The sequence below is a fragment of the Canis aureus genome, chromosome 14, assembly GCF_053574225.1.
Source record: "Canis aureus isolate CA01 chromosome 14, VMU_Caureus_v.1.0, whole genome shotgun sequence".
NCBI lineage: Eukaryota > Metazoa > Chordata > Mammalia > Carnivora > Canidae > Canis > Canis aureus.
In genome coordinates this window covers 57,278,173-57,350,261 of record NC_135624.1, presented here as the reverse complement: position 1 = coordinate 57,350,261, position 72,089 = coordinate 57,278,173, and the positions used below count along the sequence as shown (strand labels likewise).

General features: G+C 34.7%; 2 long non-coding RNA genes across 2 annotated transcripts; one reads left to right on the top strand and one right to left on the bottom strand.

The window, feature by feature from the left end:
- Positions 1-16,871: 16,871 nt before the first annotated feature.
- LOC144283707 (uncharacterized) lies at positions 16,872-66,880 on the bottom strand. The gene is made up of 4 exons (XR_013352269.1): positions 66,827-66,880; positions 42,670-42,713; positions 23,081-23,135; positions 16,872-16,978 (listed from the first exon to the last, which is right to left on the bottom strand). It is a non-coding gene; the product is annotated as an uncharacterized LOC144283707 (long non-coding RNA).
- Positions 65,361-71,045, top strand: LOC144282966 (uncharacterized). The gene is made up of 3 exons (XR_013351373.1): positions 65,361-65,486; positions 67,267-67,498; positions 70,924-71,045. It is a non-coding gene; the product is annotated as an uncharacterized LOC144282966 (long non-coding RNA).
- Positions 71,046-72,089: the final 1,044 nt, after the last annotated feature.

The following is a 72,089-nucleotide window of genomic DNA, read 5'->3' as shown; positions in this document are numbered from 1 at the left end:
TTGAATATGGCACAGATTGAAATGCATGAAGTGGCTTGTAGTTGAGTCATTTCCATCCTTGAATTGTTGTGCAATGATTTTTTTCCTATATTTGTCTTTCTTCTTTTTTCTATATTTACATTTACCTTTTATCTTTTCAAATTCATCTTTTTTTTCTCTTTTCCTTTGTGTAAACTACATAATACTCATGCAAATAAAAGAAATCCCTCTTGAATGCTATAATTTATTTTCCTTGGGGAATAGGAACTATTATGAAATCATTGAGGTATATAGCAAAGGATGGAATGAAAAATAAAGTGTTTTCCATATAAGCAACATGAGAAAGAAATTCTTTTTGAGATTTTACCACAAATTCTTATATACAATTCCAGTCTGGTAATGTTTCATCTTCATTAATATTAATTTAGTTTTGTGAGTTATATAGGAGAAATACTGATAAAATAAATATGCTCAGCTAATCCTGTACATGTTTACCTCAACTGTAAACCAACAAAACAAAAGCAAAATATGAATATCTGTGGATTGATGTACAAATATAGGCTGAATATATGGCAATATGGCATATGTGGCATATAGGACAACTGGAAGATGTAGTATATATTAACAGAACTTTCCCAATTAAAAAAATATTTATTTTGTTTTATGTTTAAAAGTCAGTTTTGAAGATGTCTATCTAGGGCTGTCAGAAAAATCTTTGCTACAAAAGCAATGCAACTTCACATAAACTCTCAGTGGTGCTGACAGAACCCGATAACTGTCAGACCAGTTTAATAGAAAAAAAAATCACAAAATGAGCAGAACAGTGAGCTCTCTTTTGCTGAAAAGGAAAGGAAAGGAAGGTAAGGGACAAAGAGGGAAGGGATGACATGGTAGTTTTTAATACAATGAATTGGTTATAGAAAGATATTTATAAGATGATAAATTGGTTTGTCTGAACTGTGGTCAATATTTTGATGCTGTGAAAGTTAATAACAATTTGATTCTCTTGTCAGACACTCCTGATATTATTGCTAATTGGAATTATACTAAAGTTTTATGGTATTTTGTACATAAGTACATACATTATACGTGGTAAAATATGTATCATAGGTAAGAACAAACATTTGTTTTCTTTTAATTTTTTAGAGTTTATTTGCATTTTTATAAAATATTTCTGACAACAAAATTAATATTTGCATTTTTAAGGATGTTATAATAGGTGTTGGCTAGTACTTCAAAAAAATCAATACAACTGATTTATGACTTTGGTGTTTTTCTCGGTCCCATTTAAAAAGTATCCATGCCTTTACAAAATCGCAGTGACCAACTCAACATGATTTGTATCACATCTTAAGAATTCTGAAAATATATTATATGATGCCTCTCATTTGCCTTTCCACTTAAAAATTATTCAACAATTAGCTCTTCCGTCACTCTTCCCCCTGCAAACTCTACAAAAACAATGTTCTATTATGCTAACAAGATCTTTTCATATTTTTCAGTACTTTTCAGCTTGGATAAAGTTCACTGAAAACAAACTATAAAATTTACTTCATGGTTCTCTTGTCATTTGGAACAAAGAATGGCTGAAGAACAACTGAGTTTCTGGCTTTTGACAAAATTTTCTGCATCCCCTGAAATGATAGCATTTAAAAATATATTTCCCAAATGAGCACCATATTCTTTACAGGTTTAAGAGATCTATATCCATTCAGAAAACACAAATGTAAAAATGTGGAGTGAGAAAAGTAATGGATTTGAATCCAAAGACTACATGTGTTCAAGTTCACCAAAGTGATTTAATTTTAAAACACAGGGATAAAATTACTTGTCATGGGGAAATTTGTATTTGCTTTGGCACTGCTCCATTCTTTGGGATGTAATTGATACCTCTGGGTCCTTTACTATTTATACTTTCAAATGCATACTCTGAATATAATTTATTGACATAAAACAAATTTTGTAGCTTAATCACTTAATATTGTCATATACATTCAAATACTACATGATGAGTATAAAATGTTACACAAATCTGAGTGCTTTCTTGAAACAATACCATATATTTCCACTATTAATAAATGCATTACGCTTGATAGCAGAGAAATGCATTACATAAATTCACATTACATATTCACATCATGAAATATGTATGCCACAAATACATCACCTGTGTCTTGCATCATAAAATACAGACTTTTGAAAACTCAAAAGAGATATATCAGAACAGAAAATTCCTGTACATTCCACTTCTTTTCTGACATGATACCTGTAACACCCAGACTCATCCATGACTTCACAAGTCTTTGAAGCTGTACATGCAGTATAAGAATGCATCATTTCCTTCCAAGGAATTATTCCCTGGGATGTCAGCCTCTGACATAGCAGTTTATTAATTTTTCAAAGTTACAGCCTGTAGTTTACTCAAAAGATTTATCCATTTATGAAGCCAGTGATTATGTATTGTGTTACTTAAGAAATTAGGGACCTTCTTATACATCAAAACATTTTTTTTCCTGATATTCAGTAGAGCATATACTCCTCAGTTAGAATTAATCCTATGCTAAAAGATATGGGATCCCCATAAAGCCACTCAATTGATGGTAGACTCAATTTATTTACTGATTAACATCATCTACTTTCTAGAGAATAAGGATATAATATAATTGGCTACAGGTTAGTAAGGCTTTATTTGAATTCAGGAAAGGGAGCTATCCAAAAAGTTCAGGGTACAGAGTCTAAGACAGAAGAATGAAAATATTGAGAAAAGCAGGCAAAGAATAGATGGAAAAATTACTTATTGAAGAGACTGAAAGGGAGAATGGCATTACATTTAGGGAACAAATGAAAAGTGAGTTAATGTAAATCTAGAAAGAAATATTTGTACCAATGTGAACGATTGTGTAGAGATACAATATAGAAAAGAAACGAATAGTAAACTGTTTTTACAGTTTTTTGAATACATAAGTGAGGGAAATGGTGGGTCCCAGCTTGTCCTCGGTCCCCTCCTGCTCTGCATTCAACCAATATTCCCAGATGCTTACTTAACCAACCAAAATCAGCCTCAAATGCGCCAACATATATTTGGTATATGGAAATAAATAATAGATACAGAAAAAGAAATAATATTAAGTGGAACAGAACTTTATGGGCATCTGGAAATGAATATCCTTAGAATCATGGGTACTGGCAAATGCCTTGGCTTGTTGATTGCGATCTTAGGGAAGGAAAAGATCAGAGATTTAAAAAGAAAAAGTCAGTAAAGGCATACAAAGAGGCTTATGTGCATAAGCATAAAGCATGATTATGGATATAAGAATAAGGTACAATCTTTGTATGGCATGTTGATACTCATGACACCATCCAACATATAAGAAGCCTAAGCAAAGGGCAGCCTGGATGGCTCAGTGGTCTAGTGCTGCCTTCAGCCCAGGGTGTGACCCTGGAGACCCGGGATCGAATCCCACATCGGGCTCCCTGCATGGAGCCTGCTTCTCCCTCTGCCTGTGTCTCTGCGCCTCTCCCTCTGTATCTCTCATGAATAAATAAATAAAATCTTAAAAAAAAAAAAAAAAAAGAAGCCTAAGCAAACAAGTAGACTAGTGATTTAGCCTGTTGACTTTAGGCAGTTTCTGACATCAGCTATTCCAACACTGACATACTAGGCTTTGAATAAACAAGCCATTATGGCAAAAATAGAACTTGGGCATAGGTCCAACAACATGAGCTCCTAATTACCAAAGCTGATTTAGCTACCGCTGCTGACCAATGTCCAAATGACCATTGACAGAGACAGAAACAGAGCCCCTGATAAAGTACCATGTAGGGTGACCAACAACTTCAAATTGCCCAAGAATGAGGGGTGATCCAGGACACAGGACATTCAGTGATTAACCTGGGGCAATTCCAGACAAACCATCCATCCAGGAGACCAAATAGCTAATCAGTGGCAAGTTTACTACATTGTACCCCTTTGATGCTGGAAAGAGTAGTGATTTATTTTGGCTAGAATTACCACGAATTTTAGGTACAGATTTGCCTTTCCTACTCACAAAGCCTCAACAAATTGCAAAATGTTTAATCCAATTGGACGTCACAAGCATAATATCACCTCAAACCAAGAGCCACACTGTAGCAAAGGTGTAACATGTAACACATGTTACAATGGGCACATGAACACAGGATCTAGGTCCAATAGTATATGCACCTCCCTGTGGTTACCAGTCTAATGGAGCATTGGGACAGCATTTTGACGATGCAGTTGAAGTTCTAGCTTGGAGATATTATCTGGCAAGGATTGGACACCAAACTTCAGGATGTGGTTTCCATCATGAATCAAAAACCATTAAATGATGCAATCACCATAATAAATAGAAAACATAGGTCTGGAAGCAAAAAGTGAAGTTAGGAGTGACCTTGCTTATCATCTATCCCAGTGACTCACTTGAAGGACTCATGCTTATTATTCTACAACCTTAGGTCCTAGAGTTCTTAGTTCCTACAGCAGCAATACTTCCAAGAGGTAATCAATCTATCCATAGTCTCAATAAAATTTAAGATGCTACCTAATGCCTCTGGGAACCTAAAGGCAAAGAAAAGAGGCACCAATCTGGCAGGATTTATTGAACTGGATCATCAAGAGAAAGTAAGAAAGCTCTTCATAATGAAGCCAAAAAAAAAATCCATGCTGAGCACCAAGTGATCTAGTAGATGTGTATTAATACTTCTCTTTCCAGTTTTGATAACAAAACTGGAAAGAGAAGTTTTCTCACTTCTCACACCATGTATAAGTGGCATGTCTAGTTCCAGGCCACTGACCTAACTACTGGCAAGTTTCCTAGTCAATTTCTAATAAAAGGCCAGAGGTGAAAAGCCCTCATTGGCACCGAGGTCAGGATGCCTCTCACTCCTGAGAGCTTTTTCGGTATCCTTGCTTAATAAAACTCTATCACTTTGCTCACTCTTCTTTGTCTATGAGATTCATTCTTCAACTTTGTGAGAAAAGAGGCTTGCTCTCCTGCTTTAACCTGATGAACTAATATTCATTTTATATCTCAGTTTTCCTTGGCACTCTAAGCAGAGTAAATGACCCTTTCTTTGCAACCCCTTGGCAACTTTAGCATTGCCATTATTTATAGGTACATTGGTCTCCTACTTTAAAGTATAAAAATTTAAGCTCCCAAACTATGCATTATTCATCTTTAAATCTCCAGCATTTAGAATAGTTCCTGATAAATAGTCAGTGTTTAGCAAACACTTGTTTAAGGAGAGAAAATAAGAAGGAAGGATTGTCACCTTCCCTCTGAAATCCTCCCTACACCATCCCCATTCTTCATCAGGACTGCAGAGCTCTATTGTGTGTTTTTTTTTTTTTTTTTTTTTTTTGTGTGTGGATGTATCTTCTGCAGGAATGCAATCAACTGGCACGTGAGGGATTTTTCACCCTTTATCTGATATGTTTAGGAGACTGCCTCACTGAGAATAGATGCCCAATACATACTGAATGAAGCAACAAAAATTTCAAATTCCACTGTTACTGCCTTAATGCAAAACAAAACAAATAAATGGTAATATCAAAAAATAAGTACTTCTAAGAGGATTCATTCCCAACTTGACATTTTCACAGCATTTGTTGAAATGGTTATTCAAAAAGGACCTGAAAAATCTTATAACTGCTAAGGAAAGGTTGTATGTTTGAAGCCATTGAGAGTTGGCTCAATGGGTTTGAATGGATTTCAGTTTTACCAGTAGTTATGTGAATTTTGAAAGTCAGTACATTCTAAGCTTCAGGTTCCCCATCTTTGAAACAAAGGTAAGTTCTACCTCATAGGACTTTTGTGAGACTCAAATGAGAAGATGAATTTAAAAACAGATGTTGAGGAGGAAGAGCTTCTTCTGCCCTTTTATCCTTCTAGCTGGATTTGGAATCAAATTGACATGAGACAGATTAACAGAAGAATATCCAATTTAATAGGCATATGTATAGAGAATTCACAGACATAAAATTTAAAAGACAATGGGGCAACATGAAGCTTCTATGAACTAAGGAAGGGGCAGGGTCTGAGGATATACAGGGAAGAAAGCTCATTAGCAAGAAGGTGAAAGAAGATTTTTGGGAAAAGAAGTTGCCCTATTATGCAGATATCTTCCTTAGGTAAGGGGGAGTCTCTGTTTAATAGCTCTCTTTCTGGTACAGGCTCTCCTTTCCAATGTAAATGTAGGAAGTGGTGGGGGAAGCAGAGAGCTTTTCCTGTATCTACTGGGTTTTAATTACTTTTAACTCAAAATAATCTTTGTGCCAAAATGGCACATTTTGGAACATCTCATCCTGTACCCCCTCCCAGACTAATTAATACATAGTAGGCACTCAGTAGATAATACAGATATTATTTTAATTGTTTTTAATATTATCATCATTATTTTCTTAAGATTTTATCTATTTTATTTTAGAGAGAGAGAAAAACAATGTGTGAGTAGGGGAGGCACAGAAGGAGAAGTAGAGAATCTTAAGCAGACTCCCCACTGAGCATGGAGCTAACACAGAGCTTGATCTCACAACTCTGAGATTAAGAGTCAGATGCTTAACTGACTGAGCCACCCAGGCACTCCTATCATCAGTATTATTATAAAAATAAGTCTTTCTGGAGTTCACACTCTATCAGAGTTAATATTGTATCTGCAGGTAAATTTCTCCTTAAACTCCAGCAATGGAAGGTCAAATGTGCTGTAGTCATATGTGAATTTTTAATAAACAACTGTGCATCATCTTTTCATGTAAAATAATAATTTCTTCCTATTCTTCTGGTATTGCCAATGCAAATTCTTTTCCTCCCTGTAATCGAAGCCCTTCACTAGGCCTTAAAATTTCTATTAAGCTATATAGTCAAAGGATTTACCTATCTAGAGAGTATTCCTTCCTACTGGTCTAGGAAAAGATAGAAGTTCTTCTTTTAGCATCTGAAAGAGCTGAAGAAATAATATACCATCATTTATAAAATATCATCATATTTAGCAATGCCTGGGTGATGCAGTCAGTTGAGCATCCAACTCTAGATTTCAGCTATAGTCAAGATCTTAAGATCATGAGATTAAGCCCCACACCGGGCTCTGCACCAGTTTGGAGTCTGTTCAATTCCCTCTGCCACTTCCTCCATGCAGGCTCTAAATCTTTTTTTAAAAAAAATTGAAAACAAAATCATCATATCTTATAGTTCTTCTGTCAGTATTTGTTGCCATATGCTTATTTGTTTTCATTTGAAACAAACAAGAAACCAAAATTCATAAAACTCCTGTGGAAATAAAGGCCACCCAAATGAAAGAAAGGGTATTTATTCAGAGTTTACTATAAAGTAAGGAAGTCCATCACCATCATTTTCATTGGGCAAAGACTCAAAAGCAGACAGGGAGTGAGGTACTTTACAGTGAGGAAAAAAGGAAGGCTCTGATTGGAGGTAGTTGGCATGAAGAGGCTGGAGGTAGGCTAATGAGAAGTGAAGTATCCTGTGTGAATCCCTAGGAAAGCATAGCTGGCTTTCTCTGGTTGGTCTAAGTTGGAAGTTGGAGCAAAATCAGCAAAATTGTCACTTATTAACCAATCATGATCATTTGGGGCTGATTGGTATAGAGGTTGTGGATTGGCTCGTTGCTACAAAGGTTGTGGATTAGAATGTTATATTGTATATAATCTGGTCATTTTCTATTTGCACTTTCAGTCTCTCCCTTTCTGACATAAATACAGGACTCCTCAAAATAAGATTTTATTTTCATGCTAAGTTACACTTACGGAAATGAGTTTCATAATATATGTATATACTCAGTGTTTCTACATTGGAAATACATTATACTTTTGAAAACATTTATATATAGATTTCTATGAAAAATAGACAAATATATTTGTGTTGACTTAAGTTTTTTTGTTAGTTGTTTTGGGGAGGAATCTCAATTCTCTCATTTCAACTGGAGACATTTTAAGACACTTTTGAAAACCAAGATGGAAATGCTTTATAGACTTTATATATGGGTAACATATATATGGGTATTTATGGGTAACAGAAACAGAAGTATGATAGCCTACTATCATACTTATATATGATTATAGCCCTGAGAGAAGAGCAATCTTACTGTGAAATTGGTTTTTTTTTTACTGGAAATAATTAAATCTGATATATAAAATAATTTATTTAATCTATAAGGTCTTCAAAAACAATTTTGTTAGATGAATAAATTATTGCAATCTTTGGGAAGAGGTCACAACCAATCATAAACCATGTATGAAAATAATTTCACAATAAAAAATGATTTCACAATCTCATACAGGATTTACTCGGGGTAAACAGATCTTAGAATGTGGCAGCATATTACCCTTAAGAACTTGGGGAAAAGAAGGCAACTTCTGAATAAGGAAATTATAAAATAAAAGTTTGCAATATTAAATTGCTTTATTTGAGAAGACTTTCCTTTAAAAATAACCAAATATTTCACATAAAGAAAAATATCTTCTTCATTCATTCTCTCTTTTTTTAAACATATACTGCTAAATACATGGAAGTGTAGACTGAGGATATGAGTTCAAATATGGGCAAGTGGCATCAGCCTGCACTATCTTTTAAAAAGTTGAACCAACATTTAAAAATTAGGGCATTTTATATACAGATCTAGATTTCTGTCTTCTTGCCTTGAGAAGCTAGGACTAGCATTTATGCGGGCTAGATAATCAGCTGGGAGAGAAAGTGCTGTCTCCTTTAGGCAGGGTATGTAAACTTCACTACCATTCTGACCATTCCCCAATGAAACCCTACCTCTCACTTCTCTTTTATCAGAGCCCTGCCACTATTGTTATTCATAGAGATATATATTTTTGTATCAGTCCCTCTATAAAGACTTGAAAAGCAAAAGCTAGACCAATCATATCACATTTTAAGAAAAAGGAGAAATATATTTACAGTTAGAAATAAGGCTATTTTCACAATTAAATATGCAAACAATCTCTGTAACAAAAAAGGCAAAACCTAGTTCACTTCAATTGTTGATATTCTCATCCTGGCCCCTGCAAACTTTGGCACTGGAAGCTCCAGGTATACACAGCCAGATAGTATGCTAGTTCCTGGGAATATAATTGTTAGCAATATCGATGGGTCTTTGACTTCATAGAGTTTATGTGAATCACTGGAAAAGCACAAAGGCCTAGAAAAAGATGTTTGGCTTACCCTCATTATGCCAGTAATCACCAGTTCCCATACTACTTATACCTTATACCTACCCAATTGTCTGCTACTTTCCTTCATGCATTTCAACCTTCTAGTATGTGATCACCAAACTCCCCTATAGCTGCCATCTTTTCTCTGAATGTTTTCATGACTGGCTGACCATCACTAAAACTTGGCTCTTCCTTGTAGAAGTCCTTTCTCTGGATTGTTCTTAAGTCTTTTCTTTTTTTCTTTTTCTGTCCTCAAATCTCATGACCAAGAAGTAAGATAAATGTCCTTCCTACTTAATGCCCTCACCTTCTTTTGAAGGAATTAATGCTATCTAAAGCATGTATTATCTTTCTTTGCCACCCTCTTGTATCTTGAAACCATCTACAGAGCTGTTCCTTATTATTTGTTGAAGAACATCTCTCAGCTACTTCAGCAATGACATAGATGAGCTGGCCACACCCCGACCTTTTTGATCCTTGAAGTCTCATCTCTATACTACCATAGACATCCATTCCCACATTCAGCTTTCATTTCAATAGAAATCAACCAGATGTGATATATGGGTTTCAGACATTAAAATTCCTAATCCCTCTCCGGCCCTTTTGCTATAACTGTCTTTTTATTAGCCCTCTCCCAGTTGTTTTTGTTTTTGTTTTGTTTTGTTTTATCTTGGTTACGCAGCATGCCACTACAATCACTCATTGGCAAACACTCTCAACTCATTTTGCCCCTTTCCCCTCCATTTTCACTCTAGGAAACCTCTTATTGAACTTCAAGCTACATCATTTTGCTGCCTGTAATTAAGCACCTGGATATTTCTAGGGAAAGAAAAACATAAAACTGGACATATTTCACATTCAAATTATAATCAAATTTCTCAAACAAGCACATAATAAGTAAATCCTATAACTACTATATTCCCTTAGTACCTTTGTTATCCAACATTCTAAGATAATTTACCATGTCTTCACACTACATTCTCAACTCCACTAAGCTAAATACTAAGAGATTTAATTAATATTTTATTGTGACCATTGAAAACATGGAACATAACCTCTTTGACAAAATGGCTAGGAATTTCAAAATATTCATTCAATCTTTTTTTAAGAACTCCATTTTTTTAGAACTCCATTTTTTTAATAAGCATATTTCCACCCAGCTAAAAGGTTTTATTTCCTAGCCTTCCTTTAAGTTCAGTAGGACTTAGTCCTAGCCAAGGGGATATAAATAAAAATGTGTGGTATCTTCATAAAGTTCATTAGAAGTTATGGATGTAGCCTTCTTCTTTCTGCTTTCTTCAAATTAATGCCTGGAAATGTAAAAAAAAAAAAGTGGTGTCTTTTATGCAAATACTTTTTTTAAGAAAAAGAGGAAAAGGTCAAATAAAAAGGAATGGAAATTACTCACTGCATGTCATAAGAGATAATCTGTGATCCTTGCAAAGGACTGTTTCAATGGCGTGGGAGAATTAGAAGACATTGCAGAAGATAGAGTGAGTGAAAACATCAGAGTAGCAGACAACCAGTTCATAAAAATCTTTTAAGAAGTTTGCTTATGAAAAAGATGAGAGAGATGAAGAAGTAATTTGAGGAAGAATTAGAAATTAAGAAGTTTTCTAATGGGGGCACTTGGTCATTTTCATGTTTTATTTACTGAAGGAATTTGTGTTGATTTTAACAAGTTCATCAGTCTAAAGCAGACTAGAATTCTTGAAGAATATTAATTCTCTCCAGACTTCTCTTGTCCCTAAACAACCCATTCTTCATTGCTTTAACATGACATTATTTTGTCGTTCCTATAAAATGGGGATAATATTATTTGCTGACATCAAAGATTGATTAAGTTGACATGTGCTCTTATTTCTTGGCAGTTGGAACTGTGATCGGTTTATTTACTTTCAGATCGATTCCCTTGTGTGGTCTTGTACTGCTTTACACCACAGATGTCTGCCTCCTTTTTTTTCCTGGGCTTTTCCTTTATCTATTGCCTTCCAATTAGTTTCAAGATTCTAGATGCCCTAGCAGAAGACTGCAGGAGAGAAAAGAAGTCAAGATAGTTATAATTATTTTTCTCTCTCTCGGCTCCATGTCAGATCTCAGCAAACCCTGTCTGCACTCTGGTAGCACCACTTTGCCCCACTGTAATTCCAACTATCGGGGTGATAGTAGAATTCAGCTTTTGTCAACTTCTGGATGCTTTACTATCACCCATTTGATTTGTTATGTCTTTCATCATTTTTGTCATGTTCTCTTTATTAAACTACCTGTCATGAGCTCTCTCTCTTCCTGACTTTGCCCTGATACATGATATCATCATCATTGCCATCAGAATGAGTCAGTAAACAGGAATCGGATCCATGTGGAAACAAGTGCCTCAGAAAGTAAAAGATGGAGTTCAAAGCCCAGGAAAAAGGAGAATCCTGCAACTGGAAGAAGGAAAAACATCTCCCTATTAAAAGAGGAAAAGGAAGAATGAATATAGATCCAGGTAAATAGTCAGTCTAGTTTATTTTGTATTAAATTTTGTTATTTTTACATAATCCATTCATTCTGTACATGTTTGAGGCAACTGAGACCAGAGTATAATTGTATCTTATCTCCCACTAACACCTTAGCAAGGTAGTGAGTCTTCAGGGAAAGATGACAGAACCATGTGTTTATGCAGCTAGAGCCTTAGAAAGTGTAACAGATCTCTTCAGCTCCCAGGGTGCACAGCAACAGTAGAATAATATGCATGCAACACAAAATGAGGCCAAAAATAAAAACCGTTTCATGGAATTTCCAGAGAGATTGAGGCTTAATTAGGCTCAAAAAGTTCCCCAAGTACAACGTTGTGGGAGCAACAACAAAATTATTTCTCTTGGCCTGAGTATACACTACAGAAGAAAAGAGGTTTGCTCAACTTAATGGACCAGATGAGAACCAGGATCAATGTAGTAGGAATCTGTATAGAATGACCACTGAGAAATAAGCAAGACAATGAGCGACTTAATAGAAGTCGGTGTGAACAGAACACAGTTAGAACTAGATGTCCATCATACCCTCAGTGTTTTGGGACTACATAAGACGCACAGAACCTTGGCACAGTACCTAGAAAAGGAAAGGGAAGACCACGAAAACAATTTGTATTACAAATTTTGAGACTCTGATGAAATAAGGCTAAAAATAGAAATTATAGTTTAGGAAAAGTAAGTTTCTATTTATCCTACATCTGACTTAGTAACACGAAGTTCCTATCCTACCTGTGACAAGCAAAAAAAAAAAAAAAAAAAAAAAAATAGTTGAAGGCTCTTACAAGATGAGTTTTAAACTCATATTAGATGAATAAGCTTGTGTAATAGGAAGTTGTATGAAGTACTGCAATGAAGATCTAAACCAATCTATTTTTAGTCAAAACAGAAGTCAAGATAGAAAAAACATATCCTTATTTTAATTCTTGAAGAATATTTTGAATAATTGGTTGAAAGGCTGAAATCAACCAAAATATTACCTTGGACTTGTTTGAATGAGCACATAGCATTTTGGTCATTTGATTGTTTTGTTTCACTCACACACACACACACACACACCTATAAAGATAGATTTAATTGTAAAATTATTTATTAAGAACTTTTCAGATATTTATATGTACTTTCAACTTGGAAAAAATAGAGATATAGATTTATATGGGATCAAAACCATAACAGGTAAACTACAAGAATGGGAGTTCACAGGGTGCCCATTCTGCATCCTGCACTCAGCAAGAAGACACCTTTAACTGAGAGAGAGAGTCCTCAATTTAAAATTATTTCATCCTTGTTTTCTCAATATCTTTTAGTTGGGTGGCAAAGTGGTAAATTAAGATAATAACTTAAACACTTTTTGGCCATATTTATAATGGAATTTGAAGTGACTTATAAGCTTTCTTTACATACAGAAATAAATCCTTACTTGGCATGTAGAATGCATTAACCAAAATTTATTTGCTGCTTTCCTTCGAAGAGAAAAATAATGATGTCCTCGCAAAGGGTAAACATGAGGATAAGGTGAAAGGATTCATTGTTTACTTAACAAGTTGCTCACAAATTTGGATCACTTAGGAGATATTTTTCAGGCTGAGCATTTACATTCAATGACGATGAGCTAATTGTGAATTGTTATGATGTACTTGACAATAGCCATATAATAGAAATTAAGTTTGAGTTTGAAAAAGAAACATGATCTTTGGTAATATAAAGTCGTTTTTACCTTTCACTGCATGTAACAAAAATTGTAGTATTAGTGGTTAAAAAAAATGTATGACTTCTCTTTCTCCACTGAGCATGTCTAGTCTAGTAAAAAAGATTGAGGAGTGAGTCAGTGAAAGTTTCACTGACATAAAACACAATTAATTAAATTTCCCAATAATAAGATTCATTTCTTGAAATTTTTAACATTGGATGGCGCCATCTCTTTGAAAACATCATCCCAGAGCTTCTCTACAGGAATTCCCTACTGAGCAGGGAGTCCGACCTAGTGCTCAATCCCAGGAACCTGGGATCACGACTTGAGTTGAAGGTAGATGCTTAACCAACTGAGCCACCCAGGTGCCCCGAGAGTAACTTTCCGTAATAATTATGCCATAGCTCATTGAACTGAAAAACTTGAGTTCATATTTATATTTTATATCTACATATTTATATATGTCTAAATATTTTTTTCACAAATGAAATTGCCCAGACAAGGAGTGTTTCTTCATCTAACTCAGATTTTTAATAAACATTTATTTTTGCCATTTAGGAAAAGAGAAATAAAAGAATCTCACATGATAAGTAATATAAAGTACTATTTTTTAATGATAAAATAGTGATGTTTATAGAGTTGAATGTGAAGTTTTCATGAAATTTTAGGAAAGGGGCCATGGGGCACCAAACAGTCCACTAGATGTCTCTGGTTTATTATCCTATGTCATTAGAAATGCTTCTGCAAAAACTTTGAGAAATGCAGCAATGACTATAATTCTTTGGTCACTGATTTCACATCCCTTCAATAATTCAATAACTTTGCCCAACTTAGTCCATTAGCAAAGGGTCTCTTCTTGAGCCTTGACTTTCATCAATATCCTCTCACTCTAAAATTAGGGACCTATGTCCTGTCCCACATCCAAATAAAAAGTGCCAGATGCTGGGAGCTGGATCACCTGCTAATTCTAAAGTCCTTTCTGGGGCCTTTTCAAAAACCAGCAGAGAATATCCATGTCTCTTTTCCCTTTGCTTTCAGGAACCTGGCTCTTGAGGGAAACAGAAAAGAACCTTCACAAACGTCTAATGGCAGTGTAACAATAATAGTGAGGGGTCAGTAATAATATAAAAGCACTGGTGAGTGGTGAAAATATAAACATGACAATAATTATAAAGGACATAGAGAAATAAAAAGATGGGACTCTGCTTGAGGATGGCTTTTAACTCTCCAGTAAAGGAAGAAGGGTATTATTTCTTCTGCAAGAAGTTTGGAAATAATAGAAATAATTTGGAATGTGCCTTTATCTTGCTTCTCAGACCTGTGCTTCCATAAAAGGATAATATTTGGATTATTAAGCTAGCTTTTGTAAAATCCAAAGATTTTACTAAGAATTTCCACAGACTTAACCATTCCCTGGGCATGGAAAAACAGCAAGGCCCATCAAGTAGAGCAGAGGCCATCTCCTCCTGTTACTGCAGCAGCGCTTGCTAAGTCAGGCCTGCTTCACATTCATCCCCATAGCATTTTGCAAAGCCTGTTTATGAATAAAGACAGCACCACGGGGTTTCCTGCAGATTTCAGCCTCATTGATTTATTAACTGATCTCTATACAATGGTTAATAGATTCACCACTAGTGAGGATACAGTGAATGATTACCATCCTATAAATTATCAGAAAAGTCATTTTCAGTATGAAAGTAATAATTTTTTATTAAAGTCTACACAGACCTGTTCTCTCTTAGTAGTAGAGAGTACACTCACAGATGTTGTAAAGCAGTGTCTGGAATACTCTCTTAGGGTGGTGAATATTATTAAAATCAGGGAAAGGATCACAGCAAGCTCAATTTTATAGGGTTATTTTTTTCTTAAGTTTCATTGACACACAGCTGAAAGAACATCATCAGATCTTGCAACAAAATGATCAAAATACTCATTCTAACTTGATTCTAATAAATGGTACATTTTTAGTATATGTGCTGCTGAAGCGAGCACAAATGGTACATTTTTAAGAAAAATGCATTAGACCTAAAGAGGGAACATATCAAACTGTGATTTTAACTTAACTGTCTCAGTTGATACTGTAAACATAATAATATATTACTGAAGGAAAATGTTACCTAAAATTAACTTAAATCACTTTATTGATATTGTATACTTCACTCTTAACCAAAAGAAAAGTAATGTTGCTAGAAAATATTCATATAGGGATGTCTGGGTGGCTCAGCAGTTACGCATCTGCCTTTGGCTCAGGGCGTGATCCTGGGGTTCTAGGATCCAGTCCCACATCAAGCTCCCTGCATGGAGTCTGCTTCTCCCTCTGACTGTGTCTCTGCCTCTCTCTGTGTGTCTCTCATGAATAAAATCTTTTTTTTTTTTTTAAGAAAAATGTTCATATAATAACATTGCTCTAGTTAGCTTTCTGCCACATAAGCAAATAACTTCATTTTTTACACTTTGAAAATTATATTTTTATGGGAAAGTAGTTATAATCTTTAAAAATATTTGCATAATATAGAAATTTCCAACAGTTCAATGCCTAAATTTAAAACCTCTATGCTGAAAAATTTTTCCCTAGATTAATATGTCTGGTAATTAGATATTCACAATAGAGAGTTTTATCTTTCTGTCTCTTGATTTATCTTTAACATCTTATTAATGCTACATTATTTTTCCTTCTATTACAAGAAATGAGATATGTAAAATATATTTGCATTTACCAGCTCAGCATTCTAAAAGTTTACCTGCCAAATTATAAAGAGTTAAGAATGTTTTCTATTCCTAAATCACCATGAATATTACAATCTACAACTCTCTGTCCATTTGTTTGAATGTGGCCACTGTGACAACATGAATCTTTTAATGGCAAAATTGTGGTTCACATCATCATGGTACACCTTAAACCATACAGAAAAGTTCTTTTCTTGCCAAAGTGACATTTTAACAGTTTTCATTTTTGTGATTAATTTTATCATGAGTTCTTTGGAATTTTTAAGCATTTGGACAATTGAAAAAACAATTTCCTTAGGTAAAAACATAAGAACTATATTTTTTCCAAATGAAATTAGTTTATGAGTATCTATTTGCTATTTCCTTCTTTTACAATAAGCCTTTCCTTTCCTTCCTTCCTTCCTTCCTTCCTTCCTTCCTTCCTTCCTTCCTTCCTTCCTTCCTTCCTTCCTTCCTTCTTTCCTTCCTTCCTTCCTTCGTTCCTTTCAGACAAAATCCTCAGAGAAGCCACAAATAATTGCATCACATTGTTCACTAAATCAATGACTTTGTGTGAAAATACTTTCTCCTATTTATATATCTTCCTATATATTTCTTTGGGTAAATGGCTGTTTATGTGAGAGTATAATATGTATGAGTGGTAATAGTTATAGTTTAATTTTACCCATTCTATTAGTTAGGGATTGATTCACCAGAGAAATAGAACCGATAACATATATACCTTTATATCTCTTATCCATTCATCTATCTAAAGAGATTTATTACAACAAATGGGTCCACACAATTATGGAAGATAAATCCTACAATCTGCTTACTGCAAGCTGGAGACTCAGGAAAGTTGGTGGTGTAGTTCCAATCCAAGTCAGAAGGCCTGAGAATCTGGCAGGAAAGCCAATAGTAAAAATTTCAGTTCATATTTGGAGAACTGAGATGCAAGGGACCTGATGATAAAGTCACAGTCCAAGGGCAGGAAAAGACTGATGTCCCATCCCAACAGTCAAGGAGCAAATTCTCATTTCCTCTGCTTTGTTGTTATTGTACTCATGCCTTCAGTGGACTGAATGATGCCCATTCACATTGGGGAGGGCAGTCTATTTTATTCAGGCTACTGATTCAAATGCTAATCTCATCCAGAAATACCCTTACAAACACATCCAGAAATAATATATAATTAAATATCTGCATGTCCTGTGTTCTAGTCACGTTGACACAGAAAATTAACTATTGCATCCACATATTTTCATACTATTTGACTCTTTCTTTTCTCCCTTTTATTGGTAAAAATATACTTACCTTATAAAACTTTGTCAATAAGTAAATAAATAAATAAATAGTCAAAATATACTCTTCATAATTATTTTCATTCCAAACATGTGTCTCCACTGCTTCCATTACACTTTTTATGTTTTTGTATTGGAATTCAATTATCAGGTATACTACAGCAGTTAAAAAATAATGCAAAGTATATTAGTGAAATTATGTTATATAATCAGTATATCAAGTAAGTTTATTTCATATCATAAAACTTAAATATAATTTTCTTAAATAAATGGATTATATTCATTTATTATTTTAGTTACATATGTTTCTAAGTGTTCTAAATCCCACACGATGACACCTGTAATGTCTATATTGAACATGTATTTCCTAATAAAATTAGGGTTACAAGGAAGTAAACATCAAAAAACAATTACCTCTTCCCATACCAGATAATATTGAAACTCTACTTCCTTCTAAGATAATTTCCTTTTTCAAAAGTAGGATATGTAAAATATCAATTATTCATTGAATTTTCATCAAAATTAATATACTCTTTGATTCACTAAGGAAAAAATATAATTACATAAAAGTGAACTTTGGTCTATTTCTTCATTTTAAGATTTTTTGCTCTTTGAGGATAAACCACCACACTGTCTTTTGTTTGTTTGTTTGTTTTTTGTTTGTTTGTTTTGTTTTGATTTGGTTTTGGTTTTGGTGAGGTTTTTTGGCATAGGGCACAAAAAAAGTTATTCTGGTAAGACAGTGGTTATGTATTAGATTTAACTTCTAAATAATCAGTATTTCCTTAGAAATATTTAATTTAAATGATATTTCAACCACTGTGACTTTATTTTTAAGATAGTTTAATTCTTTTATTGTTCTATGACATTAAAGGGCTTGTCTATGAAGTTTAATTAGCTATATATCATTCACACACATAGATATGCATCTTATAAATAGATGTCATTTCATAGAAAATATAAGCAAAAAATGTTAAACTAGAACAGATGTTATTTCTCGACTACTAATTAAGAATTGTTAAAGGCTTTGTCATGTTTCTGAAGCACAGATTTTTATAAAGTAAAAGAAAACTTAGACAAGATATATATCTGTTGCCTTCATTATACTGAATAAGAAACAACTGAACAATTAATGCCTGAGTTTTGCTTCCAGTAAGAAGATACAAACAAAACAGTGATTCAGTAGTATGAGTGATTCATTTTCAGCCTAAAATCCAAGTAGCAAGTTAATGCTTCATGTTCAAGGGGATTTCAGCTGTTTTGCCCTTGGTTCCAAAAAGAAGACTGTCACTGTGGCCAGAAAAAAGAGATCAGCATTGAAAAGCAAAGAAAACTAAGGATATAGGATCAAAAGTCTAAAGTATTTGATGTTGTCACAGAACAAGAATATCCTGTCCCCTACAAAGTCCTTCTAACTGGACTAAGAATAAAATTGACCTGAGATTAACAGAAGCAAATAAAATTTAATAGTATATACATGGGGAGCGCATTCACACATGGAAATTCCAGACAGGCAAAATTAGGTATATATGCCATCCTAACTGAAGAAAAGGGCGTAGAGGTCTGGGACTTAAAAATCAAGGACTATAATACACAGGAAAATAAAAAAAGATTAAATGTTTGGTAAGTAAATGTTTACAGGGCCACTCAGAAACATGAGACATAGAGGACTTTGGTCCAACAAGTCTTGCTTAGTTCCACCCTGTCTACCATGTCTAGTTTATATGATAATGTAGTTAGCTAAGGTGAAAGCTCTCCTTCTGGAGCAGTTCCTCCATCTAAATTCTTTTTAGATAGTTGAGGGGGAGGTAAAGAGCTTTTTCTGAATCTGCTGTGTTTTGATGCCGTTTAACTCAAAATAGTAATTATTGATGTAGGAAAGCTGTTAGGTTTCAGATCTGATGGCCAAAATTCTTGAGACATCTTCAGTGCAAAAACGTGATTTTATTAAAGCAGTGAGTGGGACAAGGCCCATGCACTGAGGTCGTGAGGAATGGCTCATTTTATATTTTCAAGTTAGGAGGGGCCTAGGGATAGTGTAAGCTTCCCAGGTATTTTGGAAATGAGGTTTCCAAGATCCTGAGGGAGCTAGCTATTGTTAGGAAAAGGTAATTTATTACCATTCAGTAAAAGCACAGTCATGAGACTCTTCAGATGTATATTGGTGGGTCATATGCTTAGAGGATGACTTCCAATATGTGTCTTAGGGGTTAAAGATAAAGGAAGTGTCCAAAGGAATTTTTACATGTTAAAGTAGACCTACAGGATCCTGGGGGTCAGGTCTAAGGTTGCCTTTTGCCCTTAGCAAAGTATTATTATTGAGGCAGCTGAGTTTCTAGAGGAAGGTCACTCTGCCTGTTTTAAGGGCTTGTCAATGGGCTCTAAATAGTAAGGAAATTTAATAATTTTTCTACTGTCTTTGTTTCCCACATCAATTACACAAAGGTGGCCTATCTAGAGGTTGCCTGTCTTCAACCCTTAGAAAGGCATCGACACTCTCACAGATTAACATTAACATATTTGGCAATATTGACATTCTCCAAACTGAATCAAGCATACAGCTTGATTACACCCTGGTGTACGCATCACAACAAGCACACTTCATAATACCCATCACTAATTTAGCCCATTCCTCTACCTACCTCCCACCTGGTAGTCATTAGTTTGTTCTATATAGTTAAGGGGCTGTTTCTTGGTTTGCCTCTCTCTTTTTCCCTTTGCTTGTTTTTTGTCTCTTAAATTCCACATTTGAGTGAAATCATATGATATCTATCTTTCTCTGACTTATTTTGCTTAACATAATACTCTCTAGCTCCATCCACATAGTTGAAAGTGGCAAGATCTCATTCTTTTTTATGGCTGAGTAATACTCCATTATATATGTGCTGCTATAAACATCACAAGTATTTCATATAGATCTTTGACTTCAAATGGGGTTACAGTCAATAAACCCAACATAAGTTGAAAATATCTTAAGTTGAAAATGCACTTAATACACCTAACCTACCAAGTGTCATAGCTTAGCATAGCTTAACTTCAATGTGTTCAGAACGCTTACATTATTAGCAAAGAGTTGACAAAATTATCTAACACAAGCCTATTTATAATAAAATGTTGAATATTTCATGTAATGTATTACATATCATACTGATAGTGAAAAACAGAATGGTTGGTTGTATGGACAAATAATGAAGCAGGCATCCATGTTGTCATTTCAGGTGAAAGAATGCACACTAGAGGTCATAATGCCCCAGGGCATGCCTGGACTAGCCAAGGTACCTATAGGAATGCAACCCCACCAGCTTACAAGTAGTTAATCAGCACTACCCTAAAGATATAATCATGAGATGTAACAAATGAAATCTCTAACATAAGGAATAAAGGAAGGTCCATGGACTTTCAATTTCCAAGTCTTTTGAGGTGGAAAGGACCTCCAGGGGACCAGATGAGGCAAGAACAGAGCCCCTGCTGGCACTGAGTTAGGGACAAACAGGCCTGGGCAAAGCTAGGTAGGGGGCCATGGAATCAGGCTCACAGAAATCCCAAAAATGCTGATATGTAAGGAAATTAGAGATAAGGGAGCAAGCCAGACCACCCTGCCCTAGGTGTGGGTGGGGAGGGTGTTTTTTTATGACAGTCATCTGTGACCAAGAATAACCAGACCCCAAAGAAGAAGTAAGCCATTAAAGATGTTATCACCAGTCCTAACTCAAACCAAGACAGTACAAGAATCTCAAGGCCATAAGCTTCCCAGTCAGTTCTCAATAAAAGACTGCCACTACAAGCTCTCAGTGGCAACCCTGTCAGGAGCCCCCTGCACTTCTGCAGCTTTCTCTATATCTTTGCTTAATAAACTTCTATCCCTTTACTCACTCTCCTTTGTCTGCAAGATTCATTCTTCAACTGTGTGAGACAAGAACCAAGCTCTTCCATATCAGCAAGACCTCCTGGGCCTCCAGTCAACAGAATCTTCCTCCTCAGGAGAAACTGGCCCCCATTTCTGCCCTTAAAAATCTTCACTTGCAAGCCAGCAGGGAAGTTAGGACTTTAGAGCATTAGTCATTTATTCTCATGGGTGAAGCCACACCAATAAATAGCCTGTCTTTCTTCACTGCAAAAGCTCACTGCCAGTTTTTATTGGCTTGCTATGCATCAGGTGGACAAACTTTCATTTGATTTAGCTATAAGAATGGCTGTAAGTGTATTGGTTGTTCACCCTCATGATCATGTGGCTGACTGGGAACTGTAGCTGCCCCTGCCCAGCGTCATAAGAGACTATTCAGCACCTTGGGCAGCTTACACATTTAAGCATCTGACTTGATTTCATCTCAGGTCATGATCTCAGGGTCTTGAGATAGACCCCATATCAGGCTTTCTGCTTAGCTTGGAGTCTGCTTGAGATTCTTTCCCTCTGCTCCTTCCCCTGCTCTAACTTTCTCACTCACTCTCTCTCTCTATTTCTCAAAACAAATAAATCACATCTTTTTTAAAAAATGAAACAGCATTGTACCATATATTGCTAGCCCAGAAAAAGATCAAAGTTCAAAATTCAAAGTACAGTTTCTATTTAATGTGAATTGCTTTCACACCATTGTAAAAACAAAAAGTTATAAGTGGAAACATCATTAAGTCAGGAATTCTCTGTATAGGCAATTAGGTTAAATTTATTATGAGTTTTTAAGTCAAGTAAAAGAGATAATAGCACCACTTAGAAAATTCTGTAACCACATGACTCATGTGTGTTTGGGTCCCTTGTGATATGGAAAACAAAGCCAAGAAGAAAAAAATTAAATTTCCTTACTACTTAGAGTTCATTGACAAGTCCTTGAAATAGGCAGAGTGACCTTCCTTTGGGAGCTCAACTGCCTGATGTTAATGCTTTGCTAAGGGCAAAAGACAGTCTTAACCAACCCCCCAGGATCCTTTAAGTTACTTAAACATATAAAAATTCCTTTGGAAACTTGCTTTATCTCTACCCCTCCCCCCCCCCCATATACATGTTGGCAACCATCCTGGCCCACTGATACATATCTGAAGAGTCTCATGACTGAGTTTTTTCTAAGCAGTAATAAATGATGTCTTCCTAACAAAGGATAACCCCCTCAGAATCCTGGAAACCTTGTATCCAAAATACCTGGGAGGTTTGCACTGTCCCTAACCCCCTCCCAACTTGAAATTATATAATCATCACCCATCCCAACCCCAGTGCAGCTCTTTTTGCCCACAGGTCCTGTCCCTGTGCTTTAATAAAACCACTTTCTTGTACCAAAGGTGTTTCAGGAATTCTTTTTTTGGCTGTTGGCTCCAAACCCCAACGTTTCCTACATCACCTTATGGTGCCTATTTTAAAAATATGATTGATTTTGGTTAAAAAAACAACACTGTACAAATAATAAGTGAAAGAGAAAATGTGTACAGACTCTGATAACAAAAAAGTATAATTATACTCAAGCCTAATTATTTCTTTTTCTGCCTCCCTAAAGTAATTGTATTTTTTCTTTCTTCCTACTTAGTTTTTCCAAATTGATCTTACTAGTGACTCTACGTTATACAAAACTGTCTGTGAAAAGGAGAAAAGTTTAAGAAATCTGCCTTCAATGATTATGAATTAGCTACTTTTAAGTAACTATTGACAAAGTCACCAAATACAAACTGACTAAATGAATTGTGTTATGTGATATAAAACAAGTAATTCACTTACAGTTCTTTTGCCCATAATACATGGTGGCTTTGTAATCAGCATTTCTGATGCCTTCCTGAAAGGAAATAATATTGTATCAAGAAAAAGACCTGATACATATCTAGCATTTAATGAGGTTAATTAAATGCTCTGTTCTTATCCCAAATAAGTTTCTTTTTTTCTTGCTGTAGGAAAGAAAATCAAGTCCAGTGTTTATCTCCAATAGTCAACTTCTTATATAAATTTTCATTCGCAATAAGCTCCCACTCAGGCATAGTGAAGTTAAGATCCTATAATCAATTTTGTTCTCTCTTCCTGACAAAGGGACAAGTGGAGCAGAATTTGTTCCCCCAAAATATGCTTTTTTTGGCATAAGGATTACTTAAGCTGATTATTTTTAAGTAGCAGTCCTTTGGAGAAGCTCTGAAAGCCAAGTCAAAGTTAATCCTTTTGTGAGAGACATTTACCTATATCAGGAAATCACCATTTGTAAGGGTATCCTCTCTACCAGGAAGAGCAGGATGACCCTAAATCTCTCAAAACTCCTTAGCAATGGAGAAGGCAAGGACTTAAATCTAGATAACAACCTTACCCTTATTGGCTGTGCCTTTACTGTTAAGCCACCATAACCAGCTTTTTCTTTCCCCCCAACATCTTTTGTCTTTAGCTAAAGATATTGTTTAGGAGGGTGGCTTAGGCCATTTCAGGAGATTACTGTTTTCCTGAATATCTCCAATTCATATAAGAGGTATGCATGTTATTAGTCTTCTATATGTTTTTCTCCTGTTAATCTTTTATTACAAGGTGATGTCTCAACCAAGAACCAAGAAGGATTGAAGGAAAATTATTTTTCCTCCCCCACAGGCTTACAAAAGCTGCGTTTGGACCTCATGCAGTCTTATGAGAGGCATTCTCTTTATTTACAATGTAAGGAGTCATTGAAATGTAAAACTATCACGAAATTTTTAACAGTTATTTTTGTGCTATCATAGCCATTATTAAACTTATTAAGTAGAAATTATTTTAAAATAAGGAATAATTACTAGATAAAGTAGAAAACCATAGGGATGCAAGTTTGTAAAAACTCTAGGAAGAAATTTTAGAAGACATTTGAGGATACATGTTTGAACTTATTATAGATAAGTGTAGGGAAAATTAAGTTAGAAAAATAAATTATAAAGTAATGAAACTTGAAAATGAGATTTCACAGGCATTGCATATCCCACAATAAAAGGGTCATTAAACTGATTTGAAGTACTTTGAAGAAATGATAAGCACCTTCTGGTGAGGTAAGATGGACTGGGGAACAGGAGGTAAAAAGATGATCCAGAAGAGAATAAACACTATGCAAATAAGCATAAACATTATTTTGGGTACTAGAGGAAAATTAAATTTAGGGAGGATGTCATATCAAAATTATCATCTATTAGGTATTATTTACCATACTAAATCTTAGTAATAAATTGTGGGGGGAGGGAGGGAAGGAAGGAAGGAAGGAAGGAAGGAAGGAAGGAAGGAAGGAAGGAAGGAAAGAAAGAAGAAAGAAGGAAAGAAAGAAAGAAAGAAAGAAAGAAAGAAAGAAGAAAGAAAGAAAGAAAGAAAGAAAGAAAGAAAAGGTAGTTCACTATTATCCAGTGAGAGGAGAAAGCAAATAGACATAAAAATGTCATACTTAGAAATTAATATTGTCTATGAAGTCAAGGTTCTCTGGATAACCAAAAAAAAAGAAAAGAAAAGAAAAGAAAAAAAAAAGAAGAGGGGGTAGTTATTTAGATTAGAAAATCAAAGAAAGTTTTCCTTGAAAAATTGACTTGGTAAGCGAAAACCTCATTAATGAGTATGAATTAGTTCAGCAAAAGAATTTGGAGCACAGAGTAGAGAGTCAAGTAATGGAGAGGTATGCTTCCAGCAAAGAGAGATGAAATTATAAAGGTCTAAAAGAATTGTCCAGACCCTGATTGAGAGCCAAAGTGGCTAGATAGGAAAGAATGGGTGAGATAACAAGAGAGTGGAAATACAGCTAGAAAGACATCATAGGGGCCAGGTCAAAGATTTTTAATTTTATTGTGATTACAATTTAAAGCCAGTGAAAAGGTTTAATTAGAGAAATAATATCATGTGTTTTATATTTTACAATTATTTTGGCTGCTGTTAACAGATTAGATTCATTAGGAGAAAGAATAAAAGAGAATTATTCTAGAAGGTAAGGCAAAATGACTAAGAAAGGATGGTGGAGTGAGTGTAGAAATAAATGGCTAAATTTGAGATATTATATTTGAGCCAAAATTGACAGGATTGGCATTCGACTATAGATGATGGTTGTTCTACTTTCTTCTGTGAGCAATTGGGAGATGGTGGTTATTATTTACTGAGAAGCAGTTATTTATTGTTATGTATTGAAGACTAGAAGAGGAATAGATTTGTTTGCAGGTGATAGGCCTCAGGGTAGGCCAGCGCAGAGTATGCCACTTGGATGTATGGATTGTTTTGAGCTAAAGACAATCTGAGTCCAAAATATTTAGGAGGAGCCTTTTGCCTCTCCCTTCACTGCCTGAAAGAATTTAAATAGTGTCTCTTCCAGCAAGAGAGCTATCATCAGAGATAACTATAAAGGGTGTGTGCCAGGTGTGATAAACTAGGAGGATCTCAGCAGGGCCTGTTGAAATTCCTGTCTGTGTCCCATTGTCTCTGTATGGCATGGCAAATATTTGTTTACCAAACATTTAATCTTCTCATCTTCCTGTGAATTATCTCCCTCCCCTTTGAAGTCTCAGATACCTACCCCTTTCTTTGATCAAAATGGCATATAAGCTTCAAGTGCCTGTCTTTGTGCTTCTCAGATAAGTGAATACATTTGTTTTTCCTCATGTTTATCTGTCTTGGATCAATTTAATTAGTAGAAAAGCCAAAAGAATCTAGAAAGGTACATTTTTTTTTCCTCCCCTACCCAGACAGAATTAATTTTGGTCATGTTAGGACTGAATTTTTGAAACATCCAAATTTATATATATATATAACAGATTGTTGCTTTTGCATCCCAAAACTCAAAAGTGAAACCAGAACTAGTGATATATTTTTGGGAAAGGTCAGCATATAAATGGATTCTAATGGCATGGGACTCCATGAGCTAGGCAAAATAACTGTATAGCATGAAGGGGGTAAAAGCACAATATAAAGACCTGAGGTTGTATAAAAAAGAAATCACAAGGAAAAAAGAAGTGGAAGAAAATATAATGAAGATAGGAAAAACAGATACAAAGAACATGATATCATGAAATTGAATTAAAGACTACTTTAATACAAAAAAATTGGTCAAATTTATCAAATAAATTAAACTTTGCTAAGAAGTTAAATAAGACCTAGAATAAGAAATGTATTTGACAACATGGAGGAATTATTGGTAACATCAGCAAGAGCAGAGGACAAATGGAGTTGGAGTAAATAAAACTTGCTATATATACTTTTTTTATGAAGAGAGGGAACAACATAACATTCTTTAATTACCTTATAAGCACAAATTAATTATATACCTTCATGTATGTAAAGGATATCAAGGTACTAAATATCTTTTTCTTAAAGATATTATTTATTTATTTATTTATTTATTTATTTATTTATTTATTTATTTGAGAGAGAGAGAAAGCATGCACACACAAGTCAGGGGAGGAGTCCAGGGAGAAGGACAAGCATATTCCATGCTGAGCATGGAGTCCAATGTGGGCTCAGTTTCACAACCCTAAGATCATGATTTGGACAAAATCAAGAGTCAGACACTTAACCAACTGAGCCACACAGGTGCCCCTTAACTATCAGTTGAAATTAGAATCTACTTGGTTTACTTTTCCTTAACTTGTATGCCTATAATATTTTAAAAATACAATCATTTTTCATTTTACAAATTGCCATATAACTGTCCTTGAAAAACACAACTATAGGTTTTCTGATAATCATGGAGGGAATGAAAATAAAGATAATATGAATCTACCAAATACTGATTTCAAAAAGTAAACAGAATGAAAGTCAATAAATATTTGAACTAAAAAGATTTTAGACATTCTGAAGTCCACTTCTAATTTAAGAGATAAGGAAATTAAGGTACCAAAAGAACACCCCTTTATCAGTCCACGATATTGAAAAATATAAAATTATCTGTGCTATTCTGATAAAATAACATGCCCTGAATTCAAGAAGTATTAATAATAATATTACTCAGAAATTAAACTTCTGTTCTTCTAGAAACAAACACAAAAAAATGACAACACACTATCTAAAGAGTTCTTAAATTGATGATTTCAAAATTGGCCTACCACAGGGAGTAAGTATCCATTTGTCTATTAAACTATATGGGTGGCTCAGCGGTTTAACGCCTGCCTTCAGCCCAGGGCATGATCCTGGAGACCCAGGATCGAGTCCCACATCGGGCTCCCTGCATGGAGCCTGCTTCTCCCTCTGCCCGTGTCTCTGCTTCTCTCTCTCTCTCTCTTTGTGTGTCTTTCATGAATAAATAAATAAAATCTTAAAAAAAAACTATAAAAAATACATATTCTTTTACATTTCAGAAACATTTCATGGGCAGTTGGTGAAATGGAATTTACTAGTTGACTAGGCAGGAATACTCTCCTCTGATTTTCATTCACTGACCACAGGAATGCTGGTGGTAAAACCTGATGACATTGTATGCACTGTAGCTTTTCAATGGAGTGTGCTTCAGTTTTAAGTAAGACCTGGCTCTGTGCTTTACTTATCTGTTCTCATGATTGTGGACCAGATTTGCATCTACATTTTGAAGAGTTCTTAGGAAGATTCTCAATAACCAAATGAGATAATTTATAGAAAAACACGCACTTGGTTTGGTGAAACATGATATCATTTTTATACATTACTTTTCACTTTAATATTTTAATGTAAAGGGAGTCATCAATAAAATTCTGATTTTCTAGCTGCACTGGGTAGTTTTAAGAAAAAGGGGCTAACAAATAAGCCCATTAATATTAAGGACAAAGTAACATGGTTTCCACAAAGATTAATTTTCATTGATTTAGGAAGATTGTTTTGTTTTGTTTTTGAGATAGGAAGAAAGAAAGAAAAGGGGAAAGAAACATCAGTTTGTAAAATATAGATTTTTCAGAAAATTCTTTTCAGAGTCTCTTTCCTACTGATCTTTTTAATGTAAAACAAAATTAAAAAAAAAAAAAACAACTTTTAGATACATATGAAGTAACTTTGATCATATAACTTGGAAACCCAAAAGATTTGGCTCTATCTTGGTATCTGGATAACCTTTACTAAAGTAGAAAAACTTCTTTAAATTTAGTTTCCTTGAAGACAAACTGAAGTTAAAAATCCTTATATTCCTCACATTGTTATGAAGAGAATAAACATCTTATAAGCTAAAAAATATTGTTTACATGAGGTATGGCTTACCAGTATTTTTTAATCTCTAATGATTTTAGAAAATAGTAATAAAATTTTTTGAAGCAAACTAATTAAAATTAAATTTGAAGTAGCCCAAATATAAAATATAGTCATGTGGATTCATTATTGCTCTAATGAATTCTCATTAATTTAAGATTTATTCATACATTGAGCCAAAATTTGTTTTACACAATATTGATATGAAACTAGATTTTTAAAAAAAATTATTTATTTATTCATGAGAGACACAGAGAGAGAGAGGCAGAGACATAGGCAGAGGGACAAGCAGGTTCCCTGTGTGGAACCCGATGTGGGACTTGGTCCCAGGACCCTGGGATCACACCCTGAGCCAAAGGCAGGTGCTCAACCACTGAGCCACTCAGGCATCCTGAAACTAGATTTTTAAAATTTGTTGTTATGGGGCAACTGGGTGTCTCAGTCAAGCATCTGGTTTGGGCTCAGATCATTATTCCCAGGTCCTGGAATGGAGCCCAGAATTGGGCTCCCTGCTCAGTGGGAAATCTACTTCTCCCTCTCTTTTTGCCCCTCTCCCATTCATTCTCTCTCAAATAAAATCTTCAAAATTTGCTGTTATAAATGTATTCATAAAAATATAGTTATTTTTAGCTATACTTCTTTTCAAAATATTTGACATTATCAGTTGTGGCTGTGGTTGGTAGACTTTAGGAGGGGCAGCAGACCTGGCCAGAGAGACCTGGCAGGCCAGAAAAGACTAATATGATATAGTCAACATGCTAAATGGGAAAAAAAATATGCAGCCAAGAATATTTTATCCAGCAAGGCTATCATTGAGAATAGAAAGAGAGATGGAGTTTCCAAGACAAACAAAAATTAAAGGAATTCATAAACACTAAAACAGATCTGCAAGAATTATTAAAGGGGACCCTTTGTGTGGAAAGAGAGAGTAAAGGTACCAAAGACCAGAAAGGAACAGTGACAATCAAGAGAAACAGCGACTTTATAGGTAATATAATGGCACTAAATTCATATCTTTCAATAATTACTCTGCATGTAAATGGACTAAATGGTCCAATCAAAAGACATAGGTTATCAGAATGAATAAAAAAAAAAAACAACCCCCATCCATATGCTACTTACAAGAGACTCATTTTAGACAGAAAGACACCTCCAGATTGAAACTGAGGAGATGGATAACCATTTATCATGCTAATGGACACCAAAAGAAAACTGAAGTAGCCATACTTATATCAGACAATATAAGTGGATTTTAAATCAAAGATTGTAGTAAGAGATGAAGGACACTATATCATAAAAAAGGGTCTATCCAGCAAAAATATCTAACAGTTGTAAATATTATGCCCCTAACTTGATGCAAATATATAAATCAATTAATAATAAATTTAAAGAAACTAATTGACAATAACATAATGTTAGTATATATTATATATATTATATATAATAATATATATTATAATATATATTATATGCATAACATAATAACATAGTAGGGAAATTTAACACCCCATTCACAGCAATGGGTAGATCATCTAAGAAGAAGATCAACAAGGAAACAAAGGCTTTGAATGACACACTGTACCAGATAGACTTAATAGATATATTTAGAATATTTCATCCCACAGCAACATAACACACATTCTTCTCAAGTACACATGGAACATTCTCCAGGATAGATCACATATAGGTCACAAATCAGAACTTAAAGTCAACCACAAGAAAAAATTTAAAAGGACCACAAATACATGGAGGCTAAAGAATATCCTATTAAGGAATGAATGAGTCAACTAGGACATTAAAGAACTTAAAAATTCATGGAAGCAAATGAAAACACAACAGTTCAAAACCTTTGAGATGCGGCAGTTCTAAGAGGGAAGTATATGGCAGTACAGGTTTTCCTCAAGAAGCAAGATAAGTCTTAAATACACAACCTACCTTACACCTAAAGGAGCTGGAACAAGAACAGCAAATAAAGCCTAAATCCACTGGGAGAAGAGAAATAAAAAGATTATAGCAGAAATCAATGATACAGAAATAAACAAACAGGAGAACAGATGAGCAAAAGTAGATGATTCTTTGAAAGAATTAGCAAGATTGATAAACCTTTAGCCAGACTTATCAAAAAGAAAAGAGAAAGGACTCAAATAAATAAAATCATGAATGAAAGAGGAGAAATCACAACCAACACTGAAGAAACACAATTATAAGAGAATAATATGAATTATTGAAGAGAATAATATGAGCTATACCAACAAATTAGGCAATCTGAAAGAAATGGATAAATTCCTAGAAACATAGAAACCACCAAAACTGAAATAGGGAGAATAGAAAAGCTGAACAGATCTGTAACTAGCAAAGAAATTGAATCAGCAATCAAAAATCTCCCAAGTGTCAAGGGCCAGAAGGATTCCCAATAGAATTCCACCAAACATTTGAAGAATTAATGCCTTTTCTTCTGAAATGGTTCCAAAAAATAGAAATGGAAGGAAAAACTTACAAATTCATTATTGGAGTCCAGAATTACCTTGATCCCCAAAACTAGACAAAGACCCCACTAAAAAAGAGAATTATATATCCCTGATGAACATGGATGCAAAATTTCTCAACAAGATACTAGCCAAAAAAATCCAACAGAACATCAAAAGGATTATTCACCACAGCCAAGTGGAATTTATTCCTGGCCTGCAAGTTTAGTTCAACATCTGCAAATCAATTAATGTGACACATCACATTAATAAAGAAAGGAAAGACCCATATGATCCTCTCAGTAGATACAGAAAAAGCACTTGACAAAAGACAGCCTCCATTCTTTTCTTTTAAAAAAATATTTTGTTTATCAATAAGAGACAAAGAGAGGCAGAGGCATAGGCAGAGGGAGAAGCAAGCTGTGGGGACCCTGATGTGGGACTGAATCCCAGGACCCTGGGATTATGACCTGGAGGGAGCCTGATGTGGGACTCAATCCCAGGACCCTAGGATCATGACCTGAGCCAAAGGCAGATGCTCAATCACTGAGCCACCCAGGTGCCCCAACAGCATCTATTCTTGATAAAAACTCTTCATAGTGTAGGAATAGAAAGAACATACCTCAGCATTATAAAGGCCATATACAAAAGACCCACAGGAAATATCATCCTCAAATGGAAAAATTGAGAGCTGTTTTCCTAAGGTCAGGAACAGGACAAGGATGCCCATTCTCACCACTGTTGTTTAACACAGTAATGGAAGTCCTAGCCTCAGCAATCAGACAACAACAACAAAAAAAAAAATAAAAGGCATCTAAACCAGCAAAAAAGAAGCCAACCTTCACTCTTCATGGATGACACAACACTCTATGTAGAAAACTGGAAAAATTCCACCAAAAAATTGCTATAACTGATACAGGAATTCATCAAAGTTGCAGGATATAAAATTAATGCTCAGAAGTCTGTTGCATTTCTATACACTAATAATAAAGCAGCGGAAAGAGAACTCAAGAAATTGATCCTATTTACAATTGCACCAAAAACCATAGGCTACCTAGGACTAAATCTAACCAAGAAGGTAAAAGACCTGTACTCGGAAAACTATAGAATACTTATGAAAGAAATTGAGGAAGACAAAAAAAAAAAAAAAAAAAAGGAAAAATGTTCCATGATCATAGATTGGAAGAGCAAATATTGTTAAAATGTCTATGCTACCCAAAGCAACCTATACACTCAATGCAATCCCTATCAAAATACCACCAGCATTTTTCACAGAACTGGAGCAAACAATTCTAAAATTTGTAAAAATACCGCAAATAGCCAAAGTAATGTTGAAAAAGAAAACCAAAGCTGGAGGCACAAATCCAGACTTTAGTGTGTATTACAAAGCTGTGATCATCAAGACACTATGGCACTAGTGCAAAACAGACACATAGAACAATGGAGCAGAATAGAGAACCTAGAAAGAGACCTTCAACTCTATGGTCAATTAATCTTTGACAAAGCAGGAAAGAATATCCAATGGAAAAAAGCCAGTCTCTCCAACAAGTGTTGGGAAAATTGGGCAGCTATATGCAGAAGAATGAAACTAGACCACTTTTTTTTATGCCATATACAAAAATAAATTCAAAATGAATGAATGACCTAAATGTGAGAAAAGAATCCATCAGAATCCTAGAAAATATAAGCAGCAACCTTTTTGACCTTGGCCACAGCAAGTAATTGCTAGACACATCTTCAAAGGTGAGGCAAACAAAACCAAAAATGAAGTATTGGGACTTCATCAGGATAAAAAACTTCTGCACAGCAAAGGAAACAATCAACAATAATTAAAAGGCAACCTACAGAATGGGTGAAGATATTCACAAATGACATCAGATTGGCTCTTATCCAAAATCTATTAAAGAACATATCAAACTTAGCACCCAAAGAAACAAAAGGTCCAGTCAAATAAAGGGCAGAAAACATAAACAGATGTTTCTTCAAAGAAGACATCTAAATGGCTAACAGACACATGAAAAAATACTCAGCATTATTCAGCATCAGGGAAGTACAAATCAAACCTACAATGAGATACTACCTCATACTGGCCAGAATGGCTAAAATAAACAACTCAAGAAACAGCAGATGTTGGTGAGGATTCGGAGAAAGGAGAACCCTCATACACTGCTGGTGGGAATGCAAACTGGTACAGACACTCTGGAAAACAGTTTGGAGGTTCCTCAAAAAAAGTTAAAAATAGAACTACCCCACGAGCCAGCAATTGACTAGGTATTTATCCAAAAGATACAAGGATACAAACATAGTGATTAGAGTTCCATTGACAGATGAATGGATAAAAAAGAGATTATTTTATACATGTATATTTGTATGTATATATACATATATATACATATTTTATGTATATATACACACATATATATTTTATATCTATATATAAAATAGAATACTACTCAGCTATCAAAAAGAATGTAATCTTGCCATTTGAAATGACATGGATGAAACTAAGGGATATTATGTAAGTGAAATAAGTCAGTCAGAGAAAGATAAATACCATATGACTTCACTCATATGTAGAATTTAAGAAATGAAACAGATAAACATAGAGGAAGGGAAAGAAAAGTAAAATAAGATGAAAAGAGAGAGGGAGGCCAACCATAAGAGACTCTTAACTATAGGAAACAAACAGGTTGCTAGAGTTGAAGTGGGTGGGGAGATAGGGTAATTGGGAATGGGCATTAAGGAGGGCACGTGATGTAATTAGCACTGGGTGTTATATGCAACTGATGAATCACTAAATTTTACCCTGAAACTAATAATACACTATATGTTAACTCGATTGAATTTAAATTTTAAAAATTTAAGAAAAAATATTGTAACTTCCACCTTGTTGATATTCTCTATCACTCTCTCAGTTTGCATGCTTTGTTAAAGCAAGCAATGGAGGAAGTCTCCAGGCAAAAGCCAGCAAGGAGCTGAAACCCAACAGACAACAAGAAATTGAATTTGATCAAGACTACATGAACTTAGAAGCCAACCTTAGCTCAAACCTTTAGAGACTCCAGCCCTACAGAACACCTTGACTTTAGGCTTGTGAGAGATCCTGGAAGTGAGGACCCAGCTAAGCTGTGCTGGATTCCTAATACACAGAAATAGAAAATGTGTTGTTGTTGTTGTTGTTTTAAGTTAAGTCTGTGGTAGTTTGTTGCTAAGCGATTGATAATATAATGTCCTTAGAATGTATGGTACAGATGTTGAATAACTGCATTAGTGAAAGTTTTCTCACACATGTAATTATATAAAGTGTATTGTGTAGTGTGGATTACCAATTTTTTTCTAATTGACTAAGGAAGTTATCTCTTGAGATTTTTTTTCTCACTTCAAACACAGTTTCTTTGAAATGTAAGGTTTTGCTAAGATCATTTGTAAATACAAATTTGAGAAATAATGTTTCAGAGTTGAGGTAGTTAGAAAAATTTAAAAAGTACTGAGTGAAGCACATCTCATTTTTTTAAGTCAGTGTTTTTTAACACAGTCACAGATTTATTGAAATAAGAACATTTCCTCAAAACTTGTTTTTTTCAAAAACTTCAATGTGAAATGTCTTTTATTAAACACAAATTCATGAAGTAACTAAAGAATCATTAGAAGACTGTGATTTGAGAAGAAGTAAAATCCTACCAGTAAATTTAGCATATCTGTCCAGTTTTTGATCAAGCAAAAACAGTCCACATATTGCTTAAAGGTATACACGTATGCCCCAGGCGTACACAGTACATGCTATTTCACAGTTTGAAAGAAAAAATAAAAACTGTCACTAGGAAGACTGCCACTAGCAAAGGAAAAAATAAAAGAAAAATATGCCTTTATAAAATATAAATTAGATGCTGTTTTCAAGCTTCTTGTTTGGACTACATTACATAAAATATGAAATGACTAAAGAAAAGAAAATGTAGCAATTTGAAATTCTTGACAAAGGACTGTGTGGATAAATATATATTTATAAATATGTTATGCATTTCTTATTATAGATTACACATTATAGATTATATAGGAAGAGGTCATTTTTATTGTATAAATGTACTATTGAGCATAAGGAAAATCAAGCATGAAAAGCAGATAAAATACAGAGGATATTGAGATGTTTTTATATCTAAAGTCTTATTACTTTTTATTCTGTTGACATAAAAATAAATGTATTTTATATGAACATGAAGCAGTACAAAAGAAAAAGTAAATAATATATAAACTGTATCTTTTTAAGATGGCTGTTTGCCTTATGCAATTATATGCTGGAAGCATTTAATAGAGAAAAAAATAGAGTTCTAGAATCCAATCCAAAATGGTGGTTAGAATCTTGCAGGCTACTGTAAATATTATCAAGATAATACATTTAAAATGTTTAGAAAAGGGCTCCTGGCTGGCTCAGTCGGTGGAGCAGGAGACTCTTGTTCTCAGTGTTGGGAGTTCAAGCCCCACATTGGGTGCAGAGATTACTTCAAAATACTAAAAAATGAATTAAAAATGAATAAAACGCTTAGAAAAATACCTGACAGTTTGAAAACAAAATGTAAAATGTAATGTCTAATAGAAATAGTCTGAGATTATCTACTATATATATATAGTATGTTTATATATATAGTTATATATATAGTAGATAGTATAGATTATATATATATATATATATGGTTAAGTACATTTTCAGTATAGTATTATTATTTAGTTATCTCCAAGTTTTTATTTCACGTACATTAGGAGCATTTAGGAATATTTTTACATAAATTTTGTTAATGAAAATTGAAGGTGGTAAGGCACACTCAATTCTAGGAATATAAGTAATGTGAAATCATTCTTGGCTGGCATTTATTCATCCTTTATTTTCTAGAATTAGTCACCATTACAACTATACAATAGTTCATATATGCCTACTTACAAAATAAGGCTGCTCAGTGAGATCATTCACTTATCCTCATCTTCTTAGAATAGATTTCCTTTTCCCTAGTTCATCACTTGAGTGTTTTGTCTACTGTCTCTGAAATATTACAGTAATTCATGTTTCCTTTCAGCTCTAATCTCTACCTCAAATTATTTAATGCCTTATATCATCTTCCAACTACTTAAGTTAGTGGATTACATTTATTTTTAAGAGACTTTGTTGAGGGCAGCCTGGGTGGCTCAGCAGTTTAACGCTGCCTTCAGCCTGCAGGACCTGATCCTGGAGACCTGGGATCAAGTCCCACATTGGGCTCCCTGCATGGGGCCTGCTTCTCCCTCAGCCTGTGTCTCTGCCTCTCTTTCTCTCTCTCTGTCTCATGAATAAATAAATAAAATCTTTAAAAAAATCCTTAAAAAAAAAGAGACTTTGCTGAAAGTTTATTTTTAATTCAATAATTATGGCCAAGTTCATATTTACTACTGAATTATGATGCCAACTAATAAAGTAGCTTTAATTGATTGTAAATATTACATTCCTCATATTTTTATAATTATTCTCCAAATTTTAGGGATTCCCTTCCTATATAACCACGAAAACATTCATGATATCTTAGAACCCTCTATTACTGAAAAAATTAAACAAAAAGGAAAAATTTGTATAAAGTACATTACATAAAAGTATTTTAATTATATATACATATGGTTACATATGTATATTATATATTTATATAATATGAAGAATGTGTATTTCTTCCTTATATATGTGTATATATGTATTAATGGTGATTAGAAAAAACTTAAGAACTGTATACTTATTTATAGAAGAAAATAATAATATACATTTTGAGATCACAATAAAATATGCCTCTGTGTTTTTAAAAGAAATCACATCTATTGTTTCCATTTTTAAATTTGTTTCAAGGCAGAAACTGAATGTAACTCTGCTGATCTTTAAACAACCAAAGAGCTTGATAGCATTTGTTAGACTTTTCCATTTTACTCAGCTCTCACCACTAGAATGTTTCATATACCCTTGTAATATTTCCATATAAGAAAACCAAGATTAAAGTATTCTGTGCTTTTGTGTGGCTATTTAAGCAAAGAAGTGACATCTAGCTAATTTTCACTATTAAAGGTAACACATAGATGTGGAGAATGGATTGAACAGGGATAGCAAAAAGTAGCAGGTAATGTGTTAGGAGTTCACTGGTGAGGTTTAGAAGAAAGAAAAAAAATGTGTTGAGATTAGGAGAGATCAAGCAAAAGTATAGAAGGAAAGGATTCAAGATAGATAATATGGGTGTCAATACCAGTTGGATTTACTGAGGTGAGGAATTAAAGCAAAGGAAAAATTAAGGCTGACTCCTAGTCTTTTGATTTGAACAAACAGAAAAATGATAATGACACTTACTGAGATTATAAGGAACTGGATTTTGGTTTTTCAGTGGGTATGGTAGATTGTATTTTCTAAAACTGGCATAGTAACATTTCTAATCCCATATGTGCTTCCAGTAATTTGCAACTGCCAGCTAGAGGTATAGACTATTTCCCCTCTTTTGTACCTGGTTGGATCATTGTGACTGCACTGATAAATAGAACGCAATGGAAAGAATGCTGCTTGACTTCTGAGGCTAGGTTATAAAAGCAAATCTCACTCCCAGGAGGCTTGCCCTTGGAAACCAGTCATCAGGTTACAAGGACCATAAGGTGCACTGAAAGGCCTGGGTAGGCACTCAAGTCAATGGCCTTAGGGTCTTAGTCAAAAGCCACCATCAACCACCTGACATTGAGTGAATGGGCCTTCAGATAATTCCAGATTCCAGACTTTAGGGTGCTCCCAGCTGACACCAAGTGCCACACAGATGAGATATCTCTACCAAGACCGCCCAAATGGTAGACTTGTGAGTAAAATAAATGTCATTCATCGTTCTTTAAGCCACCAAGCTTTGAGGTTGTTTGTTATACATCCATAGTGACTCGAACCGTTGGTTGGTTGGTGTTTTTGTTATTACTGAGTGTACTGTGTGTATGTGTGTGTGTATATGCACATATGCATGTGCATGTGCTTTGGGAAGGAATTCAGTTGATGCATCTGATCAATTTTGATCATGTACCTGAGAGATGTGCAAGTTGATATGCCAGATATGCTGTAGGATATGAGTTTGGAAATTAAAGGAAAACATTGACTCAGATACAAATATAAGAGCACTAGTATAGATTATAAATAAAATCACCTAGACATAGTGTAGATTAGTTGATTTTTTAAAAGTAGTTTTAAAAAGTTACATAGATGGGGCATCCCAGGTGGTTCAGCAGTTTAGCGCTACCTTTTCAGTCCAGGGCCTGATCCTGGAGACCCGTGATCAAGTCCCATGTTGGACTCCCTGCATGGAGCCTGCTTCTCCCTCTGCCTGTGTCTCTGCCTCTCTCTCTCTCTCTCTCTCTGTCTCTCATGAATAAATAAAAATTTTTTTAAAAAAGTTACATAAAAAAATTGTTCAGTAAAATCATCATTGCTTTGGTCTCCAAATTATTAAAATTCAAGTATTAGGTACAAGCACTCAATATATTTCTGCAATGAGAATAAAATTCAATAATAATAACAGACATCGTTTATTTAGTTTACTACATATCAAATACTATGCTATACTGTTAAGTTACACATATATATGATCCAATTTCACCATCAGATCATCAAAAAACTAAGTTTTTTGGTTTTAGTTTCCTTCATTTAAATTACATGGAAATTAAGGCAAAGAGAGGACTGTAAGGACTCATGTAAGCAGTAACTAGTAAACCTGTTTTGGCTGAATTCTGTGTGACTCCAGGTAAATTATGCTGGCCTCTACTCATAAAATTTTCATATGTTCATATCTAGAATGGTTTTCCTATTGCCTATATAAGTACACATTTTTTTTTACTCTGTAAATTTCACATATCGGATGTTAATACTACAAAAGTTGAGAAGAAAAGATATTTTAGAATATTCTATATCCTATACATTGCCCAATGACTGCTGAATTTTCTTTTCCTCACAATTGATTTATCATTTGCAGTTTGAGTCTCCTTATTGACTTTTTAAAAAATTTTTAAACTATTTTTTGTGAAGTTTGAAAAGAATATATAGGTATTTTTCAGAAATAAGTAATAAAAACTATTACTTTTTCTTTGACATTATATTGCATTTCTCTTTAATTGCTTAAAGGATAAAATATAACATTGTATCTGGTAAACCTGAGAATTTAACAATGGTAGAAAGTATAAAATATGGAGAGAAATATAGTGCTCTGAAATAGGACAAGCAATTTATGGTCTGCCACAAGAGTGACAAATTTGATACTCAACTACTATACCAGCTGCATTAGTTTCTATTGTATTTCTTTATATAAATTAGGAAAATTTAAACAAACAGAAACCATGAAAAATAAAACATCTTCATTTTTCACATTTTTTTTATTTTTTAATTTTTTAGAAAATTTTATTTATTTATTTGAGAGAGAGCTTAAGCAGGGGGAGCGTCAGAGGGAGACAGCCAAGCCGACTCCCTGCTGAGCATGGAGCCTAAATTGGGGCTCAACTTGGGGTGGGATCCCAAGACCCAGAGATCATAACCTAAACCAAAGTAGATGCTTTGACTGAACTACCCAGGCACCCCTCACATTCTTTTAAAGAATTCAATCTCTGACCACCTTAAAAGTATAGCAACTTTGCAGAATCTGAAAATACGTGTCTTGCTCTTTCTGTTGGTGACCACCAGAGTTGCCAAGGAATAAAAAATATAGGACTGTTTTTAAAATGTAGCAGTCTATTTAGTATTTCTTTCCTCCTAAACACCAATTTCATATTTTGATCCATGGTAAGTTTTAAGAATTTTTTTTAAAGATTTTATTTACTTATTCATGAGAGACAGAGAGAGAGAGAAAGGCAGAGACACAAGCAGAGGGAGAAGCAGGCTCTATGCAGGGAGCCTGATGTGGGACTTGATCCTGGGTCTCCAGGATCACGCCTTGGGCTGAAGGTGGCGCTAAACCACTGGGCCACCAGGGCTTCCCAAGTTTTAAGAATTTATAGGCCCTATTTGTGTTGTATAAACATAATGTTTATTGAGAATGATGACAATTTCTGCCCTTCTGCTTCAAATATTTTGCATTTCAACCCTCCTTATAGGAGAATATCAAAGGTTAAGCTATAAACTCAGCTTCAGTGGGAAGGGTTCAAACCTCCTGAGTTTGACTTTAGAACTTAAGTCTGTTTCTTAGCAACTTTCAATGCTCTTCAACAGCTCTGAAGAGTTAAAAGTACTACTTTATAAATTAAGATCTCTATGCCTGGAAAATATTTAGATTTCCAGTTATAATTTCACTGTGTTTCATTCTTCCAAATCTTAATAGCAATAATTCAAATAGTGGCAAGTATATTTAGTTATATTGTCCAAGCTAAGTATTTTTTATGACTACTCTTTTATTCTAATATGCTCTTTTTCCCTTTTTGATGGTTTATTTATGCTTATCACATACACATCTTCCCTTATGTGAGACAGAAAAGGTAAATAAAAAGAGGTCATAGATATGAAATTCTGGGAAAACACTATGATGTTCCCCCTTGTTTATTTTATTATATCTTAATAAGTGGAAAATAGAGCAATGGATGCTTGTTGGCCTGAAAGAAAAAAAAATACAAAGAAAGTTTCTGCTATGTTGCTAGGCTATAGCAATACAACACCAAAATAAGTATTGACAAACACATTGAACAAACCTATTGATTTCTCCACATGATGTCAGATGATGATATTGATGGATTTTTTTCCACTAAATTATCTGGTTTCTGGTTCATGGGCATGGTAACTTCTATGTTACAATTAACTATTATAAATTTACTTAACTATTAATAATTATGTCTAAATACAATGAAAGTTCAATCAAATCAATTTCATTTTTCTTCAAAAATTTATCAAACACTGTAAAATCTAAAGATACAGCCAACATTTAATTCAGTTTCCAGAGATTTTTCATACATACATATATATCATGATCATATTCCTTTTCTTTTTAAGATTTTAATTATTTATTTATTTTAGATAGAGAGAGAGCAAGCAGGGGAAGGGGCAGAGGGAGAGGAAGACTCCTTGCTGAGGATGGAGACCAATGTGGGGCTCAATCTCAAAATACTGAACTCATAACCTGAGCTGAAATCAAGAGTCATACACTTAACTAGCTGAGCCACCCAGATGCCCCACATCACGGTCATATTCTAAGATCAATTTAAATGTTTGCATTAATCCTCTCCATGAATGTTCAAACCACATATGGTCTGCTTTCTTATACACATAACGAAATTAGCTAGGAGTCATGAAAAAATTGATACATCTAGAAATCACAATTTAAAAGAAATATAAACAAAAAGAATAATCCATACCACTGATAAATGAGTTAAATTGCCTAATTCTAAATGAATCCCATAGAAATGGGCCAAAACAGAGCAAGCTAAAATTTTCTTAGGGGAGCTCTCATAACTTCCATTTATTTTGCAATATCTCTAACTCTAGTCACTTCTGAAGGCAATGTGCGAATTTGGCACAAAAAATTTTAGATGGACATGTTTAGATCCCAATAGCTATTTTGAGGGACTGAACCAATAGATCCAGTTAAAAGCTAGTTGATCATTTCCCCTCACGTCTAACATATATTGTGCATTATTTCTGGTAATAATATGACTGTTAGCAATGCAGCATAGTGGTTGGGATAACAAATTTTGGAGTTGGCCATATGTGATTTTCAGAGTCATCACAACTTTCAAATTCCTTGCCTTTAAGATAGATTACTTATTCTGTGTCATCTACTCAGTCCCTCACACTTAAAACTTTGTACTGATTTTGAACCTTTCCCAAAGATTCCTGACATCAGAGGAAATCCTCTTCCCTTTTTGTTAGGCGTCTCTCATTAATTCTTTCCTTTCTATAGTTATAAATTTCTTCTGTCACTATCCTAATCAAAGCCCTTATCAAAATAAATCTAGGTTACTATACTGGGTCCCCAACCAGTGTCTGGGTAGTAGATTCAGTTCATGGAGGTTCTTCAATTCCCTGACTCACATTTATCCTGTCACACCCTCTGCCATGGGACACTGTGGTAACTACTAGGATTGGCAATCTATTCTTTCCTACTCCATTGATGTCGAGCATGCTTTGAACGATGAATGGAGAAGGAAGTGAAAATAACTAGTTTGGAGCTGAGGCTTTAAGAATCAGAAGGTGTGTGTGTTTGTGCCTTGTGTTATTGTGAAGAGAAAAGAAATGTCCCTGGTGCCTCTGATCCCAGGGTGAGATATTTGTGGGGGCACACTTGAACCCAACCTGCAGTCTGTAGCAAACCTAGACAATTTGTAGCCTGAAAAGAAATGCTTCAGCTGACCTGCAAAACTATGAAAAAGAAGCTACAAACATTTATTGTTGTGAGCCACTAATATTTTGAGGCCCTTTGCTGTATAACAAAAACTAATACTCTGCCTTTAGGCGCTCTTTGCTCTGTTTGATAGAATGCATCTCTGCCAGTTTTAACCTCCTATAATACAACTGGAACTCTCCTGCCTACTGCTTACATGTTTTATTGTTCCCAACCACCTAATGATAAATCCAAATGTTTTAACTTGATCATTCACAACCTGGCTACCACTTACCTTTCCTGACATATCTCAAATATATCTGAAAATGAACCTATTCATCCCAACACACTGATGGATTCATTTCTCCAAAAGCATTTATTATCTATTTCCTTGTTTACTCCATGGCTCATTACTCACCTTCTTTCTTAAAGTATTCTTCTCCTTTCTCAAGGAATAAATACCTGAAAGTATTAAAATATTTGTAAATAATAGTTGCTTCTTACATAGAATATCAAAGGTATTTTGTAAACCTTGTAGGATTAGACTGTTTATATCAAAATAAGTGCTAAGTGAAGGGCACCCTCTGCCCTTCACTCCTGAAATCCTGTAAGTCACAAATATTGAGCGTAATTTTAATATAGTTTAAGTGGCTCCTACACATATGGCCCTTTAAGGGTGCTCCAAATAGACACGACTGTCTTAAGTATGTTGACCATGTCACCTATGTGTTTAAAAAGCAATCAATCACATGACTATGCATCTCAAGTGAAAATAGAAATGAGAGAAGATAAAAACTATTCATTTTTCCTCAGATCTAAAGAAGTTATTAAGATATTTACTTCTGCTTTGATCTATAATAATATGATAAATATTTTTCTTCAGTTGTTTCTTAGTGTTTGGACCACACTTGAGACTTTCAGGTCTCCAGCCTGATACTACATATCTTAATTGCTTTCTGCCAAATCACAAAGGTGTACCCAACTGCCCCACACATGAATATTCTATCCTATGAAATTTTTCCTTGTTGAAATGACTCCTTTCACATGGTATCTTTTATCCAAATCTGCTATTTAAATTGATATATCTGAATCCCCTAGCTAGACACTAAACTTTGAAAAGTCAGACTAGTACTTTGTAACTCCAAAACCTAAATGATATCTTACATATTATAGGCAGAATATAAGAGGAGAAAGAGTGCAGGATTTGTACCCATAAAGAACTAAGTGCAAAATGTGAGTCTCTCTGTTAGTTTTAGTAATTTAAGTTGTCAAAATCTCCAAGTCCCAGATTAATCCTATTTGAAAGTTGGGAAATGTGTGTGTGTGGGGAGATGTACAGGTACTAATACCCAATACATCTGGGACAAGGTATTTGCTTAACAGCTCTTAGTTATCAATCCCACTTCACTTGCCTCAAACTCTAAAAGGGTTGAACTTTTTCACATGAGTTATGATTCATTGTGGGAGCCCCCATGTCTATCAAGTTGCTTTAGTTTATGATTAAGAGTCTAAATTGTTTATCATTTTCGAGGACTTCTTTTCACCAGGATTTCAGTACCCCATTGCTATCTCCAGCAAATTCCAACCAGAAATCAAAGAACACAGACTCGACTGGGCTGTCCATAGAAATGCAGAACAGATAACCTATGCATCACGGCAAAGACTTACACTATGTATCTTCCAGACTTAGAGGGTAAAGTATCTGTTAAATTGGGAGAAAAACTGAAAAGGAAATGAGCATACCATTTTTGTCTGATTTTAATTTAGATGTTCTTTCTTCACATAGATTAAAATTGACAAAAGTTATATTTTATCTAACTAGGTAACAGCCTGAAAGAAATTTAAATAGGGCTGCTTTAACAATACTCTGTCAACTTTCAAAGCTCTGATATTCATAGAGTAATGCCATTGGGGAGCTTTGATAGCTCAGACCGCCTGCCAGGCACTCAATACATATATGACAACAATTGATTAAGCCACAGATGCAGTTCAATGATTAGGCCCCACACACCTCTCATGCCATATCAGTAACAAACAGCTGTTTGTTTACTCTATCAAAAATCATGAACTTTAGCATTAATACGGTGACCATAGAATACATGTCATTGTCTGAAAACTTCATGTTAGGTTTTAGTTTAAAAATGGCCTGACTAGTAGACTCTGATTCAACCTTTTCAACTTTCCCCTGGATGCCCATAAATGGAGAAGAGAATATACTTTTATATAATAATATTGAAACAAAGTCCCTAAACTTATTGCTGAAAATAAAGAAGAACTTTAAATAACAAAAGCCAAGGAGTTATACTGGGAAACCCAATTAATAAAACCATGTTTGCAGCAGTGAAACAAAGCAAACTTGCTGTTCTTGGAAGTGGATATGAATTAGCTCCATTTCACAATCAATTTCTTGATCAGGAGGCAATCATCAGAGTGGATGATTTTTGGTGCTGGGTAGAATACTTCATACCCATTTCCTGACTATTATAGGAACCTTGCTAGAAATTATGCTAGAATCTGTATAATGCAATTTGCCTTCTAGCATCTCAAGGAGATCGCAAATCTACCACAATTGCAAAGAACACTTAGCAAGACAAACGTATATGTGCTTCTTGGGTGCAAATGTCAGTCCTAAACAACAAATACTTTGAAACTAAACAAAATTTGAGGACACTGGGGAAAAAAATTCTTACAGCACAGAATAAGAACATCATCCTGATACTCAAATCAAAAATATTTAAATCAGGAAAAGACTCTGTGGTATAACCTTGAGCAATGCCAGAAAACCTTCTTCATTGTCCTCAACAGGCTACAAGATCTGACTTTTATGAAAGAAAATAAGGAAGCAGGCAAAGTAATACCAAAAAGAAAAGAAAAAAGCATGTGAGATGAGATTCTCTGGACTAAGAACCTAGCTATTTGTCTTGAGAAAGAATTGTAATTAAATCTTAAAATACCTATTGAGACGAGAACAAAATTTGATGGAAATCATCATCAGGGATCTAGAATAGATAACACAGAGTAAACAAGGAGGATTTATAAAGGGAAATATAAGAACTATGAAAGATAAAGAATGGAAATTTGATATAAAAAGTATAAATGCTTCTGAAGAATGTATCAGAGATATTGAATGGAAGGAAAATTCAAGATACCATAAAATAGAGTTCTAATAACACTTAGGATGTTAATCTGCAGCAGAATGTCATTCCAAGCTGAACAATGAAAAAAATCTGGATAATATATAACATTTTTTAACTCTTCACGGAGTTGAGGTTACCAGGTAATAAGGTAAACCTAATTCTAAAGGGTGATATACCATCTATGGGCTACAGTAATGAGATTGAAAACATGGGAGCCTTAAATACAAGGTAAATTTGCCCACATTCTGCCTCCCTTTTTCTGCACAAAGGACTGGGAAGCCAGGGAGCAGAACCAGAAGCCAACTGATAAGGGTATCATTGAAGCAAAACAGCCATGCATTCATTACATGGTGTGGTAATTCATTTTGGCAATAAGTAGCAAGAGCTTTAAAAATGGTTACATCATTTCATCCAATAACTTCATTTTTTGATATATATCAGAAGGTAACAATCAGAAAAAGTTAATTATAGGCAAGATTTTGAAACAACCCAAGAGTCCTACAATATGAAAATGTTTAAACTACAGATCCCCCATATGATGAAATATCATTGATTTAAAATATTTTGTATATTTTTTATTGAAGTTCAATTTGCCAACATGTAACACCGAGTGCTCATCCCGTCAAGTGTCCCCCTCAAGGTCCGTCACCCAGTCACCCCATCTCCCTGCCCACCTCCCCTTCCACTACCCCTTGTTCGTTTCTCAGAGTTAGGAGTATCTCATGTTTTGTCACTAAACCTAATTTTTCCCATTCATTTTCTTTCCTTTCCCCTATAATCCCTTTCACTATTTCACATATTCCCTGTATGAGTGAAACCATATAATGATTGTCCTTCTTCGACTGACTCACTTCACTCAGCATAATACCCTCCAGTTTCATCCACATCGAAGTAAATGGTGGGTATTTGTCCTTTCTGATGGCTGAGTAATATTCCATTGTATATATTTTGAATGACAAAATGCTCATGGCACAATATTAAATGATAAAAGCAAAACAAAAGCAAATTAGCATAGGTGGTATGAGCCTAATTCTTTTTTAAGAATATCATAGTACATTTGGCTCAGGTCATGATCTCATGATCTTGTGAGATTGAGCCCAGTGTTGGGCTCCACCCCGGGCATGGAGCCTGCTTAAGATTGTCTCTCTCCCTCTCCTTCTGCCCACCCCTTCACTCTCTCTTCCACTCTAAAAAAAAAAAAAAAAAAAAAAATATGAGAGAGAGAGAAAAGAAAAGAAAAGAAAAAAGAAAAGAAGAACTTATTACAGAAGTTTAAACCACCAAAAGGAATATTATTTATGTAGTAGCATTGAGTTGGCTATCTTTAAATGTCTATTTGTATGAATATGTATGAGAATGATCACTACGCCTATGATGTGCCGTGTCAGTTTGCTTTAAATCCAGTGCTTTAATATGTCAGAAACAATGAATTTTAAAACACAAATCTCTATTTTAACTACTACATGCTGTGAGTACCTAGAAATAAATCATTTCAGTATATGAAATATTTAATCTGCCAAGAAAGAATTTTTAGGTAGGAATTAACCCATTCTTCTTAATGTTATAATTTTTTTGTTTTTGTTTTTGTTGCTGCTATTGATGTTATTATTGTTGTTTGTAAGAGTCATCATTAAATAGATAAGGAGATCTGCTGGAAAAAATAGGAGTGGTTTGCATCAGTGTCAAACAATAGGAAAAAAACAAAGTCTCCTATACATGGGAAAGAACTCTATCATATTTATTAATGATAATTAAAAATGCAAACATTTTACATTAAAAATTGAAATATAGAAGTGGATTTTTAGAAAAAGTAATTCAAAGAGGGACTAATTTTGCTTTAAATAAAGATGAAAAAAATAAAAATGGTGATATAGTGAACGAAAAAGAATAGAGAAAAAATTGGAAGAAAATTAAAATTCTCACAAGAGTAAACACAAGATAGAAGTAAGAAAAAAATCTAGGAAAAAATAAAGATAAGAGCACAAGGTAACTTTATAAAAGGAAAAGAGTTGAAGGTTTGAGATACATAAATTAAATGAGAATTTATAAATATAAAATGCAATCAAGGCACAAATGTAATCATGCAATCAAGGTATCATAACATGAATTAAAAACTAAAAGAAAAAGGATACGTTTTTAAAATAGAAAAATAAAAAGAATTGCAGAAATTATTTTCAGAAGAAAATAAATGTAACATCTTGACTTGGTTGGAGTTTGGACAAGAAACAAACTTTTAAAATGAAAAAAAAAAATGTCATGAGTTGTGGTTAAATCCTGTATTATCCTTGGTCAGAAGTCTCTCCTTGAAGCAAGGAGCAGACCTCTCTGTGAGCAAGGTCTTAGGAATATTAAACTATTTTGCCTTTCCTCACTTCTGTACATCTATCTTGCAATTTGCATCAGCATTGAAACATGATTTGTTTTCTTCTATCATTAAAAATATAAGTCCCCAAACTACACACCAAATTCCAATTAACTCCACCATCTCTTTACCCCTCTTCTCAGTCATACTTTGGAACAGAGTTGTCAACAGTTGGGGACTTTCTCAATCCACTAAAATCTGACAACATTTGTCCTGATTAACTCCACAGAAGTTACAATTCTTAAGTTTGCCAAGAAAATTGATGTTAAAAAATCCAGTGGACATCTTTTGTCTTTATTCATTAAACTGAGCAACTTTCACTGCAGCTGAAAATATCATTTTTTAAGATTTTATGTATTTATTCATGAGAGACACAGAGAGTCCCTGAATGTGGGACTTGATCCCAGGACCCCAGAATCACGACCTGAGCCAAAGGCAGACATTCAACCACTGAGCCATCCAGGGATCCCTGAAAACATCATTTTCAAAATACAGTAATCTCATGGTTCCCATGACACGTCAGGCCTCCAGGCCTCTTTCTACTTTTTCCTAAAACAATATTTTACCACCTTCATACTACCTTCTCTTACTGCATTAAATATCAGAATTGTTCAGTTCTTTGCCCAGTCTATGTTGAGCAATATCCTCCACTCTATTGGTTTGAATTATGATGTGTTGATGTCTAGGAGTCACAAATATTTCATCCTCAGTCTAGTCCTCCTACCTGTGCTCTTAAATTGTGAAAACAATGATCTTCACCTGAAGGGATCTGTGATACCAAAACACCATATTTCTTCAGTTAAATACAAGATTTCACCACTCCCAATTTGGCCCCTATCTAGCTAGTTCTACCTCTTAGTTTATGGCTTACATGGTCTTCAGGTATGCCAGGGTTTTAGAGAAATCATGATACCCAAGCTTGCTTGATCATCTATCATTCCAATCATTCATCAGTCCTTTACATTTTTTCCTCCAAAAATTTTCTTAAATCTATCCATTCATTTTCATCTTTATTCCACCGTATTGGTTCCACCATTTCTCCCAACCTCTGCACTGACCTCTTATGGACTCACATGGAGGCCAATATTAACTTTATGCTTTAATAAAAAAATCAGTGGATTTCTCAGAAGTGTTCTAGGTGTAGGGTAGATTACAATGGCTTCATTCTGAGTAAAATTTGAAACCTTCAACATAGTTTAAGATGCCCTTCATTGCTACCTATATTTTAGGACTCTATTGTACCACTCTTTCCTCTTACACTTGTTCTCTAGATATTACTACGATTTCCATTTCTTAAACTCACTGTGGTAGGCAGAATAATCCCCTCACCCCCCCCCACACACACACACTCCTAAAGTACCCACAACCTAATCTCTGAAACTCTCTCTTACATGGTAATAAAAAGGACTTTACAAATGTGACTTAGTTAAGGATTTTGAAGTGGAAGTTAATCTTGCATTATCCCAGCAGACCCAGTGTAAGCACAAGGGTCCTTATAAGTAAAACAGGGAGGCAGGGGAGTCAGAGAAGAGTTTGGGTGATATTGTTGCCAGCTGGGGGCCGGGCGCAACAAGACAAGAAATTATACAGACAACATCTAGAAGCTGAAAAGGCAAAGAAATAGATTATCTTCTAAATTCCCTAGAAGGAACACAGCCCTGTCAACACCTTGATTTTAGTCTATTGAGACTGATTTTAGACTTTTGACCTCCAGAACTGTTGTGTAATAAATTTGTGTTAAGTCTCTAAGTATGTGGAATCTGCTACAGATGCAAGAGGTAACCCTTCATGTTCTTTCTTGCCTCAAATACTTTGGATGTACTACATGTCCTTTACCTGGCTAATTTGTACTTTTTCTTATGCCTCAGATTAAATATCATTTCATATAGAAAATTTTCTCTGCCTCTCTCCTATAAATGTTAGGTCTCTGTATCAGTTTCCTATTTATCAACATTCACTTAGTGGCTTAAAACAACATATACTCATTATCTTACAGTTCTGGAAATCAGAAGTCCAAAATTATTTTGAATGGGCTAAAGTCAATGCACTGGCAGGGCTGGTTCCTGCTGGAGGCTCTAGAGAATGATCTGATTTCTTTTTTTTTTTTTTTTTTTTCTGGCTTCTAGAGGTCTCCTAAATTTGTTGGCTAATGGTTTCTTCTTCCCTTCATTTCAATTTCTTGCTTCCATAGTCACATCTCCTATCAATAACTATGATCTCTTATAAGGGTTTTGTGATTACACTGGACCTACCAAGATAATTAGCATAATGAATGGAGAGTTATCTCAGGATTCTTAACTTAGTTATATCTACAAAGTCCATTTTATCAAAAACAGTAACATTCATAGGATCTGGGGATTAGGACGTGGATGTCTTTGGGAGGGCCATTCTTCATCCTATCATACCCCCTATTTCATACTCCACAAGATATCCTGTAATTATTTTTATAATAAAAAATCTTATAATTCTATTTTATAATATTTGTTATAATCTGTTTAATATTTACTGTCCTCCTTGGTCATATTCTTTGTGAGTGCATTGAAGAAAACATATATGCCTGGCATATAACAGAGAGTAGATATTTTTTGACTGCTATGACTTATAGATTTTCAAGTCTTGAACATATTTCCAAAAGGAAATATTTAATATTTCCTTTATTTTCATAAATATTTTCAGGTATATTTTATGAAACTCATATTCCTTGTCCATTTCAAACTGTAGACTTCTGCTTACCTTTTGAAGCTTGTCTCTGAGAGAAAACAAGTAGCTAAGTATGTCATATCTAAACATTATGAAGGGAATGGGCAAGTTATCAAGGTGAATTTAATTTGAGTAGTTTTTAGTTCACTTAAGGAGGCAAAAGTAACCTGGGTTGCAACATTAGATGTTAGCTTTTAATTCATAGAAGTTGATGGGAGTGGAGGTTAAAGGGCAGCAGAGTCCAGAATTAGAATAAAATATCAGTGGGCCCCTGGGTGGCTCAGTGGTTGAGCATCTGCCTTCAGCTCAGGTCGTGATCCCAGGAGCCTGGGATCGAGTCCCACATCACACTCCCTGCAGGAAGGCTACTTCTCCCTCTGCCTCTCTCTCTCTATCTCATTAATAATAAATAAAATGCTTTTTAAAAAAGAATAAAATATCAGAGATTGCTTTAGAATAGTGCTTTTTAAGCTATATTTAATGAAAGACTTCTTATTTTGTAATCAATAATAAGTCATAGTTAGAGAGCTTTGTAAAATATAACAATAAAATGCTAGAAAAAATAACATGAAAATATAACTCTGAAGGACCACATTCTACACAGAGAAGAGACTTAAAAGCCACACATGTGGTCCATTGACTGTTCAAAAGTGGCAATGTATAAAATGACAAATTCCTACCTGTCATTTCAAAACATATATTAATGAAAAGTTACAAGCAAAATGGCTGTTTTCCATATTAAACCTCTTTCTAAAAACTGATGAATTACATGCATATCAGTACATATAATAAGATGAATGAGTTTGCTTCTTGCTTGTTAGTTTATCTAATCTAGACCAGATTGATGGCAGTGGTACTTGCATGGGATAATGTACATTTACACAGTGTTTTAATATATTTTATTTTAATAACATGGGTAGAGAAGCCACTCTCTAAGGGGTTTGTTGAGTTGAATACAAAATGAAATTTAAAATCATTTCAGTCAATCTCTGAATGTTTTTAACTTTTGTCCAAATGAAGGCAGTTATGCTGCTTTGCAAGATTTATCTTCAATTATTGATCAGTCACAATTTCAACAATTTATTCTGTAAAATTGTGATTACACTTAAATTAATTTATGATTAAAGAAAGGAATTCTATATTCATAGATATCCTATTTGTGCACTTTATTCTGTTGGAAAATGCAAATCAAAATTTTCTGTAAAATTCTTAAGTTTTGCAGTGATAACTTTTTTATAGATATGTGGTATCAGCATCCTCTGATAATCATTCTTAAATTAAGAAACACATTAAAGAATCTGAGGAAATGGTTCTTCTGGACTTCTAAATTTTGGTTTTGTTCTTTGGTTTTCTCTGCCTTTGAAGGCTATGTTGTATTCATCCTCTGTGTGCAAAAAAATGTAAGGATTACAAAAACTGAATATATGCAATATGAAAGTAGAAGACCAATTTATAATCTTAAAATTTTGAGACCAAAGTGACTTTTATTTTGTAGAAATACTAAATGTTCATTCAGTAATTCAAACATCTTGAAAACAATGCTTGATTTCTAGCATGCATTAATTGTTTATGATTAGCTTCCATGTTATCACTTAAAAATTTCAACTTTAATAAATTAGCCTTTTGTAATTAATAAATATTACTAAGTCACTAGGCACTTTCTTTTCTCCCACAGCAAATCTTTCTCCATGAAGGAAGCAAGGAATCAATTTTGGCACAGGCTCACTCTAATCTACGTAACTGCTTCAGAAGGTTCGTCAGATATCACCTCTGTTTCTTCAGAACACACTCCTATAGAAACTTAATTTTTTTTAAAATGTAATGTTTTACATTTTTATAAAATATTCTAAAAGTTAGTTGTGCTTCCAGCAGTTAAGCTGCAAAAACTTATTCTTCCTTCCCATCACTACTGTGTTCAATATTTTAAATTGTCATGTTAGCTGTATCTGGACATTTGCCAAGTTGCAATGAAAGATACTTTGATAGCCTGTTCTCTAAGATGGTCCTTCTTATCATTAGCCTGTTCTGGAATATGTCATTAAGGTATCAGTGGAAAACAGCACTTTCACTACTTTCTATACTACAAATTCACCCAGTATTTATTTCTAAGCATATATGTCAATATCACAATTGTATATTTTAGTGTTGACTTTTACTTTATTAGAATGCATGCAGTCATGTTCAAAGGTAAACTATGAAACATCAATACACTTTCCTTCAAGTAATTTTTGTGGTTTTGAAGTTATTTATTTATAATTTGTTCATAATCTCTACTAAGATTTTGATGGTTTTATTGCTTCATCAGTCACATCATGATCCTGTAAGTATGGCACTAGTTTTAGCATTCCTCTTTAAGGGACACCTGGGTGGCTCAGTGGTTGAGCATCTGCCTTCTGCTCAGGACATGATCCTGGCATCCTGGGACTGAGTCCCACATCAGGCTGCCCACTGGGAACCTGCTTCTCCCTCTCCCTCTGCCTACGTCTCTGTGTCTCTCATGAATAAATAAATATAAAAAACCCTTTTTAAAAATTCGTCTTCAATTATTGTTATAAAATCAAACTTGGTACACAAGATATTATGTTTCTAAGTAAAATTAGTAGTAAGTCTTTGGGATTTTTTTCAGAGTTACTTCCATTGCCATCATTTGGATTATAACTGACAAAGTGGATCATTACACAGGCAGCGTGCTCCTGGAAACAGCAACAGCTAAGAACTGATTCCCCAACGTATATACTCACACTCTACCCAATTGTGTTCTGGGAAATGGCTTACTGCAAAGAACCACCTTTTCTCATCATAGGACTTAGATAAGACTCAAGAATGCCTCATGTTTACCTATCACAAGGCAAGACACAGATCTTCCAAATTTTCGTTCTTTGTCTTAGAAGTGACTAGCTGAATTACTTGTATCCTTTGGCCAATCTGGCAGAACACCTGCCAACATGACCATGTGTTAGGTAGGTTTCTCTCCCACTTCCGAGACTCTAAATTTTACCCACTTTTAGACTGGACCATCATCAAAATGTGAAAGAACCTCCACAGAAGACCCTCCCAGGAATCAGCTGACCATAGGAAAATAAGTTCCTTGATGAAATGTCTGATCACACCACCTGCTCAACCCACCCATATTCCCTCCAAAAAAATTCCTTTTTGCCTGACGTTTGAGACACTTGCAGATCTTGTGGTTAGAGAGCACTCTCTTATGTAGAAGTCTATCTACTTCTCCCTATTGCAGTAGTCTTTTCAAATAAAATATCTCCTGATCTAGGTCTTGATTTGTTTTTATTTGAGAGTTTTGGTGTTCTGAGACCCAGATGGAGTGCTGCCCACCCTGAGACTCTGCTGTCTTCACCTCAATTCGTTCCAACTTCTCTGGTCTTTTGTGTCCTTTTGTCAGCTGGGCAACTCACCACAGTGGGGAGTCTCAACTCCCCATACATTGTTCTAGATATTTGTCTATTGTAACATGATAAGGAGTTACTTTGATTCTTTCATGCATAAAATTTTTTTTTCGCCTTCTGTGAGGCCTTTTCTGTCTTTCTGTGGCTCCTCAAGCCAAAGATTATATGAGGGAATTTCCTTAGCTCCTCACCTGGGTAATGCATGGAAGAATTTCCTTGGTACTTTGAGGATTATCTGAAGGAATTCATCAGGTGGACCTCTTTCCCAGATCACTTAAGGTTTTATTTCTGATTTAATATTATCTATTCCTATGGGTAACTTTCACTCATTAGTCTCCCTGCTTCCTCTTCTCCCATTGATTATGTTTTCCCATATGTCATTGTCTTAATTTGTTCTGGATGCCATAACAAAGTACCATAGATTGGGGAACTTAAACAACAGAAATTTACTTTCTCACAGTTCTGGAAGCTGGAAGTCTGAAATCATGGTATCAGCATGGCTGGGTCTTAGTGACCTTGCTTTGCAGATGGCGGCTTTCTTGCTATGTATTCACATGGCTTTTCTCAGAGAGAAAAGCTTTCTGGTATCTCTTCTTAGAAAGGCACTAATCTCACAGGAGAGCCCTACCCTTGAGACCTCTTCTAACCTTTATTCCCTTCTAAAGCCCCATCTTAGAATACCATTGCACTGGGGGATTAGAGCTTCAATGCCTGAATTTTGGAAATGCACAAACATTTAATCCATAACAGACACTAATTCAGTACCTTGAGAAAAGTTAAATATCACCACAGAACAATTTAAAACTTCAATGTTCTAGATGTTTGGGAAATTTGGAGCTGCCCCAAACTGGACCATTGATAACTTCCCACCCATCACCCATCCCTTCTCTCTCTCTCTTTTTTTTCTTTTTGCTGCCTTCAGCTCCTATGAATCTTTATCTGCCCCCACCCCCCAATATCTCCAGTTTCTCAACCCCTCTATCCATCTCTGCCAGACTCTGGCCCCTCATCTCCCTGCAGTCACTCCACACTCCAGCTTTAGGTGCCCCACTGGGCTTAGGGGCCTCAGAAGCAATCGCTTGATAGTAAAAAAGCTAATTAGAAGCAAGCCGGTTTTGCATCACTCATTCACCTAGATAGTCACTTGCTCTCTATTCAGTCCCTTGTCCAAAATTTAACCCACAGACTAAATAAGATTGCTCCCCAGATTAAAAAAAACAATTAAAAGGGAGTGCCTGGCTGGTTCAGTCAGTAGAACATACAGTTGTGGATCTCTGGGTTGTGAGTTAGAGCCTCATGCTGGGTGCAAAGATTACTCAAAAAATTGAAAGTCTCCCCCACAATCATTTGTGAGTATTCTTCAAATTTCATATTGAGCAGGTAACCTCAAATTGTCCTATCAGCCCAAAGCACAGTTATGATAATGATATACAAATGAAGCAAAGATGAGAGCCAGGCCTTTCCTATAAACCAGTGAGTTTTGTATTTCTGTGTTTATGTCTGACTCTAGCTAAATTTTGGAATTGAACCTAAAAATCTCTGTATTTGGGTCTGTCTGTAAATGCATGCATATATATGTATGTATGTGCTGCAAACAGAATCATGCCCCCCACCCATCCCGATTCATATATTAAAGCTCTGATCTCAATGTGACTATATTTGGTGATAGGGTCTTTAGAGAGGTAATTATGGTTAAGTGAAATCATAAGAGTGGAGTTTTCATAGGGTTTTTAAGAAAGATGACCTCCCTCTCTCATTCTTTCTCCCTCTCCCCACCACAACTTCCTGTACACACAGAAGAAAAGCCATATGAGAGACAACAATTTGTAAGCCAGAAAGAGAGCTTTTACCAGAACCTGATCATGCTGGCACCTAGATTTCAAACTTCTAGCATCCAGAACTATGAGAAAATAAATTTCTGTTATTTAAGCCAATCAGTCTGTGGTGTTTTGTTATGCCAGCCCCAACAGACTAATACACAAATGTTGATACTGTGAAGGAGGACACCACTGTAATGAATGCCTAAACGTGTGGAAGTAGTTTCAAACTGAGTGATGCACAAAGGTCAGAAGAGTTTTGAGATGCATCCTTGAAATAGCCCAGATCATCCTGAAGGGACTGCTGATAGAAACATGGGCATTAATGATAATTTTTGTGAGGTTTCCTGTGGAAATGAGGAACAAGTTATTGGAAACTGGAGGAAAGGTGATCCTTGTTATGAAGTGGCAAAGAACTTGGCTGTGTTCTAGTGTTTTGTGGAAGGTAGAACTTGGATATTTGGCTGAGGAAATTTCTAACCAAAGTATTGAAGGAGAAGTTTGGTTCCCCCCCCCCCCCACCCACTCACATAAATTACGAGAGGAGACATAATTTGGAGTAACTGTTAAGCAAAAAGGAACCAGAACTAGAAGATTTGGAAAATCCTCATCCTATCCATATTACAATAAACAAGGAAACGTGTTCTGAAGTGAACACTGAGATTGTGGCTGTAAAACCATTTGATAAAGAAACTATGGATGCAATTCACAGATTTAATTGGCTTCAGCCATCTCAACAGAAACCAGGGATAGAAAGGGGATCACATAAGCAGAAACCATGCCAGCTGGAACTAAAGGGGACAGAGAAAACAGAACAGAATGAATGAAGGCTGTCAGATATCTGGGATTCTACAAGACAGGACCATAAATTTATCCAGTTGTGAATATACATGTAACAATCTTCAAAAAAAGGGGAAAATGAGGTCATCAAGGCTGCCACTCCCAGCAGAGACCCAGAGGGCAAGGCTGATTCTCTTTGATTTCAGACAGTGATTCACTACATTAGATTCAGCAGGCCAGGATGCCTCTGTCAAGAGTCACAGGAGCGAGGCCACTATGGAGACCCATGTGGATCGAGTCCCGCCAGGTTCCCTCTCTGTGTGTCTCTCAGAAATAAATAAATAAAATCTTAAAAAAAAAAAAAAAAGCCACAAAGAGCATTTTGTTTGCCTGCATGTGTTTACATTATGTATGTGTAATATTTCCCTACCTCTAGATGATTAACAAGTTGTTATAAAATGCCTTAAAAGAGCTCATTCTAATAACTCATTCTATTTATTAGAGATAAATAAGTGCTTATATAAATGGAATCTTAAAATACCCAGAGATTGAGACTTATTCAATATATTTTTTTCTATTTGGATATATTCTTCCTAAACTTATATGTTACTAACTAAATAAACTTGCATTATATCTATCTGCCAGATGTTTAAGATTATGAAAATTTAAATTTATGATTAATCAAATTGAATCATTCTAACAAACTTCATTTCAATAAAACAATAATGCTTTTTGGTATGTCAGTGTGAAGGCATAATCTCAAAGATCTTTTGATAACTTAAAATCTTAGGTGTATGGGGATCCCTGGGTGGCTCAGCGGTTTAGCGCCTGCCTTTGGTCCAGGGCATGATCCTAGAGTCCCAGGATTGAGTCCCGCATTAGGCTCCCTACATGGAGCCTGCTTCTCTCTCTGCCTATGTCTCTGCCTCTCTCTCTCTTTGTGTCTCTCATGAATAAATAAATAAAATCCTTAAAAAAAAATCTTGGGTGTATGCTAAATTTGGTTAACTAATGACTATTATTTAAATACCTAAATTACTTCTAAGATAAAATACTGAAATATAAGTTACTAAGCCTCATCTTAAAACTGTATGCATTTGGGTCTGTTAATAAATATAGTTATCTTTGGCCACATTGACAAATTATATCACAAGGACATATATGGTTATAAAACTGAAAAGATAAATATTCCTAAGCTCTACAGCAAAACCCTGGCCTAAGATATTCACAATTACATTTACAATTACATTTTACTGTGAAATAGAAGTTAATGTATTTAAAACTTAAAATCACTATATGTTAATGAGGTTCTACTAGGAGAAATAGTGGCAGAAAAAGATAGTTTTCCATATAAGGTGTTCAGGACGTGTTTTCACTAAAGGAAGAGGGAGTTGTTTTGTTCCAATGTAAAATAATTAGTTGTTCCATATAATAAAGGGGAAAGTGGAGGACAAAACTTGAATGAGTATACAAAATTGTACAGTTCCACAGAAAAACAAGTTTATTCATCCTGCTCAAAGCCATCAAAGCTCTGATGGGTTTATTTATAAGAGATTTCTGTAAGGGGCTTTTGTATAAAGTGTTATAGCTGACCCTTGAACAACATGAGTTTGAACTGCAGGGATCCACTTATATGTAAATTTTTTTCAATAATACAGTAGAGTGCCATAAATGTATTTTCTCTTCCATATGATTTTCTTATAATAACATTTTCTTTTCTCTAGCTCATTTTATTGTAAGAATACAGCACATAGTACATAAAACATAAAAAATATGTTATCTGGTCAAGAGTTGGCTATCAGTAGTTAAATTTGGAGGGAGTCAAAAGTTATACAGGGATTTTCAACTGCATTGGGGGTCAGCGCCCCCTAACCTCCACATTTTTCAAGGTCAACTGTCTATTGATACAAAACTAGAATCTGGTTTTCTCTGTTAAAATGACAAAATTTCTTGAATTATTGGTCTGCTGTTAATAAGAGGTTATAAGAGGTGTATCTTTACCTTCTGAATAACCTGCCGAGAAGCCAAAAGTTCTGTCATATTAGAATTGTTTCTTGTGTTTTCTTCTGACTTTTCCATGGCCTTTATTACTTAAAAGAATAAAGTTTTCTTACTTTTGTGCTAAGATTCAATCATGTTACATTTTATGTATATTTTGAAAATATTTTCCCACTTTGATTTTTAATCAACTTTGTTTTGCATGCCACAAAACAAATTTCCTTGTCAGTTGCATTATTTTTAAATGAGCTTTCATCAGATCTTTCACTTTTGAAAATTATCAAGAGTAAATAAGTTATAGTTAAATTGTGTGCATACTCTAGACACAGTTTTTGTCTTACTCTTGTGCCTCCTGAAAGCACTTGCAAATCAACTACAAATCAGAATGATTTTCCTTAAAAAAAAAAAAAGAAGATTATTTCACAGACCTTACAAAATGACAATGCCAGGTACTCTTGACATAGGTTTCAGATGGCATTGCCCAAATAACTTTGGGACTATACTATTAGACTGGGTCAGGACTTCCAAAACCCTAGTGTAGAAGCAGATGGGTTCATGAGACTATTAACCCCAAGTCAATCAGAAAAAAAATTAATTACTTAGAATTGAATGAACTGATTAAGGGTAATTATAGGTTTTGCTTGGAATACTGCTGATAATTTAATACCCTAAGTTCTAGATACAAAGAAACCCTTTCTGTTTGCTCTTATGCTCCCTATAATTCCTAAAAATTTATACTTGTATAAGTAGATATGAAACACTTTTTAAAGATTTTATTTATTTATTCATGAGAGACACAGAGAGAGGCAGAGACATAGGCAGAGAGAGAAGCAGGCTCCTCACAGGGAGCTCGATGCAAGACTCAATCTCCAGACGGGGATCACACCCTGAGCCAAAGGCAGACATTCAACCTCTGAGCCACCCAGGCATCCCAGATATGAAACATTTATCCTACTCTCTCTACTTCCATCTTTCTATATTTTGGAAACTTTTATTCATTAAGTATTCTTATTTCGTGGCAACATCATTTTTGCTTAGGTTTGGTAAGAATCTGTTTTCCTTTGTTAACAGGACATAATTGGAAACATTGGTAATAAACTAAGGCTTTGACTGAAATGTCATATTGGAGGATGATGCTTTTTAATCAGATATGACCAAACACTTTGAGTTAAGGAGTTAAAGTTACCTTTATGGAACCAATGCTCATAACATCTATTAGGAAAACTGATAAGGTAACCAGGATGCAGAATTCCCAGACTTATTAAGTAAGTCTTACTGAGTAAGAAAGAGACTTTCTTTGCAGGCAAGGAAAACTTAGAATATTTGAGAGGCTTCAGAAGAGGGAAATTCACCCAAACCTATAGGTACTGCAGGTGAAACATGATGGAGAGTCTTTGGTTTGGCTTCCTGGCCTTAACAGAATTTTTAAAAACTATATCCAAGATTCCTTACAAAAAATTTCAGCAAAGCAAGCAACATGTTGGACTGTAATCTTACAAAATATAAGCATCTCACTCTACATCAACTCACATCACAAGATGACCATCATCAAAACTGGTCTTAACCTGCTCTGTGAAGTGAGTCCACTGTTACGAGGCTTACATGCAGTATTGTTGTCAAACTACCATAAAATTACTCTAAAGAATTCTAAGCTCTTCTTCTGAATTTAGTACTTCTCTGTCCGTATTCCATGAACAAATACATTGCAAGCAAGTCTTATAGGCCTTTCAATCTGTGCACACAGAAAACCTTCCTTTTTATTTCTGTCTTCTTCACTTTCCTCATTAATGTCTTATAGTTTTCAGTGTCCATGCCTTTTATTTCTTTGGTGATGTATCACTGGGTATTTTGTTCTTTTTGATGCAATTGTAAATGGATAGTATTTTTTTTTTAATTTCTCTTTCTGATAGTTCATTATTAGTGTAGAGAAATGCAACAGATTTTTGCATCTTGATTACCTATCCTGAAATTTGATTAAATTTATTTACTAGTTATAATAGTTTTTCAATGGAGTCCTTCAGATTTTCTAAGTGTATTACATGCCATCTGCAAATAGTGACAGTTTTACCTCTTTGTTTCCAATTTGAATGGTGATGAACCCCTTTAAGGGGACAAACCCCTTGTTTGTCCTGAAAACTCTTCATCTCTCCTTCAATTCTGAATGATAACTTGGACAGAGAGAATATTCTTGGTTGGAGGGTTTTTTCCCTTTCAGCACTTTAGTATATCATGACACTCCCTTCTGGCCCTCAAAACTTCTGCTAAAAAATCTATGATAGTCCTATTCTTATTCTTATTCCTTTGTTCCAGTTATTCCCTTGTTGCTTATAAGATTCTTTCCTTGTCTTAAGTTTTGACTTTTTAATATTAATGACTTTTGGTGTCCTTTAATTATAATGTCATTTTAGTTGGAACTCTCTGGACTTCCTGGATCTACATATCTATTTCCTTCCCTAGGTTAAGGAAGTTTTCATTGATTATTTCTTCAATGAAGTCATTTACCCCTTTCTCATGACATGAACCTTATAATGCCAATGTTAGTCCTTTTGATGTCTTATAAGTCCCTTAACCATCTTCACTTTTTAAATTCTTCTTTTCTTTCTGCTCTTCTGACTGAGTTCCACTGCCTCGTTTTCAAGTCGACTGAATTTTTCTTCTGCTTCATCTGGTCAGGTGTTAAATCCCTTCAGTCTATTTTTGAGTTCAATAATTGTACTTCAATTCTGTGACTTTTATTTGGTACTTTCTTATATTTTCCATCTCTTTGTTGAAGTTCTCACTCTGTTTATACCTTTTCTTCTCCAGTTTGGTGAGCATCTTTTTGACCATTACTTTGAACTTTCTGTCAGGTAACTTACTTTTCTCTATTTCATTATTATTTTCCAGAGGTTTTTATCTTGTTTCATTCTTATTATTTTTGCTACTTTTAGATACACAAAGCATGCCAGGATTCATAAAATAATCACTTTGATTGAAATCATATGTACATTATTACTAATGTACACCTAGAATGGTTCACAAAATCCTCCCCTTCTTCCTCCCAACCCTCTTGCAAGGCCACAGCCACAAATACCAAGGTCACAAAATAAGTGATCACCAAATGAAAAATCTCATCCTATAGAATGAATTCCTCACTGATAAATATAATAAAAAGCCATCAAGTATAATTCCCTCATATCTGTACAGTGCATAAGCCAAGAATTTATTCATAGTCTGCCCAGTAGTTTTCATTCCATTGTTTAGCAAAATATATGCAGTCACCTACCACGTAATAATTATTCTTCTTCCATTAATACATGGTTAATATTAAGCATGATCCTAAAGTGTAATTTGATAAAGATTTTCAATCCCAGCTGCTTCCGCTTTCTCTTTGAGTATAAAACTTGTCGTTAATATTGCCATCAACTACAGTTTTCTAAGTCTTTTTTTTTTTAAGATTTTATTTATTCATGCATGAGAGACACAGAGAAAGAGAGAGAGGCAGAGACACAGGGAGAAGGAGAAGCAGGCAGAGGAAGAAGCAGTCTCCATGCAGGGAGCCCAACGTGGGACTCAATCCCAGGTCTCCAAGATCACACCCTGGGCTGAAGGTGGCGCTAAACTGCTGAGCCACCCAGGCTGCCCCTAAGTTGCTTTTGCTACAAAGAGTGCAACTATAAATGTTTCCCCAACTTTTGGTCTCTTGTATAGTTCTAGCAACAAAATTAATCAATTTTATTGAATGAAAATAGATCATACAGGTCAAGCGGAAATTTCCAATGTATTCTTTCCAGGCCCCTCAACCCTCACCTCTGCAATAGTAGGATCACTATCACAACTGCCACACTACCAGAGAGCTGGTGTCTAATTTCCCCTCTTGGAGGAGTGTAGAATGTGCTCCAGGCAATAGTATGGGGGATCAGTCACAGATAAGGAGACATGTTGGAGTGGGCAAAATGAAGGCAGAGTCTTTAGATTATAGGACAGCTTCATTGCAACTGGATGTTCAAATCAAAGGGCTGCAGGTTATCTGTTGTTGGCCCTCTCCATGGCAAAGAAAAATTATAGCAACACAGCTATACTCCATGCAATTCGGGTACCTAAAAATAAAGGTATTTTCTGCATATGATTCAGATAAGATTGGGGGCTTTTAAGTCCTTCCTCTGTTCTCTGCCCTCTCCTTTCTTTCTCTTACCTCCCCTCTTTATTTCCTCTCCTCCTTCCTTTCTCTTTTCTTCCCTTCCTATATGATCTTAGCCTTTTTTTTTTTAAATTTTTTTTTATTTTTAAATGGGTGATTTCCCTAAGTCATATGGTCCAAAAGAGTGGAATATTTCTCAGGGTACAAGCTGGAAACTTCACAAGGAAGCAGAGGGAACACATCAATTAATCCTTCAAGAAATGTCTTGCCAGACATTTATGCCCCTGTTTGACAAGTCTTCACAATGGAAAATGAACTGGGGAATCGTGCTAAATTAATCTCCAGTCAAATATAATTCAATTTTTAAGATATTCATAAATGTACTTCCTATTTGCACTTTTCTTTTCCTGTCACATATATGAAATAGTGACACTTGAAGATTTATGTGTCCCAGCATATAGAGATTTGTATTCCATATTCACCACTAGAGACCACTTCACTCTTTGTTTATGATGTTATTTGGGGTTGTACTATTTATGTAACTCTTTTCATCACTTTTTTATGCTTCAGTAAACCACATTTTAGTCATGGGTCCATTTTTGAGAACTGAAGATATAATGCAGCACAAGCATAAAAAACAAAATTACAAATTTAATAATGTTAACGTAGCATGAAAATGGCATGAAAATATATTAGGTGAGACAAACTGTATCTTATTAGCTAGATATTTGTAGACAAGCCAATATGGTCCTTAAAAGGACATGTATAACTACAGAGAACATACTTACCATTAATTGTATGAATAATGGGATTTCTATGCAAATAAAAATTAATCCTACATTTCAGATTTGCTTAAAGTCATGAACAAAATAGTTTTATGGATTTTAGATTTTTCCTCTTCAAACTGACAAACTCCCTCCAACATGGCCACATACCATACTTTAATAAATGTTGTTTTGACTGTCAAAGTATCGTGTCTCCTTTAACATTTCTTGTCTTTAAATTTCATTATATATTACTTTTTCCCCTTTTCCATCTGAGACAGTGTATGTGTATACACATACACAAATAGACACAGATATACATACATAATAATTAGGAAATAAATTAGAAGGAACCCCTGTGTTTTGAACTCTTATCATATAATTTAAGGCAATTAATAAAGAGCACAGGAGCATAAAAACTTATCTTGACCTTAGAGTGCTTATCTCTAAGAAGCCAGATAAAATACAGCAGCAGTTTTCATTTGTCTACAGCTTACATCTTCTCCATAGAATATGCAATGACTGCAGCCTTACTCAAGAAGGATGCTGTGTTATCTTGCCAGCACAAATAATCTGAAGGAAGAAGACTGATACTACAAGAAAAGAAAATTATTGCTGAATATAACAATAATGATATTGCACCCCCATTTAGAGAAGAGCCATCTGGAAGGAACCAAAATTCACCCCTCTGACAGATACCCAACATTATGGTGAATAAGCATCTGTGTTTACATATAAAAATATTTTGATGAATTTTCTAAACATAAGTATCTGGCAAATTAACTTTGTCATAAAAATAACTATTCACTATTTTAGCATCTATAAACTGATTTGTTCAAATTCGCTTCTATCTTCTTCTCCTTTTCTAAAATAAGAATATTAATATCTAGAGATGCCTGGGTGGCTGGCTCACTCAGTTGAGCAACCGACTTTGATTTTGGCTCATGTCATGGCATCACCCTCCATAGGTTTCCATGCCTATGAGGAGTCATCTTGGGATTCTCTCCCTCTGTCCCTCTCCCTGTATGCATATACACTCTTTCTTTCTTTATCTAAAATCGATAAATAAATCTTTTAAAAAAAGAATACTGATATCTACTTTTCTATTCTGTAGATATAAGGATCAAGTGGGAAAAAATATTTGTGAAATTTGAAACCTGAAAGCAGTCACATAAATGTAAAATTTTGACATAGACCTTCGTTCAAATAAATGAATAAAATATCATAATTGAAGATAAAAGTGATTATCTTATTAATTCATAATTTATTATTCCTTAGAATAAGCTTACATGTGTGTTGAAGGGAGTATATACAAGTACTTTCAGTACCATTAACCTATAAACATATCTGAATCTTTATATAACCATGTATGTATAAATAAAGTGGTATAACTATATGTGAATTAATTCAGTTGGCATGTATTGAACTCATACTTTGAGGAATAGCCAAGCTAGAAAAACAATCACAGTCCTGACTTCCTGCCCTCACTCTGTGCTGGAGCAGGGCATTGATACACATTACCACAAAATTCATTTCACTAAAATTTATAGAAAGCAGAGAAAAGAATAGCATTTATTGAGTTCTCAGCATTTTAATTTATATCATTAAATTCAAAAGTTATATTAAGTGAGATATCTTACTTTAACTAGTGTCATTTGTAGGAAAGGTCAATCAGATACCTTAAGACTGATTAGGAGAAAGGAGTAAGAATGCAGTAAGAGGTGTCTTTACAGCAGGGATAGCACAGAGAGTCTTGGGTTACTACATATAAAGAATTAATGTTGGTAGCTTCCAACCTAAATGGCAGACCATTCCTAAGTAAACTTGTTTTTTCTATTCATGGCTAGATATATTTCTACAAGGTACTATCATAAAGAGGTTGCTAAAAATGTCATTTCAAGACATCCTAAAACCTTTTGTAAGCTTATTATTGTGTTCGGTTTTATTCATTTGGCACCTCTTAAAAAATAATGAAATTTTTGGCATCTCTATTATGATGTTAAAATGATGTCATCTGTGTTAAAAGTCAGCCATTATGACAGCTATATTTCACAAATCTGAGAAAAGGGGCATATTAAAACTACTTGGTTATTATTTTGAAGAACTAGAGGATTCCTAAAGCAGTCAGCCCAAACAGTAGATGATCTACAAAGGTGGATACTTTGGGAAAATTTTTAAAAGGGGGGGAAGGGGTGTACTTTTCAGGGGAAAATACAAACATATACACTCTGAGAAATATGGGCTCTCTGATAAAAAGTGAAAGATGAATTATATATATATTTTTTTTTAAATAATCCTATTTCTTTGTATATATACTTCAAGTAGTCTTAAGTGGTTCTGTTAAGGGTCTTATTAGATATATGCAGTTATGACCACTTTTGCCATTTAATACTTAGCAGAGTGTTTTAAAATCATCCACTAGCATTCTTTACCACAGAAGCAAGCAGAATAAAGAGACAGACACTGATTTAATTGTTAACAAATACCACACTGGAGGCCAGATGAGGGCTAAAATTCAGTGTTTTCTTCTTAATATAAAATCTGAAGACATATAGTCTCAATAAGGAAAGATTCAGGGACAAAGAAAAACTGTTGAACTATGTAAATATAGTTATAAAAATGCAATAGGTCGGGCAGCCCGGGTGGCTCAGCCGTTTAGCACCGCCTTTGGCCCAGGGCCTGGTCGTGGAGACCCGGGATTGAGTCCGGTGTCGGGCTCCCTGCATGGAGCCTGCTTCTCCTTCTGCCTCTGTCTCTGCCTCTCTCTCTCTCTCTCTTTCTGTATGTGTGTGTCTCTCATGAATAAATAAATAACATTTTTTTTTAAAAGCAATAGGTCAAAGAAAGGTTTTTTTAAAAAAAATCTTATGAACACCTAGAAGATAAAGTTTGAGAAGACAAGCTTTGGCTTGTCTTGAACAAGTTGATTACAAAGAGCAAATTCATCTGAAAAGAGAAAGTTAGCATAAATTATCCCTAAGATTCTTCTCAATATGGAAGGCAGCATGATAGGATAGAAAAAGTACAGATTTTAGGATCACTATTGCCTGGTTTTTAATCTAAAATTCACCACAAACTGGCTGGATGAGCAATGGCAAATGAATCAACCTTTGTGAGTCTAAACTTACTCTTAGAATAAGTACCTTCAAGATTGCTAGAAAATAATTAAGGACTTGGCACATAACCTGGCATATAGTGGGCACCAAAATGTATTAGTTTTTTTTTTTTCCCCATCTATTCCTTTTTATTACCCTAAAATTCTATGAATTGTAGGAACCGGATTACTCAGGTTATAAAGATTATTGTCTCAAGGTCTTCCTAGCTTAGTGAACCTCAAGGTGGTAACTACATTTCTTCATGAGTAACATTAGGGTTAAAATATATGCTTTGTTTCCTCTCTGCTTGTTAAAACAAATAAATAGTATAAAAACACAGTCAACAAAAAGGGCTATACTCATGGACCGGGAGGAAATGAACATTTCTGAGCGCTTACAGTTTTGGATGATTTGTTCGCAGGATCATTCAAACTTCATCACATTACTATGAGTTATTTAATTCACAAGTGAGAAAACCACAGGAAGGGTAAGTGACTTGGCTAAGGCCCCTCAACTGTTAAGTCACAGAGCAGCAAAGTCAGTCCAAGCATGCTCACCTACCCACTGTACACATGACTTCTGAAGCACTAAGGTTGTTAGTAAGAGGAAGGGGGACTATTGATCTTTAAGCAAGAATTCTGAAGGGAAAGGTGAAGGGTAGGCTAAGAGTATGGGCAGCTATTTAAGTGTCTGCTCATTTAGCAGAACAAAATGAAACTGGCTAACCTAATGAGGGGTTATATATAACAAGTAAATCAGGGGGTAGGGATAATTATTAAATACAACATTAATGTATATGTCTTTGAGTGTAATTTTTTTTCTTTTATAAACCTGACAGTGAGAAAAGGAAGAAAAGTCCATGCTAATTCATCATATATTCTAATACACTTCAGCCACAGAATAAAGAAACCATGCCAGTTGCTGCTACTGCAGACAGAGAGCGAAGAAATCCTCTACGAGCCCCATGGGTTTACAGAAGTCTATCCATCACTCTGTCAGTCTTCCGGATCATTATTCAAGTTGCTATCCCCAATTTTGCTGGATATATCAGATCAACTCCAGCTCCATAGGTAATTTTTCTCCCTAATGGGTTTGGAATTTGTTCTTTTTTTATTATCTTTGGGCTAATGTGCTGCTCAAAATCTTTGAGAGTGATAGTAAGAATGTCAGTCATTAGCTCTGGGTAGGGGCGGGGGAGGGGAAGGCAGAAGGTGTATTTAATTCACAAACCATCACCTTATTACTACTACCTAGGGAATTTAAAGGTATAGACAGAACAGTTACATTCACTGTGAACGTTACGTGTTCTTAGGTTTCTATTACTAGAATTGTTTTCTATTTTGTTATTTACTTTAAGAATCTTTAAGGATAGGGAAAAACAGGTCTACATGGTTCCAAGTTGATGTCGAAATTTAGCAGATACCTAATCATTTGATCAATGAAGAGCACCACCCTGGAAAATTTAGCTAAACATTTACCAAAATGCAATCAGCAAAACAGCAAAAAAGCAAGGTTAGCTTTTGGATATATTTGCAAAGGAAGGTTATTCTTTCACTGAACAAACCTATTTCGTGCAGGTGTGTAAGACATTGGGTTTCAAAAAGAAGACCAGATCCTGCCTTTTAGTTAAAAAAAAAAAAAAAAAAAAACTGATAACAGTGAGTGTGTGTGTATATATATAAGTGTAACATATATATAAGTATATAGTTATATATGTATACTTCTATACATATATACATATGTATACTTACATACATATAACTATATTAGCATATATATAAGCGTAACATATATATATAAAGTGTAATATATATATATATATACACATATATATATATGTGTGTGTGTGTGTGTGTGTGTGTAAGTCCCCAACGTGGGACTCGTATATATATATATATATATATATATATATATATATATATATATGTAATAGTAAGGGCACATCAAATATGGGGATATTGTCCAGATTGTAAAATTCAGAAAAGCTTCTTGAAAGATGTGAAAACTAAGCAGCATATTAAAGATTGGGGAAGGGAAGGCAAGAACATTTCAGATAGAGAGGTTGCAGGTGGAATAAAAAAAGGATGATGACAGATTATTAAGCATTTTAATATTTCTTTTTTTTAATTTTTTTTAATTTTTATTTATTTATGATAGTCACAGAGAGAGAGAGAGAGGCAGAGACACAGGCAGAGGAAGAAGCAGGCTCCATGCACCGGGAGCCCGATGTGGGATTCGATCCTGGGTCTCCAGGATCGCGCCCTGGGCCAAAGGCAGGCGCCAAACCGCTGCGCCACCCAGGGATCCCCATTTTAATATTTCTAACTACAATTTAATCTTCATGGGAGCAGGACTTTGTATCTATTTTGTTCACAGTCTCATTTCCAGGATCTAGGACAGTACCTGATATAGTGTAACTGTTGAATAAAGGATTAAATTGTAAAATGCAAGTCAAGGAACAGAGGAACATGAATTTGGAGTAGAACCAGATCACGAAGTATCCTTAAGTGTTTCTTAGTGACCCTGTTAGTACTACTTCTCATTTAGGCCCTTCCTGTCTCCCGGATATCTGGTGATAACACAGTGCTTCTCAGTAGTGGACTCTCCTATTTACACTTGCCCTATAGACCTTGTTCTTTATAATGTGGAATTTTCTTAATAAATTTCCTATCATAATCTTCCTGTGCCCATTTACCTGGGGATTTATCTTTGCCAATAAGAGCTAATTTAATTTACCTTAAATTCTTCATGGGAGAAAAAAAAAAAAATTCTTCATGGGAGGAAACATTTCCAGATACCATTTTCACTCAGCCATGACATTGTGAAGAGACCACTGTCAGCTCTCGGTGGAGTCAAAAGCACTGAGCTCATCTCTTGGGCCTGATGTGGGTCAGACCTACAACTGAAATGATTTTCTTTTCTTTTCTTTTTTTTTTTTTTAATTTTAAGTAGGCTCCACATCCAACATGACACTTGAACTCACAACCCTGAGATAAAGAGTCACACACTCTACCAATTGAACCAGTCAGGCACCCGTGAAATAATTATCCTTATAATATTTATAAATTATTTATTTATAAATTATTTATAATAGTTATAATTATTTATAATATCTAAATCACAAGTCAGATAGTTAATATGTGGAAATATCTTGCAGATTTTAAGACATGACACAAATGTACAGAATTATCAATTTATTAGGGCCTAGAATGCTTTGAAACCAATAAATTAAAGATATGTATGAAAATTTCACATATTGTCACTGCAATTGTGCAATAACATTGTGTAAAGCACGTATAAACATTTGGCACATTTCAAATCACATTACATAGGCAACTCTCTTTTCTGTCTATATTTAAAAAATGGCATTAAATAAATTCAGAGCAATATCAGAAATAATTATTTATTCTCAAATAACTCAATCTCTTTGTTCTTTAATCTCATAGCATTCTCTGATCATTTTATAAACACTTTTCCAGTCGATTCTCATAACAAATAATGCTACAAGGTAGCAACCATCATCATTCACACATGATATATGAAGCAATTATGAAACTTTCACAAGGTCAAATGTACTATTCCTGGCTCCATGATCTTGGACTTTTTAACATATACAGATACCTCTCTCCTTGAACTTCATTAGTCAATGAACTGAGATAAAATTATTAAAAGGAGATACTCTTCATTAGAATATAAATGAGCATGTAATAACCACCATTTTCTTTTTTTGCCTTTACTGAAATAGGACAAGATTTGTTCTCTTTGTAAGATGGATAATTACTGTGTATTATTACTCATTAGTCTCATGCTATTAATATATATGCTTCTTATTTTGTATGTATATATGTATGTGTACGGTGCAAATGTATGTATATACAAACATATATACATGCTTGAACACCCATATACATATTTACACACACTTAACAAATGTTCATTCCCTTCCTTTACTACCCTCGTAAACACTTGCATTTTTTTCTCTTTGTGAAATATACTGCCAAAAAAATCTCTTACATAAACTAAATCCACTTGTTTTTTATTTTATATGTTACTAAATAAGAAGTAGTCTTGCAAATCAGACACGCAGCAAATTAGGTTCAACAAACATATTAAACATTAGTTGATGTAATTTTTGCTGGAAGCTCCCCAAAGAGAACAGCTGTATTGGTTTGATAAATTTAGTGAGGCAGGATATCATAAGAGGATACTTAATATCTACAGGTAACATGAGATTTGTGAGATTCTAAAAGAAGTTCAATATCTAAGTTAGCACATTTCTTATAAAAATGAGTCAGAAAACCTCAAAACCATCCTGTTGAGTGGTTGATACATGTGAGAGGTCATGAATTTTCCCATGAGTTTTCAGACTAACATTATTATACCATAGAATAGATCTTTTCCTATTTTTAGGCATGGTGACAGCCAGTAAAAATAATTACACATATTATTTTAAATCATATTTAATGCTGTATTTATTATTTTCTTTTCTTTCCAGATGGACAGTGTGTTTTCTTCCTATTTTTAAAGACCGCAAAGAGGAAAACTGATGAATATTATAAGGACACACTGGAAAATGCATTGTTACTATGGCAATAAAAAAGAGAACAAATGTCAAAATATTTTTTTGGTAAAATTCCATTTCTCTGGGTAAAATTTTACAGTCCTTTGCATCAAGTGTAAGCAAATACTCTTCATGTGACATTTTTAATTAAATATTTCCATTTAATTTAAATGTATTGAATATCTATCATTTTCCTGACAACTAAAACACCTCTTCTTATCTCCTTGCAGCCTATTTGGGAAAAATTGGGAAACTAATAAGGTCAAGACAAAGCAACTAGTGATATACCAGAGGCTTGTGTAGGAAGCTAAGCATTTAACACCATCCTCCCCCCGCTGCTTCCTTCCCCTTTCTCTCTCCTTCTCTTACTTCTTCTTCTCTTAATTCTTTTTCTCCTTCTTCTTCTCCTTCTGCTTCCCTTATTATTGGCAGGTGGTGAGGGAGTTATAAGAGAGAAAGAGGGTAGCAAAGGCATTAAGGATTTAAGGCTTCCAAGAATGTAAGCTGAGAACATAGAGAAATACAGATAACTAGAATTATGTAAAACAAAGTAATATGTCATAACTCCAAACTTACCTAATCTTTCTTATAAATGTTGATATAAACAAGTTATTTTATTAGTTACTTATTGTTGTATAACTGTATTATCATTAACCTACAGCTTAAAGCAATACATTTATTATCTCACAGTTTTTCTTGTCTAGGCATGATTTAGATTTATCATGCTGTAAATTGTCAGCCAGAACTGATGTTACCTGGAGCATTAACTACATAAAAATCTGTTTTCCCCTCCACGTGGCTTTTAGAAGCATTCAGTTGTTTACAATTGTAGGACAGAGAGCTTTCAGTTCATTTGCAGGCTGTTGACTGGGACAGCTCTCATCTGCTAGAAACCACCCACAGTTCTTAGTCATGTGGGATTCCCCAACATGGGCATTTCCTTCTTCATAGTCAGCAAGGAAGAGAAAGAGAACAGGAGGCAGGCACTACAATCTAGGTAACATAACTGCATGCACATTACACATACACCCTAACACCTTTTCTCTACTTAATTGGTTAGAAGTTAAGTCATAGGCCCCACCCATATTCAAAGAAAGTAT